This window comes from Oculina patagonica, chromosome 7 (assembly GCF_052425735.1).
Source record: "Oculina patagonica isolate OP01 chromosome 7, crgOcupat, whole genome shotgun sequence".
In the NCBI taxonomy this organism is placed as follows: Eukaryota; Metazoa; Cnidaria; class Anthozoa; order Scleractinia; family Oculinidae; genus Oculina; species Oculina patagonica.
The window spans coordinates 16664649-16736737 of record NC_135764.1 but is presented as its reverse complement, the minus strand read 5'-3'; the positions used below and the strand labels follow the sequence as shown (position 1 = coordinate 16736737).

The window sequence follows — 72089 nt, the reverse complement described above, 5'->3', positions numbered from 1 at the left end:
TTCGAGTTTTGCAAACTAATGGTTTAGTAATATGCAACAATATAATCAACAAAAATATTTCTCGAAAAAGGCCAATGTTGTTCAAGTACACTATGTTTCGGGGTTATTTAAAAACAACAACAACAACAAAATTTTACTTTCCCTTAAATTGTCGTTGAAAGAGAATTAACAGCTAGCATATTTTGCTCCTTAAAAATTCGTAGCACATCCCTAATGTTCGACCTTGTTTGTTATTATGATAGCACAAGAGACTCTGAGGAGAGCAAACTGATGTCATTATTTTCTCTTAGGAAAACAACAGCTATACTCTAGTCTAAAATCACTCTAACGTTTTTGCGTCATTTCTATGGTCTAAAACAGTGTAGACTATGAAAAAACGTGGTCGGTTTGACTCTGTTTTGTTGGTTGTTTGGTTTGGTTTGTTTTCTTTTCTTTTGTGTTTTTTTGCAATTCGCTTTTTTCACGCTCCCATAATACATCATGTTTATCCCCCAAAATTTTGCATAAGCATTGTTTTCAATTTTACCCTGGGACGATTATAAATCTCAAGAGAAATGGAAAACAATGCTTATGCAAAAATTTTGGGAGGTTTATAACAAGGTGTATTATGGGAACGGTGAAAATAGCGAATAACATTGAAATTATTTTAGTGATAAGAAATCGTACGCGCGTTACAGCGCGAAAGATCTCCTTCCTTTTCAATTAAAGCCAACGAGTTTGTTGGAAACGTCCCCTCAAATATCCTAATCGACATTTCATATCTAAAACGGTTTGAATGACTGTGCGCGTTTTCTGGCTTAGGTCGTTGAGTTGTTCGATCTGTATATGGTCGTTTACAATGGCTCACAAATGAATCGGCTCGCCATTGTAAACGCCCATACAGATCTCCCGCTCATATTTTATCTTCTACTTATAAACTGGTAAAGAGTCTCACCTATTGTCATAGTCACCGAGATTTTTAAACTTCTTAGTAACTTCTACTGTAAACATTTAAAATCAGTTTTTATGGTTGTGCCTATATAATATTTTAAAATCAGCAAACAATAGTTTCGCGTTGTGTAAATTTTCTTTTCTGTCGTTTTTCTTAACTGACGTATCTGGTCCGTAATTCACTTTCGCCAGAGCTATCAAACTACAGTCTGGCATAGTTTGAGTCCGATTAGTTCGCAAATTGTTCTGTTAATGAAATCCATGTATTCGTCAAAAAATAACAGACCATGACAAGTGACTAACCGTTGTTGTTTTACTCCAGGGCAGTTGTTATCACAGCCTGAACACACAACGCCTGTTGTTGACAAGCCAAAGATCGCACGAACGCGTTTTTCAATTTATCAGAAAGTTGCCCTTGAGAACTCGTTCCTTTCATCTTTGTATTTAACGGGCGAAGAGCGGGACGTCCTGGCCTCAAAACTTGGCCTCTCTCCTGTTATTGTGCAGGTAAATATTATGCTATCTTTATCGTCAAAGTGTCCTTTTATAAAAAAAAAAATCATTTTCAGTCGTAGAGCTATTATCGCTATCTTATGTTTTTAGCAAAGATAGTAGTGGATGTCTAGATCGAACTTGGACCGTACGAGTAACATCCGTCAGGTATAAAGATATGTGAAAACACCATTTTTTTCAAGTTCATTTTTTTCACGGTCTCCGTGTGCAAGATAGAGACCTTGTACTCCAACACTTAACGGTGCTTGCCTACTTTGGTTTCCAGTTTCTTTTTTGCCGCTGCTCAGGTACCAGTGCTCTATAATTGGGCATAAGTGTGAACACGGCGTTAGGTAGCAACGAATAAACTCTGTTCTGATTTTTAGCCTCTCTCAAGCTAAACCTGTGCACACCACCTCATGTAAGAAATTTCATTCGACTGCCTTCAACACGTCCTACCAATCATACGAAAAAAAATACCACTCTGATTAATCAGCTCACTTCATTCTTCTTTATTATTTCTCGTTTATTTGTCCCACAGACCTGGTTCAAGAACAGGCGATTTAAATTGCGTAAAGAACTCAAGATAGCAAATCATGATGGAACTCATCCGGGACCTGTGGTGCCACCATCACCCATGCTCCTCTTACCCAATCCTCCTTCCTTGACATTCCGGGAATCCTCCGTGAGGCCTGAGCTCCAGCAGCATGCCTGGGAGGGAAGCTTATGCCCGTGTTGTCCCAGCAATGTACCACGCATGCTCTATAACAACAACACACACCAGTGAAAAGAAGTCGTGCCAAATCTCCTCCCCAGAGCTTGTTTTTCGTTTAGTCAACATCAAGAACGCGCACTCTTGCCAAGACTCCCGGTCGTTAAAGCTCAAATCTGATTAGCTGACAATCTAAAATGAGCACTCTGCGCATAATTGGAGCTAAAAGCATAATTTGTGACGAGCCTCGCTGCAATGCACTTTGAGCATTTCTTGTGTTTGGTGTACTTTCTGATGGGTGGCCCGGTGCCTGTTGTGTCGTTGGGGCATTACGGTTAGAGATGCGAGCAGCTAATTTGGACAGCTGACGCCGTGTCTGCCATCAATATTCACACAGTTTATTTACATCATTTTGGTGTCGTTTTGCCACCTCTATATGATCTCATTTGTGAGCATATTCTAGAAGCATAATTTGGGACGCATATTTGCTTTGAAATTTGCACTGCTAGTGCATCCACTTTGGCCAATCTATAAGCCTATCTGCGCATGCTCAAACATCGGACTTGACGGGAGACTTCCAGCGGTTTGCGTTCTTGGTGCTGAAGAGAAAGTGAACTCTGGGGACGAGATTAAATAATGCCGTCAGAAATGCATCAGTTATTGCCATAAAAGCTGTATTGAGGACTTTTCCTTTTAAGCTCACTCCGCTTCTTTTCCCAAGATGGTAAATCAAAACAATTTATAAACAGAAAAACATTGCCATAAAACTTTTTTAATTCCAATTTCTGAAGCTTTGTGGGAGCATTTCCAATAGCTGGAGTGACTAGTTGACTTGGAATGGATCCAGCACCAGAGGGTTGAGTTTCTTGCCCACTTTTTTCTCTTGCAGAGCACACAGCCTCGATATCTGCAATGCACTCATAAACAGACGAAGCGAATTCGCAGCTGTCGACTACTTCTCAATCTGAATAGATTCCTCTTTTGTTTCATCAGCGATTTCACGATCTCTTGATTTCAGCGAGCTTGTCTCGTAGAATAGATTGAAGGGACTTCAGCTTTTTTTAATTAAATCCGCTTGATCTAGATCTCCACAATTGATGAGTGCCCTTGCATCGGTGATAGTCTTCGTTACGTATCCCTTGTGACCAGCACGCACTCTAACTTTATGCTTTAAATCCGTCATTTCTCTTCTTCTGCAAACTTGCCTCAGACCATGATTGTTTTCCTTTGAGAGTTCCCGGGTCTCGGCACCAGTAAAATGTCAGAGTGAATTAATTCCTAAAACAAATTCCACGACCACAATTCTTGAGCAGAATCCTTTAATATCCCTGGTACATTGAGTAGACACACGACGCGTTCCGAATCGAGAGAAATCTGAGCAAAGAATCCTGAACAACTTGATAAATACCGAGTTACAACATTTTTTCTTGATGACTTTTATCGCTACGAGTGTCAATCCATCTATTTTTAAATGCTATCCTACAGAGAAAACATGTCCGAGAGTCACGTCATTCGATTTAAGAGCTCACGCGATGAGATCATTTGTTACAGTAGGTGCTCAGAGGGCAGACGGGTCGCTTCGCCGCCCATTGGGGTCCCTGTCAAATGTAGTTAAGGAGTCTAGAATAATACAAGTTATCCTTATTTGGCAAGGTGACGTCACACCCTTCCAAGTGCTTACGAATTTACTTTCTACTATCTGATTGGATAAAATGGGAGTCCTCAGGTTCATCTTCGAGGATTTGGCAAATGCCCCAAAACTATATAGCTGATGCTTCACACTAATTCATTGAATAAATACAATTTAAATAAAAATAGAAAAAAGTTTTTTTGTAAGAAACGTTCATGACTTATTTTCTAAAACCTTCACAGTTCTGTTTTCTCGTTTCTGGGCTTTGCATTAACGAAAGTTTATGAGCATAGAACAGGTTATTTTAGAACGTTCAAGACTCATGTTTATCTAAACGCGTAACAGAATGTGCTATGCCCGTGTAAACATTGCCTGCCCAGTTCCGCCCAAATAGATTATGCGTCTGTACAATATAACAGATCTGATTGGTGTGATTGGATAACAGTCCATGCTATGAAATCTGTAAAACACCTGCTAGCCATGTTTATTTTGTCGTCAATGGTGTGAAATTTGGTTCTTGTTTAAGACCCTGTTCAGTATATTGTTGCCAAATTACTCGAAAAATGTTTAAGAAGTTAAACAGCTAAGAAACTCTCCTCTGTTTAAATCAGGTCGTAACAGAAAATGCTTTCCCTAGTGTTGTTTTCAGCAGAAAACCGCAGAAGAATGGTATTTCTGAAACAACATTCATTAAACAAAACTTCCGACTGGTAGCAACAAATTAATTATTGATTTGCTTTGAAAAACAAAATAAATGATTTACATCTTTTGGAAGTTCTATTTATTTTTTCGAAAGAAGTTTATGTGATACCACTGATTAGATAAACGAGATCACCACAAAACCGTTAATTTTACACCATTCGCTGTACAGCACTTTTGGATACACGGAAGTGCAACTGAGTCATGATAGTCGCTGAAGACGAGGAAAATGACGAGAAAGCACAGGCTTTACGTCGTAAACTTATCAAAAATGTTGTCGAGGCCAAACTAAAGAATGAACGAGAGAAGGAAAGGCTTGGACAAACGCTCGGAAACCTTGCGAAAGAAGAGCAACGAGAAATGCGAAATATTCAACGCAATCTTGTTTCGTTAAGACGCGAGCTTAAGGCAATGGAGCCTGGAAAAACCAGCGAAAACAAGCTGAGTGTGAGAAGTGCAGTTCAAACACATGTTGCCGATAAAGGAGACTTACTAACAAACACGGGGAAACGAGAGGAAAAAATATATCAGCGAAGGCACTCTGAGTATGCTTCAAGGTCACCCATGAGTTTCCTTGAATTGAAACGTTTACCGCCATTACAAACCACTGAACAAGGCTTAGTGGTGTGGCCTTTACCATACAGACAAGAAAAGAGCGCAGAATTCCCTGCACCGCTTAAACATCGAAAGAGTTTAGCTCTACCTAAAATTTAACGTCCTGAAAATAATGACATGGTCCGACGCCGGGCGAGACTTCACTCATCCCCAGCGGTACTGAGTCAAGTACTACAAAGCGGACTTGCTAACATTAACAGCGATGATTCTTTAAAACAAAACACTTCATCTGTTCATGAAGCCAGTGATGACAAGTAAGCCAATACAATGTAAAGATTTCTTTTCGCCGGCTGACACTACAAAATTAGAATACAGGGTTGTACTATAACGTTTCGGTCTAAACTGAAAGCTAGCTGTGTGTCTTTGTGGTAGTAAGTGGTGAAATGTGTCTTTCAAAACAATGTATTAGAAGTCATGTTAAATCAAAGTGTTATTTGTTGTTCTGTTCTTTCCTTTTCGTTGAATCCCTGAGAAGAGAGCCGATTAAATTTGTCAGATGAGAACAAAGCCTTCGATTTCAAACGAGGTCGCTTGCACGAAAAGCATCCAAAATTGCCATACTTACTACTAAACTCTTACAGTGTATTTGTGTATATTTGCCACTGTATAAGCTACATCCTGACTATTACGCCAAAAATGTAAACTATTCACTGACGCAGTAGCCCAGGGAGGTTAGCAGATGTTTGTAAAATAGATCTGCACAAAGAAACTGACTCGTTATCACTTTTGTTTTTCTCTTTACAGCAAACATTTCTAAGAATATTATTTGATCTTTTAGAGGCTTGCTTTACGATTAAACGGGTCACAACTTTTACTCTTTCTTTGGTGTAAATTCTCATCTTCCGCCATAAAAAAGGATGCTTTCATCAGTTACTTTCAAGTTGTAATTGTCAAATTTAAAAGGTGATTTTCTTTTCACCCACAACGTAAAACAATGAAGAGAAAAACGCCGCCTCTAGTAGCTTCTAGGAGCATAAGCCGAACAAATCTTGTTGCAGCTATTTTCAAAGACAATAATAAATATTTTAATTTAAACTGAACAGGCATAATATAATCACTTAGATATGAAATGATATCTCTTCTCATGTTGAAATCGATATCTCACTCGTTCGCTGCGCTCACTCGTATCGATTTGAACACTCAAAGATAAATTTTATATCTCCGCGCAACCATGTATTATCTTCTATTTTTTTTATTTTACTTTTTGTTGAGGGATGGGTGAGGGGACAGGAAAAATAAAATTCGCCTGAATTTCAACCTCGATTCTCAGAGCTTTTGCCTGAATTTCCGACGTCTGGATACGAGCGCGCGACCACTTAGGAGCCTTATCACTTTAGCTGCAATGTAAATGCCATTGTTGAAAATTATAAATATATTTTCATTTATACAATCACATATCTATATCTGTATAAGGGGGTCACACAAAGGGAGATACCCAAATATTGCAAATTTCATTTAAGGAAAAGGTTGAATACCATTTAAGATTCTATTCGTAACCATGTAAATCTTAGAACCTGTTTGGACTAACTTGGGAAAATGCAGGTTCTTACTCGCGGGTTTTTACTACATTGGAATTTCCTGAAAATTAGAAACGACCTCCACAGGTGACCAAACTTTTCCAAACGAATTTAACGAAAATTTTCATTTCAATCGATTCTATTGCGAAATTAATGTTTGGAAGATTTTGGATGGTCTGCAAGGAACCGCAGTTTGCTTGTTTGTTTGTTTGTTTTTGGTTGTTTCACAGCTGGGCCGGGTTGTTCAAAGCACGATTAAGCTAATCCAGGATTAGTGTGAAGTTTGATTTCAGTTTATTAACTTCTCATTGAGGTTTTCTGTTTATATTTTCTGTCCTCCATTTTTGACATCGACTAATCTCAAGCTCCACAAAACATAAGCAATAAAAACACTTTTATCCACTAGAAATTGAACCCTCGATAAACTTTTAATCCTGGGTTAGTGTTAATCGGCTTTCGAACAACCCGGCCCTGAACTACTGTATTAATTAAACACTCGTGTAACGCAGTTATATTGATTACTTTATTTTCGGAATGCACGTGGTCCCATCTAGTATAACTAGGCCTATTATCTTATACAAGGTGGCATTTACTCAAAGATTTCTAAATTGTTTGAATAAAGTACAACTAAGTTTTTTAAGATCTAAAACATAAAAAGGTCTCATGTTTGAAAAGTTCTTGCTATTCTGATAAATACGTTTCCTTCTAACTTTCCTTAGTAGAAACTCAGCTGTGTTCTATTGAAATCCGCGATCTGATTGGTTCTCCCACTGATTTCTATTCGCCGATGAAAGTCGCGCGCAAGAGTAGCTCTTTGCGGTAATTTTCTTGTTTTTCTTTAAGCATTGGTTTTGGACTGCATCCTTTGGTTTCTACTCAATTGTCCCCTCGTTTTCTTGGCGATGTCAACTCGGCGCCCTCGTTGACTATTTGCTCATGACTCGGGCTCGTAGTCTTATTGTTAATTAGAAAAGACAGGCTAGTGTATTACAAATATATTGCTAGTTACAATACAGATCTTGAAATTTCTTGAGATTTATGCAGCTTATAGAAAATTAGAATTATTTTGTTTTATCTCCCTTGTTATACGATTCAGCTGATTTCCTCTCGTTATAAAATAATATACACAAAGAAAAGGAACCAACTTAAAAATTATCTTAACTTGTGCTAAATAATACGAATAGACAACTAATGAAAACGTTACCAACTATAAACCTATTAAAAAGGACCGTGTTTTTAATATTTCCTCCGTTTTGTAGAGACAAGCACCCTTTGCAATGTCTATTTTTGTTCCACATCAGTAACAAAACGTGAAGTTCTCTAGGCTGGCATAAGCTCCCAGCATCGATATGTCTTTTTGTTTTTCTTTCTTAGCTTGCCTCTGCATATAAGCACGTGCACTTCAAGATGGCCGCTTATGACGGTTATTTTACCATTTTACTGTTTTTTTTTCTGTTTTACTGTTCTTAGATCTTCTTAGAGTAGTATGTTATCATCTAGAAAATTAGTGGCTGGACTTCCATATATTGTTTTATTTGAGGCTTATAAAAAGTTTTAATGCGGCATTTGATGAAATGGGCATCGTATACTCGGCCAGAGAATTAAGTTGAGTTCGTAGAATTACTAGATAAGCCTACGTGTACCCAAAGGGATTATACTTTTGCAAAAAAAAAAAAATGACAAGTTAAAATTTCGTGGGAAAACTTTTCGCCACACGGATGCAATCTGTTGTGCCAAGCGAGTAATATTGATCTTGTCTTTCAAAGAATACAGTTTACCTCGTTTATTTTTTACCTGAATTCTAACGAATCTAAAGAAAATAAAATCCTTGCGAGAAAAGGCAATGAGTTTACAGGTGAATTCCCTTTTGAGCAATGTTATCTATGAAAGGCGTTTTTATCAAAAGAGGTTAAAACTGGCAATTTACGGTATTCATATTACAAACCATGGCACGGAAAACTGTAGTATTGTTCTCAGTTCACGGTTTAAGATACTTGTAGTAGACCAGGTAAGAATACATGATGATATTTCCAGGGTCACGGGTGGGGTTAGGATCTGTGTTGTTGAACCAACCAAAATACTCTATTGTATTGTTTGGAGCCTTAACAAGTGCGCTAGTTATGTCCACCACCCACGGGATCACTTCTTGTCCATCACACCAGCCGTCACGCCCATATAACCACGTGCCATGCTCGTTAGGTTCCACTCCCTCAGGCACTCGGTCTGCACAGCCCATAGCACTGCCTGCGTTTTTGAACACGCGGCTGTAATTCTGCTTGTTGTTGACTACAAAGTGATGTGACGTGACACAGAATTCGGCGCAGTTGTTGTTGTCGCTGCCGTGCCCTGTAATTGTGGCAACAAGTTTCACTTTCTCGGTGTCTCTTGGAGGAACGAAAGTAAATGGCGAGTATTTGCTGTTGTAGTTTTTGTCGAACGTTCCTCCACGGAAGAGCGGCACGATTTCAAACGGGACTAGTGTCTTGTCCATTGCATGGAATGTCTTGTATTGTCGCAACACTGTAAATGGAATGGTAAGTAGCGATTAAAAAGGGATAATATTTTTATATAAACAAACGTATTAAGATCACTGAAAACCAGACGAGAACGCTTTGATTAGAAGAAAAAACGCCTTTTTGACAAATAGCAAGAATTGCAATCGCTTCGGAATATCCTTTTCATGTCATTTTTCCCGCGAAATTTAATCTAAAAATAGATTACTGGCGAATTTTGTGGCGCGCATCGCAATACAAGATGGAGACTTCTTATTATTGGCTTCTAGTGGTGTCCTCTTTAATATCGACTACACACATAGATCAAACATAGTAATGTATTTGAATGATAAAACGACATTTACTTATCAAGGAAGGATGGCTTTTGCATAGTTATTACCTTGTACTTTGTTAACAAGTCTGATGTTAAGTGATGGAACCCAGGCCATCGCCCAAGGAACTGTTTTTATTGTAAAATTACACTTGTTGTTGGAACTGGAGTCTGCGGATTGTAACAGTGGAATCAGCGGTTTTACCGGGGTCAACCAGCGTCCGATGCGTCTGCGAAAAAAAGAGATAATGTCAATTTGGTTGTAAAGCTCATATGCCACCTTCTTCATTACCCCTCCGAGCTGCAGTTTGAAAATTTTCTTTGCTAATATGAATGAATAAAATGCGAAGCCCTTCTGGCCCTCTAATTACTGAGTTGTTCATTTTTAATTATTCATACCACTTGACTGCCCAATGGAAACCGTCTCTTTTTGACTAGTTTTTAGGAATTTCTTTGATCATGTTTTTCAGCCATAACAGCCTTAAAATGTGTGGTTGGTAGACATCTAGATACTTACCGTCTAAAAGGCGTTATCCATCTCCCTAGTTCCAGGCCGCACAGCTCACTGGAAGCGTTGCAGCAAACGTATAACTGTACCACGTGATCCCAATGTGCGCATGTGTCATCTCTAGAGCCTGGGCAGGACAAAGAGAAGTCGAGTTCCACGTGTTCATACTCCTGGAGGTCTGTGGAGAGAAAAGAAAAGGCATCACGTGTGATACATGGTTTGCGTGTTTCTGATTATTGAAGGTCGAGCGGAATTTACAGCTGAACAGTGCCATTTTACGTTCTAGAACAAAACATTACAATTTCACAATTCGTCTCCCCACCGGGAACTCTGAGGAAAGCTATTTGGTGGAGGTAATCTACCGTGGCCTCGCATAACATTCAGGGGGAGTAGCAAAACTTCCATTCACTTTCTGCTGTAGAAACTTATTCTTAGTAGCAGTCGGTTGTGACTTGTGTCGGATTTGTTACCTGGGATACATTAGCGAACCGAATGTCAGTAACAAAGCAAGTCTTACCATCAATTGACGGTAGATCGACTGTGGCAGTGACTCCTTTCTCTCCTTGCATCACCGTGTGGTTAAACACATTGATTACTACAGCATCCCCTGTTGTCAGGTTCTTTAAAAGTTGCGTTTTGTAGTTGAACCTGCATTGTAAAAAATTTAGAGTGACTGATGTTATCTAAACTCTAGGCTGCCCAAATTTTAAAGCCTTTTCAAAGCCACTTGTCCTTGCCAAACCAATTCAATAACACGAAAGTTTCAAAAGGTATAAATAAATTGGATTTGAAAACAATGCATGATAGATCAACTGTTTGTTTTGAGAAACTCATTAAACTCCTAGAGTTTAAACGTAAAGTAACAGGCTTGCAAACAGCTACAAATAAAAACAGTGGTTTTGATGCTATTAAGATTCTTTTAATTCAAAGGCAACAGCTTACCACTGGGCCTGAAATGCCAGAAAGCGCATAGAGGGATACAAAAACCAGCCGCCTTCTTGAACCTTTTCTTCTCCATCAATTCCAAATACAAAAGTATCGGAGGGTGTGGTCTGAAAACGGACGTACAAATCAATAGATCTTCTCAACTCATCTCCCGCGTCATATGGGATCATGGAGGCTGGGATACTGAGCTGTGTGTTGCATTCTGAGCCGTTACAGTTCATGTCTACTAGAGCCTGGGACGGAGACGCATACACCAGAACACCACGGGCGCCATTTTTTTCACAGTTTTGAACCTACAGGAATAACGTGATAACATACGATATTAGAAAGACAAGGCAACCACGCTAGTCCTGTTCGTTGAAGGCCTTATTCCAAGGAATTACAATGTGTTGAAAGGTGAAAGGGAGGTGACTAACCTTTGTAAAATATGAACATTTTGCGCCTTCCATAGAAACGAGGGCGAGATAATCATCCTGTACGTTGATAAACATGTTCGAATCGCAAGCATCACCAACAAACACCACCAACAGATGACCATATTTGTCGAGTGTAGTGGGGGATGGCAGCCAATCATAGCGAGCATCTAAACGCTTTGACACGAGATGAATTCCACCTGTAATAGATACATAAAGCAATGATAAATGTCATGCCAACGTTTAAAATATGACGAGATATTTAATGTCTCGTCATATTTAAGATAGGACGAAATATTCCTGTTTTAGCCTCGGTTAGTATAAACATTTTAAATTCTCCTCAATGGAACGTGTAAAGTTCTTAGTTTTATGAGCTAGTCGTGGAGAAATAACTCAGAGAATTATTTGATAGCTTGCGTAGTGTTGAATTTTTAGCCGAGAGGTAGCAATCACGTACTAACTCTAACTTCAACTTTCAATTTTCGCACTGAAATAAGATTTTATTTACATCAGGTTTTTGTTGGCGAGATTCCATAAACTCTTTAATTGGAGAACACAAATTACTGGAATACCGGTAGTTTACAGTGTGGTCGAGAAAATAAAAATAACAATAAAAATATGCGAAAATCAGTTGAAAGAAATGAATGGATTAAAATATTAAATATCTTAGACAAATATAGGATAAGAATTGTAAATATGTTATGGTGATTCTAAAATGTTCAAGTTCGAAAAGTTTCTTTAGAGACAGGTTAGTTAGGATTTTTTTTAGTCTGATTTTAGGTAATCTGAGAAAGCTCTTGTGTTATATTTATGACTGCGGCAAAGAAACTAAGTTTCTACAAAATTCCTTCGCATTATTGTTAATCGACATTTTAATTCTTTATATCATAAACGAATACCAAAGAGCCAAAATTACCTTTAGCATTTTCAATGACAATCTGATCGAAGCCACACCCATGACCGGAGCAGTACCACTGGGATAATACCCGTGGGATCCAATTCCCTAGCGTAGATACGGGAAATGTCGCGAAGTACATCCGTGAAATCCAGCTTTCGAAGAAAGACTTTTTGAAAGGTTTTGGCCCAAAGGAGACTGAGAATCTGCGCACACGGCTTGACATACTTGAATCTTTCCAATATCTACAAAAAAACAACGAAAATGTATTCGTTCAAAGTCAGTTCAATAATCATGACAAGAACGTTTAAAAGAGGATTGTCATAAATCAGGGAATGTTCTTTTCGTTTATCTCAAAGTACTTGGAACCACCATTAAAACAAATTAAATCTAAAATGCATAACGTCTGAAGGAAACTGATATTCTGTGCTTAGGACAGGGAAGTCGAGGCTTAACAATTCCATAAACAGGTTATTTTTAGATACCGCAAAATGAGCCGACATCCAAATCACGCGTAGCTGTAATTATTTTCTAATTTAACAAGCTCCGTTGGCCATGAACAAAGAGATCGCGATTCAATTCCTGTTTAATTCTCCAAACTTTCTGAATAAAGGTACGTTTTTTCACAAATCCATCGATCTTACAACCACTCAACCAATTGTCTTTTTTTTTTATCCGATACCCCTCCTTCCCCCGGGGGTATTCCCCCAAAATTACCTCTACGTGAGTATGTGCCGCCAAACGGGGTCGTGTTTTTTGGGCTCCCGATCTAGAACGGGGTATCCATTTTAGAGACGATTCCTAGAACGGGGTATGATATTTCGAACGTATGCACGTTTCAAATTATCAGCAGTCAAAACTGGGTGTTCATTTTGGATGCAAATTCTTCTAAAACGGGGTGCTACTTTGGAGGTCCGGGCGCGGGCGGCATATACCCACCCAAAACGTGTCTGAGTACCCCCACCCCCCCCCCCCCCCCAAGAAAAAAGTACTCCAAGAATTATATATGGAAGATTTCAAAGCTGTACGCGCATGGCTCTCTGCCAGAATGAGAATTGTTTTAAAACGCCACTGATTTAGAGCATGCATCGTTCAAGCAACACACTGGATACTCTTCAAGTATCAATTTAGTTTATACATTCATGCGCCATAGGTGTACATTTCAGTGATTGCAGCATATAGGCAATTAATATATACATCAGCTGAAAAACAATTCAAAACAAGTTTGCCTCCCAGTCTTTATCAAAAGGTTAAATCAACTGTACAAACCATGATCTCAAATTGTCGACAAAACGAGTGTTATGTTGCACTGATTCCATGATGCAGTGTAATTTTCTGATTTTTATAGATGTACTTTAAAAAAAATACAGCAAAATCAAACTGAGCTTGAACACACCTTAGTCCGCGTGATTTATTAAGTGACTAGTTGTTACGTTGAGTAGCTTGTTAAAAGATATTTCCGTTAGAAATAAAACGTAGTGAAATTTTGGTTTCCGGCGCACGAATGCGGGCAGAAGCTATAAACCTTGGTGGTTTGTGGAGTTCCCGCGTTCTCCGTGTTACGCTGTATCAGTTTGTTTATTTAGTGTTAACATTTTCCTGTCTCTGGCCTGACCCATGCCATCAGTTTATCGTCTTCATTGAAGAGGCATGCATATTCAGACCTCTGTCTTTTAGTTCAAGCCCACTTTCTTGAGGGGATATTTCGAGATTGATTTTAAAAATGTCAAGGACTCAGAATACTCTTAATAATCTCCACTGACAAATTCAAGCACGGTTCTAACATCATGCATTTTTCTGTTCGCATTGCTCTCTTACACTGAAATACAACAAAAAGAAACCTCAAGGGTTAGCACTTACCTTTTCCTATAATAAGCGTCCAAGGTCGAAGAAAACCTCTTTGCATACTCTTGAGCAACAGCTCTGACTGTGGATGTAGATGTCGCATAAAAAAGAAACACGTAGTTTGTGTTGTCCGGAGAGTTCTCTAAAAGCTCCTTGAAGCAATCTGGATCGGACAAAAGGCGCTCCAAGAACCCTGAGTGATTGGTGTGCGCCAGGAACAAGATAGGCCCGTGGATGTTTGAATCGTTGGCTGTTTTGTACTTGAGAAGAACATCATTCGTTCCAATTTTGACATCTATTGCTTGAAGTACAAACGAGGGAGCATCATCGCCGGGTTGAAGATTTGGAATCTCTTCGGAGAAAACCACGCACGGAATAACAACAGCAAGCAGGGCTACAACGGCTACCGAGCTTGAACAAGGCATCGTGGCTTGTACTGCAGCTATTACAGCTGTGAAATGAACGACACGAATGAAGTAGAGAAGATCGCGACCGTATTTTGTAGATTACTCGTACATCAACAACTGTCAATAATTGTGTAACTGAGCTTTTTTAATGATTGATGTGTCACCAAACCTATTGTGAGAAGCCACAGGAACTGTTAAGCTGTAAAACTGCTAATCACCAATTTCCGGTGTGACTCATCCCAGCACCCCGTGATCACAATAATTATTTTCTTTAAATAAACAAAAAGATTTTGTACGATTTAGCTTGTAGCTTAGCACGCCCTGGGCGCGTGTCTGAAGCCAAAATTAAAACAACTCTTTGCAACATAGACGAAACAGCACATTTTATTCAGAAAAATAACCATTCTAGTCTAGTCTTTTTGGATTGCGCGTCATCAATGCTGTCTCTTTGAACTTTATAAAAACAAAGTCAAAAACTTGACATTTCAGCATCCCGACATCTCGGCTCCAATAAAGACCGATGACGCAGCTAACCAAACAATAGCCGGGCAGTTCGTATTCGCAATTGAACTCAAGGACTGTCCAGGCGTTTTGTAGATCTGCCTGATACAGGGCATGGTTGTGCACAGCTGATCTGTCATCTACGCACTCATTATGAAGTGATCGAGAACTTTCGAACAAAGAAATATCATAGTCTCCTCCACAGTAATCCATTCCTATTGTTTACTAGAGAGTGTTGTTGAGACAATTATTATACTGAGGTCGTTTGTATGACAGCCGTCACAGAATCGGTCTACTGGGAGAAAATTTCATTGTTTGACCTTGTTTTGTATCTAGTCTATCTACAATCTAGATTGTGACATTTGCAAGTGGATGGCTGTTATGTGATCGACCAAAATGAGCTGATTTTTTTACCTGTAACTTTAAAAGGAAACCGCACTGTTTTGAGTAGTCAGGAACGCAAAGCATTCAGTAGTACTAAACCTTTCAAGTATTGGATTAACAGTGTCTATTCCATGACCAGCTAAGAAACTTTTAATGCAATTTACGCATGTGAAAAGTTGCATTCAGCGTTTTAATTGGATTTAGTGTACGTGCATGCATTGAATCATGCCAGAGCCCATTTCAGTGGCCTTTGTGCTTTGTAGATTAAAGGATAACAGCAAATGCAAATGGCGGTAAATGGAAGTTTACAGTTCCTTGCAGAGGATCAGATGTGGACAAAATATTTATTTTATGGTACTAGTGTTTCGCTTTTAATTTCGATTAACAGGAATCCGGTGCTGGAAGGCACGTGCACAAAGGAAACTTAAAACCACAGCACTCAAAGAAACTACGTAAAATGGCTATTTTAAACGAAAAAGGAAGCGACATTAAAAACCAAATCAGAGTTATGGAAAGCTAAAAACGTCAGTCGTAGCATCACCTGCTGAATATATCTCATGGTGTCACTGAAATAAAAATTTGCTCTCATATGGGCGTTGGCGCGATCTGCTGGAACGTAGCTAGCCTTTAAAGGATCAACAGTTAGTTTGGAATTGATTGCTTTTCTTTGCTTTTAAATATCAGTTGTGTTCGAAACAAAGCTTAGCAAAGTATTTTTAATTGTGTTGTTGTTGTATCTTTCTAGGCATTAGGCACGATCTGTCGGCTCGTTAGAAATTAGGTGTAAAGTAATCAATGACAGTGTCCGAACTTCGCAGCTTGAAAAGTGTGGGTGACAAATTCCCCCCGAGAATGTTCTGATAATGCCGGCTGTTGAGAACAAATTCGGTGTAATATATATTGAGTTACTGCCGAACAGCTTTAACTGAAACGACTGTCTGATTAGTAGAGAGACTCAGGAGCCAAGGAATGTTTCGTTTCGCAAATTAGGAACGTTTTATGACCCTTCTGTTAATGTCAGTCCTCGCATGGGCTGTTGACCAGCTTTAGAAATGGCATATGTTGGCTTTTCAGACATTTGTTTCTGAAATCTGTCTGATTATAAGAAAGCATCTCCGCCTTTTAGGGTTAAAAGCTTTCAATGAAAATTCCGTTTCGCAAAGGAACGCCTTTTGTGGCCCTCTCTGTATTGTCAGAGCACTTTAGTTTGTGGGTTGCATGCTGTTGACAAGCTTTTTAAAGTGGCATATGTTGGCTTTTCATAAACTTGTTATGATCTAAAACTCTCTGATTATAAGAGAGAATCTTCGCTTTTTAACTCTTACAAGCTTTCAAGGAATGTTACGTTTTGTATTGTCAGAGAACTTCAATGTATTTTTAGTCCTTTTGGGCCAAATTCCAAGTTTCGTTTGGCTAAGTTAGGACAACAAATCGAAAGAAAGCTTGAAGTGGGCTTTTAAGATACTCCGTAGAGCTTCTATGGAATGTTCCGTTTTGCAAAGAAATTATCCAATTTAACAAAACAAAGTCAAATTTGCAAAAATGTTTTAGGCTAAATTCCAAGTTTCTATTTGGCGAAAACTGTCATCATGATCGGGTTTAAGAAAGGAACGGACCTGTCAATTAGAACCGTGAAGAAGTTTACTTGTTAGGTTCTCCCTCTAAAGTGTTTATCCAAAAAAGTGTCGAAACTTTTATTCAATGTGCAAATCATGATTTAGGCTAAATTTCAATTTCCTCTGTAGAATGTTTTTTCTGTGGCCGGAACAGGTCCGTCAAAACCATGAAATGTTTCGTGTTGTAGGGCCAAACTATCAGGATATTTCGACAAATCAAAGGATTAAGTCTATATTTTCTTTCCTTAAATGGTTGTAGAAATAAACAAGTTTTGCTAATTTAAGTAGAAACGCCAAGATGGTGAAACAGGTCAATGTCATTTTAGGGCTTTAGGCCAAATTCTAGTTTCGTTTCAAAAATAGTTGTACATTCCGCTTTCCAAACGGATGGTCCAAGTTGTCATGCACGTCATTGTGCGTTGAATAGTTCAAGCTAAAATCCAAGTTTTCCACACTCATAGAAACGAAAGAGATTTCACAAAATTAGTTTGCCAAAAAGAAAGGAAGCTTCCTTTCGAGATCCGTTCCATGCGGAATTTCCACAAATTGTCAACACACTTCAATTTGAGTGTCTTGAACCGACTATAGCGATTCTAGATTTTTCGAATAAAATGATAGAATAATATTTCAATATATCGTTGCTGTGTTTTGTCTTGCGGATACAAAATCCATGTGACAGGCAGAATTGAATTAGAAAAAAAGAATAACATCTTGGACACGCCGTGAAAACAGACCACATTGTACGGTATTTCCAGGCCTGTTGCCACGCTCAAACACATAAATAACATTCGATGAACCGTCCCTCAAACGATCCTCAAGTGTTTTGTTTATCTTACAATGCGTGCAGCCTGAATTACATGTAACATGGCCGATATTCTGATCCGGCTGTTTTTTAGTTGCTGGTTCGCACACAAGAACAAGAACATCAAACATCAAACAAGAACAAGAACATCAAACAAGCTAAGAACAAGAACATCAAGCCCAGGCCTGTAAGCATGATACAATGAAGAAATGCTTGCAAATTCAAGAACTGATCGACACGGTTGTACAAATTTAAAAAAATGCCTCGAAAAACAGGGTCAGCTGGATAATAAAAAACAAGGAAACTGGAGCGGGTACTTACAGTAAGACTGTTTCTACTCCTTTACATGTAGGCGTTTGGCTTATAAAAGACATAAAATGGTCATTTTAAACCCAACTTTCGTTTAGTCCACCCTTTATATATAGATATTTGTTTGGATAAATGTATTGAAAAAACCCAAATACAAAATAGCTGTGGTTCGTAATTAATAGACGTTAAATACTGAGAAATTGGCAGTGTTCCATACGACTCAGTATATATCGACGGTCACTGAGAATGTGTCGAGCAGAGACTGGGATGGAGCCGGACTACAGCAGAATGAAATAATGAACATTCTGTTATGAACTAATTACCGCAAAGTGCAAAACGTATCATACAAAACATATACTGAGTTGACTGGCATTCATATATTAGGCAGTTAAATTTGTTTAAGTTATGTACTTGAACGGGTGCATGATGAATTTTTATCTCAGTATTTGTGAGTGTTTATCATGTATATGAATATTACGTTTTCGGGAAACGTTGAACTGAAAAACACTTATCAACTTACATCATCAAAACGTATATAATAAGACAGCTGGAACTCTCTACAGGCGTACTAACCAAATAGTTAGAGAATTTATGGGTTCAAAATATTTTTATGCCTCATGTGCCACATGCAAGGTCGAAAGTGTAAACTTAAGAAATATGATGTTACACATAAATCGACGTTTTTGTGGGCGAATTCACGGAAATCGAAAGAACATTCCAAAATTTCTTTGAAGTTGGTTGAGGTAATGTACTACTTTTGGACATATCTATCAATAGCATTCCAAATTAGGTAACAGTGGCGATGAGTGTGTGTGTTGAATACTAATAAGTTGATCACATCAAACACCTTCCACTGTTAGTATCGTTATTACATGAACATATAAAGGAAAATCTATCAATGTGGTTAATTAAAAGTATGCGTGATCGAGTATTGTTGATTTAATTGGGTTTTTCAAAATTACCAAAATTAGCCCGCTGGTCTAAATATACTGAATAAACTTAAGCCGGAACTCGGCTGCACAAGGAATACTTTGATAACAATCATTCTTATTTTTAGCCTATATCATTATTAAATGATGTTTACTCAGAGATAATGATGTAAACTTATAACATATCCTTTGATGCAAGACTAATCCGTGTAACCAAAATCACATCTTTTATTTGACAAATCCTTTTTTAATCTCCCTTGTATTCAAAAAAACAAGAACAGTATACACAACTCCCTCACGTGAAGTTGCAAGGCCAGTGTACCCAAGGTTAGCCTCAAGCACGGGATTACCACGTGGAATTCGAACAAAACAGCAAAGAAAAATATCTTCATCACGATTTCACCCAATTTCTTTACGTTATTGCCTCAACTGTCGTCCATGTTCTCTTTTGGTTTCATAAAATAAATCATGCACAGAGCTAAATAGCGTTAACGATATGGACGCCAGGGTTTAGAGCTGTTCAATATGCGTGCAACAGATTTAATTCCTAAATAGGGTGCTTCGCAAGGGGGCTATTGAAAGGATCTTGAAATTTTACTGTATCCAACGGCAAGCTAATGTAGAATAAAGTCAATAGTATTCACATGGCTTCTTCTCGATTCTTCAGGCGACAAAGCTACAAACGGTGATTGGAGTAACGAAAGTAAACTCTTGGCCGAAAGGAAAATTCTCAATTATATAAAACGCCCCAACAGCATACAGGACCAATTTCATTGAGAGGTTGACTTACATACTTCAACAGTTTTCATTATACATCCAACAGTATAGACCGACAGATTCCTTGCACAGTCTATTGAACATCTTCTTGATAATATCAGTTTGATTTGCTCACAAACAAAGCACGGCACAGTGTAGCTTCAGTTTATTACGCGGCCCAATTCACTTCTTATGATCAGATTCCCGGAAATAGTTCCCAATATCATGATTCACTTTAAATTAGAAATCTATTAAACGGACGAGGTCACTGTTTAGACTTCCAAGATGAATAATTGTCTTGTATTTCACCTCTTTTAAACGATCACCTGGTTAGAGCTTCGATGAGCAAAGCATGTTCAGACAGTTTCACACTTTCACACGTATTCTCATTTCATGTTCTATGTGATAGCAAAACTCAAGTCTTGATAGTGGTTTAAAACAAAGACGCTTGCCTTATTACGAACAATCCCTGCCCCCCCCCCCCCCCCCACCCCCCTCCTCAACAACACTATAAAATCTGATAGCCAGGCATGAACTTCCATGAAGAACATGCAAATACGTACTGACGGACATCTGGTGTTGGTCCCGTCCTTGCCGTTTTTCAGTCATTCAACTGTACCTTATTATATGAAACTTTCGCGACACTTAAATTCCGTGATTTTGCGAAAATGTTGTATTTTTGAATCACTTTAATTTCGCGTTTTTGGGTACGACACAATTTACATTTCCTTGGCAGTATTGTTTAACATGCCCTTGAATTAAATAAAACACTTCATCAAAGAGACAATAACGTCAAAGTTAACAAAAACGCAAGGGCGGGACTAAATCTCGGCAATAGCAACAACAGAGCAGTTCTCACAATGTCATGCTTGAACGTGAGTTATTGTTTTTGACGACAACATCCATTTACATTGAAAATTCCTTCCATTGATTTCTTTCTTGGAACTGAACTTATCCTTTCTTGATTATTGATCTCATCACTTTAATTTTGCGATTTTTTTGGAATCGCGAAATTCGCGAAATTAACGTATCGCGAAAATAATATGTTGGTTCTAACTTCCTATAAGCCGGACACCTGGTGTTGGTTCTGTCCCTGCCGTTTTTCAGTAATTTAACTGTAACTGAACTTCCTATTAGACGGACACCTCTCCAATGCGGACAGTTGGTCCCGATGACTCCAACGTTTTAAGTTACTTTTTTCTGGTTCACAAATTAAAGGGACCATGTCACGGATTTTAGGCGCGGATCCAGGAAAATTGGCGACCGTTTTCCGATAACACGGACGCCGAAGACGGGAGCCCGGAGGAAGGTCTAGTGCGTGCTCCCTCGGGAAACGTTTTAGGTATAACTCCCTTAATAACATTCCCGAGTATATTGAGTCCATCGGACAAGATGTCGACCAATTTCCGTGAAACGGTGGAAACCGGTCTGGATCCGCGCCTGGATTTTAACAGATTTTTGAACAGTCAAAATTTATATTTGTCGATGTGTCGTAGGAAACTTAAAAATTATGGTCCGTTTTTATTAGCAATTGCTATTTTAAAGCACTAAAACTGTTTAAAAGCGCGTTTGGCTGCGAATGAAAATGGATTGCAATTTGAAAACGTAAGTCAACTTTTTTAAGTTGTTTCCGCGAGCCTGCAAAGAACTGAAATCGATATTTATAGCCGAAGTTTGATTTCTATCCCCGTAAAGTTTATATCGTCTAAATGTTCAAAGATAATGTTTTTCATGGGTTAAGTTGCCTACCACGTATTTACCAAAAATCTGCGAAATTCCCGTGACATACCTTATTATAGGAAATTAACGCTTGTGTTAATTAAGGTATTTGAAATTAACGCGACTTAAATTAACGCGAATTGAAGGAAAAATTACTTCCCTAGAAAGGAAATTAACGCGAAAAAAAGGGGGTAACATTTTAAAATGAAGGAAATTAACGCGACGAACACAAAGGAAAAAACTTGTTGAGACAACAGGAACAATTTTATCTCAACACTAGACGTAGAATCCTAAACGTAGGGGTTAAAGCGAAAGAATCTGACCACCTCCAGCGTTCTTCATAGTTTCAGTTATACCGGCAGATTTCTACCCTGATGAAATAATGCCTTTTCCTAGGAGTCAAGAACGGCTGGACTGTATCGAGAAATTGGGACCAAAATAATGGAAATTAAGGTCATGGAAATTAACGATCCACTTAATTAACGGCGCGGAAATTAACGTTAACAAAAATTAACGCGACTTAAATTAACGCGAATTTTTGAAATTCGCGTTAATTTCATGAAGCGTTAATTTCCTATAATAAGGTAGTCCCTTTAATAACCAATCATCACGCTGTCAAGATCATTTCGTTCATTTTATATTTCAATTACAGCTCACATGTTTCTTTATTTCGTATGTTCACGACTAATGATAATGTTCTCGGTATACATGTTCTATGAAGGATCATGAAGAAAGCACGTTGCTGGGGCAAGCAATCAAAATGAAAACTGATGACCTTCCAATGGGAACCTAATAGAGAGGGTGCTTAGTAGAAATTTACCGTAAGTAAAAACGGCATTCACATGTTACAAATAAATTACTGAAACCCAGTTCTTTCAAATAAAAAAGACTTTTATCTAGAACCCTTCCTATTTCCCCACCTCAGCCTTTCAGCGGAGTTTTTTTCGTCCAAATTTGTGTACTACGAAGAAAAAAATTGAAATCAGTCATTTTCAAAATACGATGACCTTGGGTTTTGTACTGTACAAATTTTCTTTAACCTAACCATGTAAAAAGGCAGCAAAATTTGTCACGATACAGAGGCGGCTGAGCGCTTTGGAACGTGTTTAATAGGGCTAAGACTGTCCCAAAAGTACTCAGCAATTTTTCATTTTTTGAACAACTTTTTCCGTTCTAACAACCATTCTCCGATTGTTGTTCGGAGGTCATACGAACGTTTCCGATCGTTTTTCTAACGTTTCCGAAGATAAGCGAAGTTTCCCGAAGACTTACAAGGAATTTTTGGCGTTGTTTGAACTCACTCACGAGATGGAATATCTTGAGAAACCAATTTTACGCTGCGCTCGCAATAATTTGGCACCAAAACGGGGGGGGGGGCTACAGCCCACTGCCCCCCCTGCTCCCCCGCGAAAAGTCTTTTTTTCATGCGCTTTTTTTAATCCTGAAATTTGATTTAATTTTTTTAAATCGCATAATAAAATGGATATTTGCATATTTCCTTTAGTTATTTCAAGATCTCATTTTCTGAAGCTCGTTGTTAAAACTACGTATTTGCAAGAAACCAAAAGAAACGTGACATGGAGAATGGGAAGGAGATTAAAAGAATAAAAAAAGCGCTTTAAAAATAAAAGAGACGGAACTGAAAAAGACATCAGTTAGAATTTCAAACTTTATGTTGCCTCTCACATGTCTCAAAACAACTTGACTTCAAAAAAGTCTCTTGATTAGTAATCAAGCTTATTTTATAAAGGACTAAGTGCTGTTTCTAACTTATTTTTTCGCAAAAGAAAAGAAAGTTATCTTGTAAAGTAGTGTTAGTTTCTCTTGACAACTAGTGTAACTTTTAAGTGATAAGAATATTATTTTCCAATTAGAGTATATTACAGTAAGTCTTTTTAGCATTAGTGTAAGCAGAGTATTGTAGTGTAATTTGTACAAGTGTAATTATTATTTTATGTAACTATTATTATATAATTGTACAGTGATTCGAGTACCATATTGCAAATACAGTGAAACCTCGATTTAACGAACCTCTATATAGCGAAGTCCTCGATATAACGAACGACATTAACCTCGATATAACGAAACCTCGTTATAGCGAACATATTTTGCCAGTCCCTTGACTCGTTATATCGAGGTTCCACTGTAGAATATCATATTGTAAGTCGTCTAAGTATTGTATTGTCATGAGCTAGTGTAGGCAGAGTCCCGTAAGTTTTGGATAGTGTTGTGATTATTCTACTGTAGAGTGTTGTAATGTTCGCATTGAAAAAAAAAACTTTATGAAGCTCTTTAAATATTTACTATTGAATTTCATAAAGCTTTTTCGTTATAGCTTACAAAGTTTTATGGATTAGAATTACACTGACTTTGTTTAGGAGCCCTGCCTTGTTGAAATGTGTAGACTTGAAATGTCTCTTGCCACACTCCGTGACAGGAAAACGATCGGACGCTAGGCTCCACGGCAAAAACTTTAGGGTGTCCCGTACTCAAGCCGCCCCTTTAAATGAAACCAAGAGGCTAAATAAGAGTGCGTTTCCTGCATAATTTAATAATCGCCTAATGCTTTGACGCGCAGGTGTATTTTTTAGGCCAAAATAAACCGTACGAGTTTTTCCGCCTCAAAGGAGTCAAAGCTCTTCCGTTTCAAAACCACATGGCAAAGTTTTTGAAAGGCGCGGGTGTGCATGCAATGCGGGCTTGGTGTTTGTGACGTCACAGACTTGCAGCCATCTTACTTTTACGTGCCTGAAGGTTATGTATCGAAAAGAAAAGTGATAAAAAGATGATATTTTCTTCGGGCAAGGGACAAGCTTTCAAGAAAAACTTTAACTAAGGGAATGGAGTACCTTTTGGAGAGGAATTCTGCTTAATTTACGCCTTTGAAGTCAAGAGAAAAGTGTTTGTTTCAACCATTCATTTGTGTTGGTGGCTGCATGTATCCGTCCAAGTTGTCAAACTGCAAACTGTTCACGTTTGGGATGAAGCTTGTAGGCTACTAAATAGTACCATTATCTCTTGGAGGAAAGTTTTATTGATTAGAAGAACTGTTACGCTTTCCTTTGAGTCACAGAAAAGCAAAATTTTCACCCAAGAAGCCCGTCCGACGATAGCTTTGGTTTGTCGACGCTATAATTATGAACACGATGGCTTCTAGGACACAAAATCCTCATGGATTACGTCAAATTACCTTAGATGAAATCTGGGATGATCTTAAAGAAGGTATACAGCACGTTTATAAACAACAGAGTATGTCCAAACCAAGATATATGGAACTTTACACGTATCCTTTTAGTGATAAATTACATTTATAAAGGTGTTTAACACTACAAGTAGACAATCACTAAAGTGATTTATAAAGACGGTTGTTTAGTTTTGAAGTATGCCCATATTCCTGAGACAGTGGCTCTTGAAGTCAGCACTGTTAGTGCTGGTCTTTACTTCTTCCGTTTCCATCACTCACTAGAAGTTTTATGATTGGTCCCAGGACTCTGGTGAATTAAAAATAGCAGACAAAAGAGCTGAGTCACTGAGATTATTTTGACAAAAAACTTCATGATTTTCACACATTCATTTAAGCTCTGCATGTTTATAACAAAGTTTTTTTAGGTGGTGGTCAATAATGGTACCCAGGGTGGAAACTAGGTACATGGAGGGAGGGTGACCCTGCAGCTAGGGTTACCCAGCTCTATTTTGTTTGGCTCATTTACATGTAAGGCAGCATAACCGTCCTAAAAGAGGATTGAAAAGGATGCCCTGTCTCCTTGCCTACAAGGTGGAATTGAATTGCATCTATGTTTTAGACCATTTCACATAATAATTAATGTCATACAGTAGAACCCTGGTAACCCAAACTCTGAAGGGAAACGAAAAACAGTTCGAGTTAGCGGGGTTTCGAGTTATTAGGGTTGCTTAAATATTTAATTTGCCAAGTTAATAATTGATAGTTTACTAAGTTTTCAGTGCAAATTGAACTTATCTCGTCAGAAACTCTTACATGATCATACATTCTTATGATAAGAGTGGAAAATGACTGTCAAAGATGTGATCTGTTCATTGCTCTAATCAATGGGCAACCATGGTGAGTTGCAAGAAGGTCTAAAAACTGGAATTCAAGTTATCGGGGTAAATTTGACCTAAATTTTGATCAAGGGAAACAAAATTTAGTTTGAGTTAGCAGGGTTTTTTATTTATCCGAGTTTGAGTTAACTGAGTAAAAATAACTGAAAAGTGGGGTGAAATCCATGGGAAATGGAAGTTAGTTTGAACTAGGGGGGTCGTTCGAGTTATCCGAGTTCGAGTTACCGGGGTTCTTCTGTATTTTAATTGACATTACCAACACATTATACTTTTTCTGAACTAAGTGACCAAAAAGAGCAGCTGAAATTAAGACTAAAATGAAACATATCTGATAAGAAATGGGCACCTACTTTCTCTGCCGTGGCTGTCGCTTCCTGCCCCTCTCTCCGCTGTTCCCCGGGCCGCTGGTCCCTCCTCCGTCGTGTTCGGCCCGCCCTCTGTCCCCCTCCCCCTCTTCTCTTCCACGGCGTCTGTCGCTGGCGTTCACGTCGCCCCCCCCTCTCCTCTCCTCCTGCTCGTCCTCTCTCCCTCCTCTCCGGCTCGTCCCCCTTAGCTCTAGTCACTAAAAATGCTGTTGCCAAATAGAGGCCCTCTGTGAACCAACACAGTGACGTTAATTATAGAAAATTACAGATAATTATAGCTGTAGAAAATTTAGCTGTGAACTATTAGTTTTCATAGGAAGTTTTCATATTGATGACAATCATAATTAGGTATACATACACTTTGAATGTCTCTTATTGTTAGACTATTATTTGAAGTAATATGTATACATGTATCAAACAAGAAAGAGAAAGTTTCATCACATTTCCAGCAACAAGAAGAGAGTTGAAAATATGATGCACGGAGGCATATTTTTGTCAAAATAATTTCAGAGGTGTTTGGAAATTTGACGAAACACTTTCTCTTCATCAAGTCTTCACATAAGCTTCTTTTCACAAATTGCAGACCTTGTGATGATAAAAAATTATTGTTTAAATGAACCCAAGGTCAGGAATGAACCCTAAAGTGATTTCAGCTTAATCTATCTATGAACCGTTATGGATGTAACAGAGTTCCTTGACTGGGTGTAGACATGTTTACAATCACTGCACTAGTGTCCATCAACAGTCCCAATCCAGAGTTCCTAAACAGAAAAAGGCACCAAACCAGGGTGGTGAGTAATTTTTCTCTTTTAAATTAACATAAAATCCTGTTCAAGCAACTATTCAATAATTGTTATTTCCCTAAACTCGCAAACAATGAAATTACACCTTGTAGATGTAGATGTGAATGTAGATGATAGAGCTCTGTACTACTACAAGTAACCCTTAAAATACCAAACACACATACATGTAAAAGTATGAATCAATGTTTCATGTATACTCACCAATGAAAGTTTCCTGGGGGTTGGCAGGTCTGGCAGAATGACCTATCTAACCTGCTTATATTTGTTTGATCCCAGGTGACAGTTCTCTTTTCTATAGACTATAATTTATAGTCTATAGAATATAGACATTGTCTATAAATTATAGTCTACAAATTTCTTGGCTCTTGAAAGATGCATAGACATTGTTTCAAAGCTGTGTGCTCTTCAAGCGCTGGTGTGCATCTACAGTGTGTGTGTACATGTAACTCAATATCAATATCTTAAAGATGCATGCTAAAGATGAAAAGGAAGTTATACTTCAAATACTTGTTGACAGCTTAAACGTGTTCAGTAAAGACTATTTATGGGTTAGAGACTGTTGTGAGTGTTTTGTTGACAAATACACGCACGCGCTGGCCGCACAATGAACGAGAAATTTTCAATACTGCACGAGGCGTAGCCGAGTGCAGTATTGAAAATTTCGAGTTCATTGTGAGGCCAGCAAGTGCGTGTATTTGTCAACAAAACACGAACGGACAGACTCTAACCCTTTTAATATACAATCTGAGTACACTGCAAGCGATTAACGAACTTCAAACAATAAAGTTTAAAAGTAAGAAGTGTAGTACATAATTACACAGGATTAGATCAATAATATAAAAATCACAAATAAGCCGTACAGAAATAAAGCTTAAAATGGTTCATAAAATTGTTCATCAGCTGCGGTCGTTCATAAATACAGTCAGCGAGAAGCTTGTTCAAAGCAAGTCGATGGCTTTCACAATCAAGCAACAAGCAAGTCAATCGCACACAAAAATGTATTTATTGAGCTGAAGTTTACCTTTGAACATGAAAGCGCTTCAAGTTGTTATCCTCTTCGATTTTGTTTGGTATTGGAACGTTGATAATTTGAGGAATATATTTTTCTTCCACTTCTACAAGCCTCGAAGCTGAAGACACTTTCAATAATGCACGATTTTTGTGCATTATTGTCAATACTGCATTGTCGGAGTTTGCTGACGACAGGTAAAGCAAAATCACGTGATCTATTTTAACCAATGGCGCGCGTGGATTTTGGACAGTGAACGAAGATTGTATATTAAGTTACTAATAAAAATGTTGATGTAGTTTACTGAATGATGCAAAAAATTTGTTATTAAGTACCCCGGTACTCTGAATTATGGTATCGTTTTACTATCTGGAACAGGATATCTATTTTTAACGTAAAATATTTAGTGTTGTATAATGTCACAAAATTAGTATTCCATGGCATGGTTTTTAACTCGGAAAATTCCGAGTTTTGGTGAGAGGGCCGATTTCACTCCTTCACTCCTTCACTCCCTCACTCCTTCACTCGTTTCCTGTTAGACATTTTAATTGAATTAATTAATTAATATCAAATTGAATTAATCAATTAATCTTGTGAAGCGGGTAGGGGGGTTGGCTAAAACGCGAGCTTTACTTTGTTACTTTATATGAAGTACACAAAGGCTATATATTTGTTTCTGAAAACCCAATGTTCTCCTTGTGGTATGCATTCTTCCAGGCGTAGACCCAAGCACACGGAATTTCGTGCTGAACGCATGCGCATATATGAAGTACACAAAGACTATATATTTTCACCAAATCTTACTGAGAACTGGTTAAAATTCAACAAAACTTGGGGTTCGATTTATCGCCGAGTATTTCCGAAAAAAATTAGATGGTACTAGAAAAAAGTTCAATTTGAATGAAATATTCATTTATAAGCCGAGCGGTCATCAACAAACGAAAATTAACAAACGTTTGTATTTATTTTTGGTCATTACCTTTTATTTTAGCGGCGGCTCCTAAAAAGCCATTTGGTTTAATGACGCAGCGTTAGGAATTAAGTTTTTATTCGTCTTCGTCGCTATTTAGGCTGGAACTCGTCCTCCATCGGCTCGCTCTGGAATATTATTGTTTTGTTGGCGTACGTGATCGTGATCGTCTTTTGAACTGACGAGGGCATTCGAAATCCCGCATGTCTTAAACAATTTCCTCGCAATCTCTTCTACAATAATTATTTCTGCCTGAGACTGTTTCTGTTCCTTTCCTTCTGTTCCTTCCTTTAAGTTTAGTTTTAAATATGCAAAATCACTGCTAACGTGACTTTTCAAGAGAAGAAGGGTCAAGAAGGAATCGATCTATTTGACTTGTTGTCGCGACACCAGAAACTGGCCAATCAGAAGCGGTCTTTCCCACGCGCTTGGTAAACATTGTAACACGATCTGACAGAAATCGGTTACATGCAATATTTTTGTTCAAAAGCTAAAACTTAAAATACCACGACTTCTCTGCTAAAAGAAAGCACTTCAGAAGAGTTTCATTGGATTGAGGATACTCGACAAGTACTGGTAACAGCACATGTTTCGTTTTGATGACATTTAAAGTTCACCCGCTTGATCTGCTTGATCTTTTCGCTAGCAACCTGGCGAATTACGACGGACTGAAGATTCACTGAATCATCAGCAATCATCCCGTATTCTCTGGCGATTTTGCAGTTGTTCTGAACTGTCTCTACCTCGGCAACAACTTTCAATTTGAAGGTTTAGTTGTTTGAAAACCAGTAGCTTTTGGCATGATGATCGATAACTGCTTAATTCTTCAGAAGAATGCGTGTTTGTTTGAGATGGGATTCTGAACTCAGGTGAATTGTTTTGTCACGCTTAATTGTGTACGGTTCTATTAATGAATTCATTCTTTATCAGTGATTTGTTGTTTTTCAATTGCATAGTTGTGATTTAACAAATATGTTGATTCGCTGTACGTGGATCGTTTTATAGTTTGAAGGAAAAATTGGGTCTCGGCTTATAGCCGAGTGATTTGGGTTTATTTTTTGTCAGAGTCTAACTGGTTCCAAAAACTAAAAGTCTAGGGTCTTGGCTTATAGCCGAATAAATACGGTACATGCATGCTTAACTACCAGCCGAAATATTGTATTAATGTCAGTTTTCTTGAAATAAACCAAAACTTATTTTTTCTGATGATATTATTATTTTGCCAACCTTCCAAACAACCTGCTCTCGATGAGCAGCTTGATGACAATGAAACTAAGTGAATTGATCTGAATTGTGGAAAGTTTAACATCATTTGTTTTAGCAAATCTCTATTTGTCAGTTTGTTGTTTTCGATTCTTGTTTCATAATAAATTTTCCGAGTTTAGTGGCTCATAGCCACTTTGAATAGTTATTATGGCCCAGGAGCACATGTGACCCAAGTTTTTGGGTGTATAACGGTAATACCACTATCACCAGAAACACACCAGTTACAGTGAAGTTCAAAATGTTAGTCACATCTCAGCCTGTATTATAAACTTTGTTTCACAGGAGCCCAGTTTGTTGGCCTTGAATTGTACAAAAGACTCAAAGACTTTCTCAGGAATTACCTCATAGGCATGCAAAAGGTCAGATCAGAACCTACTTATTTACCCAATATTTTTATCATGTTGTTTTCTCCATGTTCCATGCCATTTTTCCCCTTCCCTCTAGTAGTGCTCTGCCATTTTCTCCCACTGGTTTAACAGTGTAATCTGAGTTTATTTAAAGGATAGTTACAGAGGGTTAAATCTGTTTTCAGGACACTTTTTTATCCCTGGATTAGTTATCCCAAGAACATGACATTTAAACAACCAGGGACTGAGAAGGGGTTAGGTTAACCTGCATGTTAACAAGAAAGGTACTGAACTGGTTTCTGATGGTTCATTCCATTTGTCGGGCTAGTTTGGATCTAACCCTGAAGTTTGCTAAGTGGAATAAACCATCAAGACCAATATTCAGGTACTGAACAATCTACCTTGCTGTGTGGGTCATTTCATTTGCAATCTGAAATTGGTCTATTTATAAATGGAATGCAAGATTGAATATTAGATAGCAAAATCCAGATTCACTACCTTGGTTTCACTTTCATGTGGCTATATCTTTGTCACATCAGTAACCAGTTTCTTCCATCAGAGTGCAGGCCTGTAGGGAAGGGGGTGCAATGGGAAAGTTTCCAAAATTTCCCAAGCATAGAAACCCCCAGACCCCTACAGTTATGTTGTACAAGCTTATGCATGTGGTGCTCAGAATATCATGCCTAGCCAAAAAATCCTGGCTGCAAGCCTGTAGTGGGTCTCGACAAACCTTACACTAAATGGGAGCTTGATTAGATTATGTGACCAACTGCAACTAAACTGCTTGTGCATGTAATTGGAATCCAATTCAGATCCTTTTTTATGAAACTGGCTAAGATCTCCTGTCTTCCTCTAAATTATTATTGATGTGATTATTAACAAAACACTTTGCAAATTTTGAAGTTTTCCAGTTACCTATTGCAGTGTACTTGACTTCATGTAAGTGCTATGAATGTATCCCTCTGTGTAGTTTAGCCTACTGCAATCCCTGCTGATTATTCTGCAACACTCAAATTTTAAAAATTGTTTAACTGTGAGTTTAACAACCATTTATATTACAGGATGGTGCTGATCTTATGGATGAATCTGTCCTAAAATTCTATACCCATCGCTGGGAGGATTATAGGTTCTCAAGCAAAGTTTTGAATGGTGTATGTGCATATCTTAACCGACACTGGGTTCGAAGAGAGTGTGATGAAGGAAGAAAAGGCATCTATGAAATTTATTCTGTGAGTTGCCTTTTTCTTCTGTATGATATCTTCTTTATTAAAGTTGAAGTTTATGTATTTCCTTAATACTATATTATTATCTTAGAAATTTATTGCCAAGGTTACAACAAAAATCCCCCCTTCCAACTGCATTTGCAAATGTCACATTCCAAGTGACATTTGAAAATAGTTTCTGTTTTGTACATTTTGCCTTCAGGTTACTCCCTCAAACGTTATAAATCATAAATTTATTCATTTTGTTGGATGGAGGCCCCTATGGATCTCACTTTCTTGTTGTTGGCCACCAATGAATCTCTCTTACAGTACATGATGTTTGACTTTCATTTGTGTCTGTGTTCTAATGACCATGTGTTGTACATTTCTTTTAATGTTTGTTGTACAAATTTTTTGTGTATACAAGGACAATATTCTTTCAACAGTGGTTTTTTTTTCTCATTAACTACATCTACTTAACTTTGTGTTGATACTGCAAGGGGAAAGGCAACAGAATGTTATGTAAGGGCTCTTAGAAAATAGTCTAATAGTTCCAAAAGGTGTGCTGGCTGGAAGCCACAAAGTTATTTCTATTAGATAATTAAAGAATTGATCAAAATCAACCTTCTTGAAAGCTTTTTTGGTAAGATTCAAATTGAATGATAAGAGAATGTAAGAGAATTGTTATAATTACATGTATTGCTCTTCTGCTATAAAAACAGGTATTATTCTAACAAGACAAGCATAATTATTTAAATACTTTTTATGTGGTCTTCCTCTTTTGTAGCTTGCCCTCGTGACCTGGAGAGAAAATTTGTTTAGACCTTTAAACAGACAGGTATGACTTCTTGTCTTGGTTTTTCAATCCTGGATTAGAATTAATGAGATTTTGAACAACCGAGTCTGGTTATTTTATTCCTATATGCTTTATAAACTGGGAAGCATTCTGGTTTCCAGTTATTGAAAAATTAGTAAGCCTATTTCCCTCACTAAAAATAATGAATATTATTATTGGTGAGAGTAATCTACATGTAGATATTCCTGCTTTAACAATAAAGCAAAAAGGGTATGCTATTTCATTCAAGAAAGGGCCTGAGTCTTATAAGGTGTACATGTACTTGGAGCTTTGGTCCACACATAGTCATATAGTTAGCAGGGCTGTCTGTCCACATTAAGTGTGGTTCATAAAGTTCCCCTGGATTTTATTAATCCCCTCTCCCCCTCCTCCTGAGTATGTATATATGTAAGTGGTAGAAACAACGGAACATAGCTACAATAATGTATGTTAAGTGTAACCATTATTAGTTTTTTTGGTTGTTGTTTTCTGGTACTTCATTTCAACACCGTGAACTGAACATCAGCTGTGATACACATGCCTCTTGTGACTTACCCTAATGCCCAGTTCCCTCTATGAGACACGTATGCAGGGAAACAGGGTAGGTATGGTAGTTGTATTCAGCGTTGCCAAATCTGGGAATACAACCACTGGGTATTGCTGAGTACTTATGAAATTGACATTAACTGTTGCCCTGGTAATGAAATTCTAGCTCTTTGTACTTAGGTATTCAATTTCCACTGTTACACTTGACACATTTTTGTGCTTTTGTCAGGTGACAAATGCTGTGTTGAGGTTAATTGAAAGAGAAAGGAATGGTGAAACCATCAACACAAGGCTTGTCAGTGGAGTGATCCAGTGTTATGGTATGTTCAGTATCCCCCAGCTTGAGAACTGCAGTGTTTTTTGCATGTTTACAGTGAAAATTCAAAAAGGACAAATAAATGTAGAAGAAAGTGTGTGCAATTAAGTACAGTGACAATCTCCCACTGGCAATACAATTTTACTTTGTGCTTGTGTGTTGGCTTTTAATGTGGAGAAACCTTTAAAAGTAAATACCCCAGGAGGGTACTCAAAAAGGTTTTGTACAGGGAGGCTTTTTGTATGGGGAGGCTTGCCCGGAGGTCCAACCCCTTACCCTTTTATATACCATTTTGATAGAAAAGGGAACCCTTTCATATACCTTTTATGCAAAAAGGTACCCTTTCATCTACCTTCATGAATTGACATATACCTAAAACGGGACGTTTTCTCGTCATTTTTATGTAGCGCTTAATAAATTAATATGATACAGCCATAAGTTGCGTCTGCTCGAAAAATTTAATGTAAAGGCCTTTTTAAATATCATAAAGGCAGATTTCCCTACCCTTTCATATACCTTAACTTGTGAAATCCCTACCCATTTATATACCTGAAGCCTGAAAAAGGTACCCCACTTAAGTTACACTTAAGTATTGTTGTACTTTGCAACATAACATTCCAAATTTCTCCTATTCACACAAAATTTTCAACCCAACTGTTCTGCAGCTGGTTGATCTCTATAATTATAAACATGTACATGTACTGTATATATGCATGTAGTAATTGTCCCTCTGTACACTATAGCTCTCTTTGTACAGGCATCTCAATTTACTCTCAATTTTTTTCTCTTCTGCAGTTGAACTTGGTTTGAATGAGGATGATCCCTCAGCCAAGGGACCCACCCTCAATGTGTACAAAACTTCTTTTGAGTCAGTATTTTTAGAAGATACAGAGAGATTTTACACAACAGAGAGTACAGAATTTCTACGAGAAAACCCTGTCACAGAGTATATGAAAAAGGTACAGAAAATAAGTTATCCTTAAGGTCGCGGGGTATACCTACAGCATGAATAAATTCATGAAGGGAAATTTTGCTTGACCTGCATCTTTTAAATCGCTTATTTCTCAGCTGTTATGGGTGCGATTAAGCTCAAATTTTACAGCAACATAAAGAAATGATGAAAGATTGTGTTTGTCATCTTTTTTTGGTAGATTGCATTTAACGGCGATGTTATAGCCTCGTTAGTGCCAAATTGGGAAAAAACATGATTTTGTGGCAGAGTTTGCGGAACGAGTAGGAGACAGCACACTGTGATCTTGTCAAAAACTAATCAGTCAATACCTCTAGAGTGTCATAACAGAAGCGGATTTTTTAATTTAAAGTTTACCAGCAAGTTATGGCGGTTTAAGTGCGCAAATTTGAATTTAATGTCTTCTACCTCTTTCTAAAAGCGCTCTTTTAAAATTCGGCTTCTGTTATGACACACTACAGTATTCATAGTTTACCTATCTGCAGTGGCAAGTCATGAAGTTTTGTATCCGTGCTGTATTCTCTGCCACAAAATTGTCGGAAAAGTCCAAACTTTGAGATTTCCGAAGGTGTCCCGACCTAAATACGATCATTTTGCCAAGGAGAGATGTAATTATGGTAATTATATTCCACGCTTTTATGGTGAGAACAATGCGTTTTTAAAAAGGACACGATTGTTTACGCCGCACTTTTTTGTGATTACTCTGAGTGCAGAAATATTCAAATTTAAATAAGCTCGAAGACTTCCTACAATCTATATGAACGTATATCGCTAAGTGTTGTTTTAAATTGGTTAAAATATCAAAGAAACAGGGATTTTTTTACAAATCACGCACACGCGCCCATATTTTTGTCCAGTCATAAATCTCTCGTAAAGTTGTCGATGTCAGTCGTTGTACGTCATGCATACGCTTTAAATAAATGCATAATGATGAGCCTAAGGTGTCCCCCGCGACCTTAAGCAGGTGACATTACTTGTTACGTCCACTGCCCAAGCTAACGAATAATCTTCAATTATGAGGAGTAGGTTGTAGTGGTAAATAAAAATACTTGTGCTTAACTTCTGAATGCTTCAACATTTTAAAGACTTGTAAGATATCATAGGGATAGATACAGTTTTGTTCTCTTTTTTGTGACAAAATAAAACAAATCTTGGTCATTTCTAATAGAAGTCTGTACATCCATCTTTTCTTCACACACACACAAAATTGTTTCAACCATTTCAGTATTTTTGTTGAGACCTGTAAGATGTCATGTTGATTGTTGTTTAGGCTGAAGCCAGACTGTTAGAAGAGCAGAGAAGAGTTCAAGTTTACTTGCATGAAAGCACACAAGATGAAGTAAGTAGAGGCCTAACTACAGATGAATTTGACGTCAATAGCTATCTCACTTTCACCCCCACTGCTATAGCCCTTTCTGTTTGAAATATAAAATGACCCACTAGAGATATTGATGAGTGTAGAGTCAGTTTTGCTAGCAGGGTGCATGACAAAACTTTAAAACATGATTTGAGCATGAACATGTTGAACACTTTATATCTGTGCATTTAGACTGGAAAAGACTGTGTGGGGCTTGAAAAATACTACGAAACTCTTAAAATATCCACTTGTGTATTTTATCTGATAACCATTGAATAAGGTGTGTGTATTGCATCTTGCCTATACTAGCAATCTTCCAGTATTATAATAACAAACAATTGAAAGTGGCAGTCAGCTCAAGTCCCTGAGGATAACACTTAAATGTACAAAATACTACACTTCATACAGTGTACACACAGGCCTGACTCAGTCAGACAGTGAAGGTAGTGGTAATTGCCATGTTCATGGTCAGCAAGGGTTTAATGATGTGATGTGTTGTTTTATTGTAGCTTGCCAGAAAATGTGAGCATGTTCTGATAGAGAAGCATCTAGACATCTTCTATTCTGAATTCCAAAACCTCTTAGATGATGACAAGAATGAAGGTCTGTTTTTGTGGTTAAAATACAAACCGACTTTGTGTAGTGATGTGATAATGCAGTTAATCTTCCTGAAAGTGACTATTGATTTTGCTACTTATAAAAAGTTGCTTACAATAGGTTTCAGTTACAACTTAATTTGACTACACTAGAGAGAATCAGGAGTTTCTCATGTTTCTTGAGGTGGTCCCTCAGGAGGTTCGACTGTGTTGGCAACTGTATACACTGCTGTTGCTGACAAGCTAGTAGCTTTCTCTTTGCATTCTCAAGCTTCATGTACAGTAATAATGAATCGTCTCCAGTTAAAAGAAAAATAATTCACAGTCTGTTTGATTGAGAGTTGTAATTGTACACATGTGACTGCTTAGAAAAACAGAGAAAAGAAATCAGTTTGCCCTTGTCTATAAAGTTAAGAATAACATGGAGTAGTTAACTGTGTCCCCTACATTAATAAATTCCCAAGGTTTCACTAATGTGCTTTAACTCTATCTTAAGTACTGTTATTGTCATCTACAGATCTTGGTCGCATGTACAATTTGGTTGCCAGGATACCTGATGGACTTGGGCAGCTTCGAACCTTGTTAGAAAATCACATAACAAGTCAAGGACTCAATGCATTAGAAAAATGTGGAGATCAGGCATTCAATGTAAGTAAAACTGATAAACTGTTCTTTAAAATTGTCAATGTTGATGTTGCAGAGGTGTATTTGGTGAACTTTTTGCAAATACACAAAATTCTATGTTCTGTTTGTTCAGGATCCCAAGGTGTATGTGGAAATGATACTTGAAGTTCACCATAAGTACAATGCACTGGTTTTGACAGCTTTCAACAATGACGCAGGATTTGTTGCAGCCCTAGACAAGGTACTTGTGCAATACTAACATTATGGATTTTGATACAGTTTGTCAGATTCTTAAGTTACAGATCCCTTAATCCCTTCTGTGTCACTTGGGAGCTTGAAATATTGAAAACTGAAATTTTCAGGCCTGATTATCCATCTTTCCTTTCATCTTTGAACTGTCAAAGGGATCTGTAAGATTTTGTATACTATATTCAGGTTCATAGACCCTATTCAAAGGTAGCATGCCATATCAAAGTACTAGACATGGCATAGCAAACAAACAGCTGTTTTTTTCTGGTCTCTGGCCTTAAACAACAACACTCCCTCCCTGTATTTATTTTTGATTTGGTATTGCTTTCATCTGTTGTTTTTGAGGTTTTGTCTATTTCCCTGGTACAGGTGTACTTCATGTTTGACTGAAAAAAAAGGGTCATCTTTGGTTATGACACATGTACATGTACTCAACGGATGGTATTTCTTCTACACTAAAGTTGTGGACAATTGTATTCAGTTTTCTCTTCCCCTTTGATGACTCGTGTTTGCGTTGTTGTTGTTGTTTTTTTTTCTCATGCCTGTATTTTAACAACTTTGATTTTGGTTTTAACAGGCTTGTGGCAAGTTTATCAACAATAACTCTGTCACTAAACAAGCTCATAGCTCGTCCAAGTCTCCAGAACTTCTTGCCAGATACTGTGATTCTTTGCTTAAGAAAAGGTACCCTGTTATGTTAGTTTTATCAAGGCAACTTTAATTTTAAAATGTAGAGACAAGTCATTGGCCTTTCCTAAGAAGGAATTTCACCTAAGTTCAAAACCTTTTCTTAAAATTTAGTAACAGTCAAGTAGGAATTGTATTGAAACAGTGACTTACTCAACAAGTATTGTCTACGTGTGCTGTACAAGCTGCTGAAAATAACAAACTCTTTGGCTTTCCATTAACTTTTGCAACATGAATTCAAATGTCAGCACTGATGGAGAATTGAAGTGTTATTATTAAAGAAATAAAAAACACACCCAAGTGCATTGTTGAGTTATATAAAGCATGCAGGAATTTTCGCACTTTTTGAGTGTTCTTAAAAATTCCCAAGTGCTTATATAACTCAACAGTGCATGAGGAGAAAGTTTTTTATTTATTTTCCAAAATCTCAAAGAAATTATGTGCACTCAAACTCCTGACGTAAGCTTTGTGTTTGTGGAGCTATAATGAAGTCAAACTGACCAATCGTAGTGTGCGCAATTCCTTGGACATTTTATAATATGGTATAAAAGGTATTTTGGCTATTTGCACACATATGGCCATTGCAAATGAGTAATAACCCAGTTTGTGCTAGTCTTTAGTGACACTTGTTTTACTGTGAACAAGTACCCACCCTTCCTCTATCTGTTCAACAAAATAATGAGAGATGTTTCTTTTAATTAACACTGTTACTTAACATCATTTCTTTATTTGTTTTCATTGTTTGTTTGTTTTTTTCACAGTTCCAAGAATCCAGAAGAAGCTGAATTAGAAGATATCCTCAACTCGGTGGTTAGTGTTCTTGTTTTGCTCAATTGTACGACATAAACATACACTTGTTATATTTGTTAATGCTCCTTGTATATCTGTGTAGATGGTTGTGTTCAAGTACATTGAAGACAAAGATGTTTTCCAGAAGTTTTATTCCAAGATGTTGGCCAAGAGGCTGGTACAGCACAACTCGGCTTCTGATGATGCAGAAGCTAGTATGATCTCTAAACTTAAGGTACGTACACAAACAAGTACTGCTTTATATATATATGCATGTAATTGACCACTCCCCGAATGGGGCTTTTCAGGGCCAATGTAAACTAACTCTGAAACAAATATTGTAAATGAACGAAACATGATTAAGAATCCCAACTGGCAGGAGGCAGACCAGTTGGCTATTACAAGCGTAGCCGAGGAGTTGAATTCGGGGCTACCAGAAACAACACCAGCTAGTGGTCAGAACGGGACTTGAACCCGCGACCTCCGGATTTCAAGTCTGGCGCTCTAACCACTCGGCCACGCTGCCTCCCTGCTTTGCCATCAAATACTGGGAGCATTCCTCCTGACATACATAAAACAATGATTATTTGACCATGAAAGTGTAATTGTCTGTACCTTGTAGATTAACTAGCACTGGACTGTTTTTAGCCTTTGTTGTTGTTTTTTAGTGTGTGCAATTATCCACATTGGTTCTAAAGCTGATTGTTTACATTTCAAAGAAACAAAGGACACTGACTTTGTTGTTGTTTTTTCTTTAACAGCAAGCATGTGGTTTTGAGTACACATCCAAACTTCAAAGAATGTTTCAAGACATAGGTGTTAGCAAAGATCTTAATGACAAATTCAAATCGCATCTAGCAAACACAGAAGCCTTAGATTGTAAGTCTACTTTCTGAACTTTTGTGTATGTGTTGGAGTCATTGAACCGTGAGTGTTATTACAGTTGTTATTTATTTCTGGTACATGTACCTGATTTATTTTTTGTTATCTGTGCTCCTCAGTGGACTTTACAATTCAGGTTTTGAGTTCAGGGTCCTGGCCCTTCCAACAGTCAGCACCATTCTCTCTTCCAGCAGAGGTAAAATTGGTTTGAATTTATCAATAACTATATATGCTGAGCAATATTTATCATGGCGCGACAAAAGTGCTGTCCAATAGCCCGGGGCTAGTAAAATGATTCGCCGGACTAGCATCTTCTTTCCCGGGTTGCCCGACGGGCAAGCAACATTGTTTTTTAAACTTATGGCAACCTTCTGAAATAAGTGTGCATCAGACAATTCATGAGGAAAAACAGGAACAAATTGCAACTAAGCGCTTGTCCAACCATTAACGCACATTTGCATATAATTAATTATTCAAATTAATATCGAGCTAGCTCCTCAAAGCTTCGGGCTAGTAAGATGAAACAACAGCTTTCCAGAAGGGCAAGCTTAATTTTTTCATTTTCGTCTCACCCTGTTTATGGTCTCAGAACAATATCAACATAACCTTTAGTAAACCCCTGGTGTGTTTGTTGTCATTTTTGAGTTATTGAGTTATTTTTTCAAAAATAGCTCTTAGTCGGCATGATGTTCCCGTGTAATCATTCAGTCAGTCAGTCAGTGGGTCAGTGAAGTATGTTTGTTTGTCACACCAATCAGATTTCAGGTACTATCAGAACCAATCAAATTGTAGTTTATAAGGGGGAAGCAATCTGACACATTTGTAGTGAGCGATTTCGTTCGAAGATTTTAGATTTGTAGGAGGCGGAATTGGTGAGTTGTGAATTAACCCTGGATTAAAAACGTTTTTCGTAACGCTCTCCTACTTACAACGCACACGCCGTGAGCAAAAGGCCCAACACTAACTTGTTATTCTTCTTATTCGAGCGTACGTTTGGAGAGGCTAGCTTTCCTGACCGTAGTAAAAATTACATATAACATTTGCACAATGTAGATTTGAAGAATAATGTTGTCGTTACTTTTGCCGTCCGCTTTGCGAAGTTCGTTGGGAAATTAAGTTTGTTACGAAGTTGCCAAATAGGTTGCGAGTTCGCGAATCAAATTGTGAGCTTCGATACAAAGTTCCCAACTTCGGCCCGAATTTATTAAAACCTTCTGTAAGGGTGTCGGTAAAACGCCGACTCGGGGTCGGGGCCGGGGTCGGGGTCGGGGTCAATTTTTTAAATTTTTTTTTAAACAACTCACTGACTCAGAAAAAAAAAAATTAAAAAGTTCATATTAGCGTGTGGGGCATTTCGAGTCGAAAAAAAGTATTTCCTTGACAAATTTGCCACAAGTCTTGATCCTTATAAGTTCAAAAGTATAAGAGAAGGATTTCTAACAGGCGAGTGGTGAAATTTAACTTTTACATACAGTTTAGCCTACTTTGTCTACTTTTCTGTAATCGAATAATACCCGCTTTCAATGTTACGTGCATAGCTATCTTTCTACGTCCATCTTCCCACATCATCTTTCGACAGCATCTTTCGACGTGCTGTTTGAAATGAGCCTATCAGACAGAGGACCCGCATGAAAACCAGCTAGCGCTGATGTGGCTTCCTCTCTAAATATAGCAATTTATTTATTTATCAAAAACGATGGATACCCTTGTTGGTTTCACCCACAAGGTCAAAAGGTCATGCTGGTGGGCTGTGATTAGCGGATTTCGATCCGTGTTGTTTGTTACAACAAACCGCTATGTAACTAAAAGCGGGGGTAATACTTCCTCGTCAGCATAACCTAAATTTTAGCCGTTCTTTGCTCATTTTGCATTTTGTTGTTTAACAGAACCACCTTGTGATTCATAAGAACTTAAAAAAAAATAGATTTTGTACTGAGAGGCTCTTCGGTTTTCAGTCACACTGAAACAAATTAGGTATAAACAGAGAATTCAAGAGAAACTGGCGTAGACGTTGTCTCGCAAATATTCTAAATCTGTTTACTTTTAAACATACGCGGCAGATTTTTGTAGTATAGTAGAATTTGGTGGTTTGTTTTGACAGAGAAACTCGCATGTCGGGCAGTTTGTTGTAACATGTTTCAGTCACGAAAATTCATCAAAAATCGAAACATACAGCCAGCTTTTTAAAATTTTGTACAGACGTGAATTGCTTCATTTGTGAACTGGATCGAATTTGAAGATTGTATGGTGTGTGTAGTATGAAAATTGTATGGTGTGTGTAGTAAGCGGGAGCGATGAAAGGCGGCCAGGCTACAACTCACCATTTGCGTCGAAAACGATGTGTACATTAAGATCAATTTTATTTAAAATGTCTTTCCGCATTTCGGTCACGCAAATTGGAGAAATGGCTAAATACCTTCACTTATATTTAAAACAATAACAGAATTTAGAAACTTAAAGATTGCGAGTCATGTTAATGCGAGCTTCGCTGTCTAAACAAAACAATTCTGCTTCCTTATAAATAATTTTTGGATATGAAAGGCGGCTTTATTTTAACGATATAAACCTGAATTAATTTTCTCTTGCTACACAAACGCATGCACAATTTGATTTAAACCTGAAAAGTTCATGCTATGTTGGCGAGAAGATAGCGCTCAGAAAGAAGTCGGCAGCACATTCTATCCGTCAAGCTGTTTACATGTAATAGAGAATTTCACCTGTCGCCTGTTAGACCACAAATTTCTTCTTTTATACTTTTGAACTTATAAGGAACAAAATTCCCGGCTATTTTGTGAAGGAAATGCTTAGTCCGACTCGAAATTTCCCACACGCTAATATAAACTTTGTATTTTTTTCTGAATCGATGAATTTTTATAAAAATAAAAATTAAAAAAAATGACCCCGACCCCGACCCCGAGTCGGCGTTTTACCGACACCCGTCGGCAGCACATTCTATCCGTCAAGCTGTTTACATGTAATAGAGAATTTCACCTGTCGCCTGTTAGACCACAAATTTCTTCTTTTATACTTTTGAACTTATGAGGAACAAAATTCCCGGCTATTTTGTGAAGGAAATGCTTAGTCCGACTCGAAATTTCCCACACGCTAATATAAACTTTGTATTTTTTTCTGAATCGATGAATTTTTATAAAAATAAAAATTAAAAAAATGACCCCGACCCCGACCCCGAGTCGGCGTTTTACCGACACCCCTTCTGTAATTATGTTATCAAAAAGGGCTTTGCTACGCTAAACTGTTGGAAACAAATGTCATAAAAATGAAAAACGTTTATGTTCCGCGAGCGGTAAACATGTCTCGAACAAATTAGTCTTCCCTGTCGCGTCGCGTCGGCTTAGATTAAAATCAATTTTATATATGGGTAAACCATCCAGTTTCATCCGGTTTACAAACGCAGAAGACTTGAAATTAAAGACAGTGAAGATTATGCCTTACAGAAATCGTTAAATATGTGTTTTCATACAGAAAAGTTAAAATTTGACCAAATTTCTACATGCATAAAATTTAATTATCGGCAAATCACTTGCGTGATCGCTGATGCGAAACGTTGTCTTGCACTTCAAGCTACTTCAACCTTCCTTGACCAGTTCTAAAATCATCTAGTTCAGAAATCGCTGACTTTCGAGCAACATGTCTTGTTTCTCCTCTACCAAACTTGAAAAGTTCAGTCGGGCCGAAGTTAGGAACTTTGTATCGAAGTTCGCAATTATATTCGCAAAACTCGCAACGTAATTGACAACTTCATAACAAAGTTTCCAATTTCCCAACAAACTTCGCAAAGCGGGCGGCAAAAGTTAACTATAAAAATCAACTGTAAAACATCTCGTTCAAACATTTAATGAACCGGTACAAGTATTAACTTTGCTGTTAAAAGCAACTACGATCGATAGCAAAAACAGACTAAGAGCGTGCCATTCCGTGACAATTTGATAACTCAATTAGTTCTTGTTTGTTGAATAGAATTTACGTTGTGAATGAACGAAAATCTTTGTTGAACAGTTCTGACAGGAAACAATTACTCCAGGTGTAGTGCGCTTTAAAGAACTTTCCCGAAGAAAGTGGTTTTTGATTTGATTCGTTTATTACCTCGTTTATTATAGTACTTTTCGTTCAATGTCTATATGGAGACGTGGCTTTTTTCTAGAAAAACAAGGGTATCGTGTTACGTTCGTTGTAAAAAACAAAGGTGTCATGTTACAAAAGTGACAAAAACAACAATATCCTGTTACAGTGTTTGGCAAAAAGCCAAAAGTATTCCGTAACAAACAAAAGAAAGGAAATGGTTACTAGAAAGCTAGCAACAAAATAACCGCTTTAAACAGAATAAGAACGTGCCATTTTGTGACATTTTGATAATTGAATTAGGGCCGAATCGCACTAGCGGACAAGTTTAAATGTCATAAAATTTTTTACAAAAAAAAATTGTCGCGACAAGTCAGAGACATTTTTAAGAAAACAAAAGGTGTAATTATTAGTACAATAGCTCTGCACGTGCTTCTGCCATCCCTGTACATTTCTCAGCACGGCCGTCTTGGGCAAACATCAAATATGCAGTACAACGCGGTAAAAAAATCTAAAACAATTGGCATTTAAAGTACGCGTTCTCATGCAGTAGAATAATGAGTCGTCTCAAGATAACTTGTTCTTTTCTCATTCTAACATTTGGCCGAAACACTTCACTTATAAATATGCTTTGCCTCTCGCGAAAAGATTTTGCGGCTGGAACGATAGTGAGAGCCACATCACGGTGCATACTATCCCAACAACTTTTGAGTGCGTGTTGTTTTTCGTTGCAATTTGGGCCAAACACAATAGCCAATCAACAACGTATTGTTATCTAGCATTACGAGGGGCATGGGAATGCGACTTGTCATGAAAAGTCCTGCCTTGAGGCAGGACTTCGGCCCCTTGATGATTTGTCCGTTTTGACAAAATTTGCCCTTGTCCAACAAGTCGTTCTCACTTGTTTTTGCAATTGTTTGACAACATCTATCGCGCGTGCAACGCGGACCAATCATAAGACAACTGCTTCTTTGTTTTCCTGAAATGTTGGACAAGTTCTAGGTCTCAAAAACGCACTCGCACTTGTTTTCTGTGACAAGTGACACGTTAATGATGAAATCAATCAATTGTTACAAAATTTGTCCGCTAGTGCGATTCGGCCCTTAGTTTTTGTTTTTTCAATTAAATGATGAAAATTTACGTATTGAATAAAACAGTTCTGATGTATCAAAATGCACGTGAAAATTATTTTGTTTGCAAGCAAATTTTGTGCAAAAAGTGACTCCGTGGGCTGCCATACACAAATAGCTCAACCCTTGGCATAAATCATCCCAACAGAACAATCACCCAGTTTCACCCCAAGCCACCCCATAAATTGAAAAAATAACTCCTGCACGCTTAGCGTGCCTATGTTTCTGTAGGCTTAGACTACTGTCTTTTTGCTTGAAACTAAAACAAATTAGACCTCACAAAATAAAAAAATAATATTTGTACACATTTGCACAAGCAAAGGAATATGAAAGTTGAAGCCACACATACAGTACATGTAGTAAGTGGCTATGTGTGTGCTGCAGTGAAGTTTCCTGAACATTTTTTTTTCTTTTAGATGGAAAGAAGTCATCAACGTTTCACCACATTTTACAGCAGCCAGCACAGTGGTCGAAAGCTGCACTGGGTTTACCACATGTCCAAGGTCAGTGAAGCAACTCCCTTAATAAGTTCTTATTTTTATTTATTTCTTATTGAAATGTATTGTTTTTTCTTGGCATTAGCGACCTTAGATCAGAGTACAAGATTGAGTACGAGTACGACTTTTCAAACCTAGTGCTTATGCTTTCGATTATCACGTTTCTAGACAATCTCGCATCGTTAGTTCCTATACAACTGGTCAGCAACAGGGAAGAGTGATGGCCCTGGGAACGTAACTGCACTGACATTCGAAGGTCGCACTCCTACTGCTGTCTAAAGGCCACTAATGTTACCTTCTACAAAATATATTTTCTGGAAATTTTATCCTGGTCATCTTTTGGGAACTAGCAACGTAAACATACATTCTTCATTCACAAATCTGGACAAAGCTTTACTGACAAGCCTAACTGTAACACTAATGAGGTCTTGTTTCCTGTTACTGCAGGGGGAACTAGTCACAAATTGCTTCAAAAATCGCTACATTCTCCAGGTGAGTTATCAAACTTCCCTGACTATTATGTGGACATTTTTATATTCCTCTTCATCCGAAAAGGGAATACAAGTCGATAATCAGTGCTTGGAGTGAAGTCGTGCATTTTACTCAAATGCCCAAATTAAATGTTACTGTCTGTTTTTATTATCTTTTCTGTCTCGCGGCTCTTTTGTGATTAACGTGTGACTGCTTGTTGTGTTTTAGGCATCCACTTATCAGATGGGTGTGCTGCTGATGTTTAATAACTCAGACAGCCTGACACTGGAGCAAATTCAAGAGCAAACTCAACTTAAAATGGTACATGTTCTGTTCTATTCTTAACTCCATTTTTGTTAGTCCTATGTGGTGTAATAAAAACCAAGCTTCCAAACCCAAGTGACAGACAACAGTCTGCGACAGTTTCGTCATCTTGCCAACTGTGATTTTACGTAAATCTGAAATCAATAGTGCCGCCATCTCTTTTCAGAAAAGGTTATTTACCATGACTTTGAGATGAAATGGTGCTTAGCACATCAGGTGTATAACCTAACACAGCATTTCTACCGTTTGCCACTTCTACATTGTTTTAGTTGGAGATCTCATTCTCTAATTTAACCTTTTACATCCTCAGGGATAAGCTCTATCTGTACAGTAGTTTGGTTTAAGTTCTGCGACAGTGGTTGGAAAACCGCTATTTTACCCTTAGTTTAGATGTAATAGCCTGCAGGCCAGGCGCTTTAGTGGAGGGTGGGGGGGGGGGGGGGGTTACGATAGATTGTGAAACCTGGCTAGATTGCTTTAGCATGATTACTCATTTGTGATGTATTTTTCCTATCTTGTTCTCAGGATATTCTTGGTCAAGTGCTTGGAATATTGTTGAAGTCCAAACTTCTTGTGAGTGTAACTTTGTTGAATTCACTTCATTTTTTTAATTGCTTGAGCTGGGAAACATCGCAAGTTTTAGAGACTGCAACAGACTGGTTGACAGGCAACCTGCATCACTTAGGCTGAACAAACGACAATAACACTGCTTAACCTAGCTGCAATGGAAGGTCAGCTTAGGTGTGCCGTTCTAGTGTGATTCGGCGCATGTTGCACATGTTAACATTAAGTATTTTCTTCCTTATGTGGTATAAAGTAATACTGGAATATCAAAATATAACGCTTAAATACAATATAAAATAATAAATAATACATAATATTTTAAGAGGAAGCTTCCAATCACCTAGGGGTGGCTTTCGGGAGGGTCCTCTGAGAAAATAAATGTTAAACCTTAAAATACATTAAAATCTAAAATACAATAAAAAGACAAAACCTAGAACAAGAATTAAAATACTACTAACTAAGGTTAAAAATGATTTAATAAAAACTGTTTCAGTTTGTATTTAAAAATAGTTTTCGGCATCAGTTTCTTTAAAGCACTTGGTAGTGTGGTCCAGTCATTAATGGCTTTATAATAGTGTTAAAAGTAATAATATAAAAAGGTTCTGCGTATAGCTTGTGGGAAGGTGACATCTTTATAAATAACGTCAGTAGAGCAAAATTCATAATGGGTCTTAGAGTATATTGCTACTAAAAGCTTGAAAGGAAAAGTTAATGAGCGACCGCAGTGACGAAATTCAAACTTACTCAATGACGTTTTTCTCGCAGGTGTGTGAGACATCTGACGATGGCTCCAACTTAGATCGCCACTCGACAGTTAGTCTGCACTTTGGATACAAAAGGTAAGCGGAAAACAAATCCAATCTGTGTTGTGTTAGCTGACAAAACGGTAACAACCTGGCGGAAAACAAATCCAATCTGTGTTGTGTTAGCTGACAAAACGGTAACAACCTGGCAACTTCTTGCGTGCCAAGTATGAGCTTGGTTACAATGATAGCTTATGATTCCTTCTGAAATTATAGCAAAACGTCTTGATCTGTCATCGATTTCTCCCAACTAGTGCTGTAAAAAGTGTAGAAAGCAGTGAGGAGAATTTATACATTGACATCAGAGCTACAAGGGCTCTACTATTCTGATACATTGAACTTTACAGTATTCAACGTGTTCTTTACTATTCTGTCCCTCTTTTGTTTAATCTTTTCAATTTGACCACTATCTTCGGCAAGTTGTGTTATTTTAATAGGAGAGTGTTCAGTAAATTAACTATATTAATTAATTTAGTTAACATTTTGCTGTGTCGTAACCTTTCCATATACATATACCGTTCAGTTGACAGTTTTCAGTATTCAGTTGACGGTTATAAATATATTCACTTCACAGTAAAAAGCTGCGAGTTAACATCAACGTACCCATGAAAACAGAACAGAGACAAGAGCAAGAACAAACACACAAATACATCGAAGAGGACAGGAAACTTCTTATACAGGTAAGCTGTAGTTGACAGCTAAGTGATGGAGCGTGTTAAAGTATTTTAGTGACACTCTGTAATATTTTGTGTGTAGGCAGCAATTGTGCGGATCATGAAAATGAGAAAGATGCTAAAACACCAACCTCTGCTGGCGGAGGTGTTATCACAGCTGTCGAGCAGATTCAAGCCGAGAGTTCCTGTCATTAAGGTATTTTTGTTCTTTTCTTAGATTATATTTTCCCCCTTGTATGTCCTGCTTTCATGTATGCCAGAATGACTAAATGTATTAAGATTGTTTTGCGTGTAAACGTTTTCAGCTCTTTCCAGCTCTCATACTTCGATGGGTCAGTACTACAAATATTTATCACTTGCCACTACAAAAATGGTATCAAACTATTGCCCATTCATTGATAAACCAATTGTGGTTATTTTCTTGACGTCACTGGTAACCATAGGAACGATATTACCTGTAAAAAAAAACAGCAGTTTCAGAACCACCTTAAATTTTCGAAAATTTAAGGTGGTTCTGAAACCACTCCAGAGAATTTTTTTTAACTTTGCAAAGAGTTGTAACTAAAGGACGTTTGCGCCAAAAATTTCTACTCGATAGATTTCTTTATTTTTTTTTTTTGCTGCGGTCAGATAATGAGTTACTTGTGTCAGAAATGCAAAAAAAAAGTCGGGGTGAAAAGCGTGTGAAAAACCACCCTGATTTTATACAATTGCCGCACGGTAATTCAGCATGGTTTACAGGGTTTATTGTTAAAAATATCGAAATGAGTAAACGGAGGCTAACGATCTTAATCACATTTTGTAGAAGTGCGTCTGGTGAGTAAAAAATTCCTAGTTATGCCACCTTTGTTGTAAAACGTAACCCTGGAAAAACGAATTTGAAACTGTCGTACGGCAAAAAGGAAAGGTCAAAAAGTGGAATTCACACCGTCAGTGTGTCAAAAAATCAAACTTCCACTCGACAGATTTTTTTTATTTTCTCGCAAAACGTAGATATCAATTAACAAAAGTGGTCCGTTGAGAAAAATGTAGGGGTCACCGACCATTTAAGGACGGTGCCTCCTATTGCTACTGCACACTTGTTCTGCGCATCACGCAATGCATCGATCACACTGGGCGCGCGCGTTTTTGATTAATTTGCTCGCTCAAAATGACGAATTCAACTACGCGACCAAGCGCGCGACTAAAAATCAAGAAAGTTTTCTCTGCGACGAAATCCAGTTTATGGACATATCCTAAGCCAGGAACCGCGGAAAAGCAACATATCAGTAACCATTGACCGCTAACCACTGAATATGGCTCACATTAACAGTTAAAAACAAAGCGCTAAGCGCTAAAACGTTACCCGCAAACTGCTAACCGTGACAAATGGTGTAGTGCACGCGCGAGATGCAAATATTCAACTCGCTAGGGAGGGGATAGGAAAAATGTAACAGACCCCAAAAGCGATTTCATAGACCATGAAAACAACTGGTATAACTTTTAAAAACGCGTGGTGACCCCTAGTTTTTATTTTATAAAATGTAAGTGGTAAGTCTATAGAGCACATGTTTAATTTTTCATTAAGTGAAAAAAAAAAATTTAGGCCGATTTTCTGGCCGTGCAACTGAGAGCTGCTAGAGCCAAAAATGGCTCAAACGCAATTATTTTGTTAATAAAAACGTGGATCACGCAGTTCCGAAGAAATTATTTGTTAGTTATTGTAAATATTGTTATATTAAATGTTGATTTTGTTCATGAAAAACCAATTTCAAATGGAATTTGCAAGGAAATTCTATTTAGCTTTACTTTATTTTAAAATGCCACGTCAGCACTTTTTTCCAGATTTCAAACCTAATTATCTCGAAAATTTGCGTGGCTACCCCCAATTTTCTTTTTGAATTTTAGTAGCCATTGGTAACATCTACATTTCTTGTATAGTCATCGACCGGGCAAAAATACTTTGTTATTAGTAGGCACCGTCCTTAAGAAAACAAATTGCAAGCGAAGCGAGCGGAACGGCAACTCACCCTATATGTTCTTAGAAATTTTACTCAGCGCACGCTCTCAAAGTATGACGTGGCATGGCGTTGCGACATGAATTACGTGCGCAGTAGGGACGCGTATAAACAATTAGCGCGAATGTCCTTAACATGCATGTTTTTCTTTTTTTGGAAGCGGAGGCTGGATGAAGGGCCGCTACTATATCCAACATTTTGTATTTATTTCGTCAGGGAAATTTTATTTTTATCAGGGAAAAGTCAGGGAATTTTGAAAACTGATGTCTATGGCAACCATGATCAGTGTCAAATCTTCTATTTCTTCTTCAAGTTATTCACCTTTTTTCCTCTTGAGTGGCTTTTTTCGTAAGAGTAAACTCACTGTTCACTGACTCAATTCTTCGTTTTATCGATACTGTGTGTGATAGATTGATAATGAGAAGCAAGTATTTACGGTATCAGTATTATAAGGTAATTAATTCGTTGCGTTATTTATCTTTTCAGAAATGTATTGATATCTTAATCGAAAAGGAATATCTTGAGCGAGTGGAAGGAGAGAAAGACACTTACGCATATTTAGCGTAAGGACAACACTGCTGCGGGACGGAACGGGACGGGATTTCAAGTCAGTTGCTGCCTCATCTAGCAGTGTGCAGAACAAACCACGCCAAATTATTATTTTCTTCTTTTATAATGCAAACTTCACACTTGCGAGCGCTGGCAGAACAGACTTCATGCTAACGACATGATTATTGCAAAGTGAAGTTTAAACTTGTTGATAAAAAACAAAACAAAAAACTGGTTAATTCTGTTGATTCATGTGACGTGCGAACTCGTGCAGTGCTGGGACGTGGATTCTTTATCGCTTTACAAGTTGAGATTACACCTGAAGTACACCTTAATTCTTTATTGCGGTGTCTACTTGTAATATTTATGTATTTTGCTAGTTTTTACAGACGAGAAACACATTCTCGAAAAATTGTTAATTTCTAGGATTCTTGAAGAAGTAAATGTTGACCAAATGTAACAGATTGGTTTTTTGTTTTGAATCAGAGCTGTTGATTTGTACTTCAAAAAATGCGGCGACCACTCAACGTGAAACAAAAGAAGAGTTTTTCCATCTAAAGGGAGAAAGTTGGTTGAAATTGCGTTAGGGGCAATCTTCAAAATTGAAAGGGAAAATGTCATCAAACTTATTCCTATCGTATTTTAATATAACTCACGTCCGCTTAGTAGATGCATTTTGCCCTGTGACGGAAAATAACTGTCAATAGTCGTACCACTCGTACAAACGTTGAGGGACCCGATCTTATCTTGAATTTATAACAAAACGTTATCACTTTGTCTTCACATTAAGCATTTCATTTAGATATAGAGTGGTCGAGAATCTCCTCTTATAAGCCCCCTTCGCTTCATTCAACTGTTCTCTTCTGTTTGGATCAGTGGAAGAGACCATGGGTGTGGTGAATAGAGGCGTGTTTTTCTTTCTTCCCTTGCCTCCCCACCCCCACCCCCCCCAAATGTTTTTCCTGTCAAATGATGCATCCACATCAGTGTACAAAGGTTTCCTTTATGATAATCGAAAATAAAAGTGAATAAGGATTAGTGTTTGAACTATTAATTGGCCAGTATCCGCACGCTTGATGGGTAATCTTGATATGTCTCAGTGTTGCATATCAGCCATCCTGGCAGTATTCACCCGGGGTGAGGTCTGCTGGGCAAACGAGTGTGCGCAGTAGTACTCAAATGGTCACTAGGGGCGAAATCTTAATAGCGGGTTTTGAATTTTATGTCAATTCCCCGGGGCCAATTCTACAAATTACGAGGCTTAATGGCATGGGCCGTGTGTTTTTTAAGACAAACAGACAAGCTACTGTTTTGTGTGGAAGAAATAAAACTACTGTATTTGTTATCTGCAACAATTTTACTTCAGACGGCTTCGGAAGCAGAAACCCTTTGGTGGTCCTCAAGTTTGTTTTCTGTGTAACTAAGAATAGAATCGGCAAGGAACAGTGTAACATTGCAACAACCATGGTATTTGCATTGTTTAGGAGTCATTGTTTCGTTATCTATTCATTGTAATGTATTGTTTAGTCTTTGATGTTGGCTCTGTCACATTCTTGATAGAACTCCCGCGTGGTGTACGCAAGCGTGACAGTTTTTAACCAGGTGATGACAAATTTCTTAGCAACAGGTTGCCGTTGCCTGGCATCGCTTTATCTTCAGAGAAAGCGCCACCCTCCCACTCCCCTCCCCGGTCGGTATCTTATTTAATTTGGGTGAGGGCGGAAGAGTTGGAGGGTGGGGAGGGGGAGAAGGTCGAACATTTAATTTGGAAGCCATATGTAGTCATGGGTAGTTTTGGGATTGTTAAATTAAGTTCACTGCCAACTTGCTGCCTTTTTTCCCTTCAGTGTACACCCCTAGTGATAATGAAAACCTCGCGTAATAAAGGTATTCGAGCACATTTCGCTAGGGCATTGTAGGAACGAAACGTGAAACCAAACGTTACATCAGTGCTTGTTTTGAGGTTTAAAATTGTTTTTTGTTTGAAACTATAACATAGTAGTCTTACTTTTGTGTTTTTTTTTTCTTTTAGTTTATGATAGGGATTATGAGAAACCTGGAGGAAACAAAATTTTTAACTAAAACTTACGAAATTGCCGGTTCCTGTCCTAAATGACTTGGTTTTATCGGGCATACTCTGTATGAGCTGTTCAGTGTCTTATATCATTTGGAGGTCAGTATTGGTTTTCAAGCTTTCCCATTTTTAATCAACCGTCTTTATCAATCGTATTTTACACGGGGACACAACCAGGGTATCATTATTATTATTTTGTGCTTTTAAGGTTAATTTACAAAATGGCTTTAAACGGCGTGACAACGTTTCTAATTTGTCGAATACAGTCTAGTTGCCCGGATTTATGTTGGACCGCAAAACGAAAATATTTATATTCCTCGATGAATGGTGGTATTAATGCGTGTTACGCAAATAATGAAATTACACGAAGGTCCGATTAACTGAGGCAACTGACAAGAATTCATATATTAAGAGCTCTGACAGCCATATGGGATAAACAAGTTATGTTCTTTTGGGTAGTTGTTCTATGCCATAGCGTGACAAGCAGTTTGACTTGTAAGGCACCACTTCCGGCTTACAAGGACTGGTAAGTCCTTAAAATGCGCGATGATGGACGCTAAATATTATGACATGTAATTAGCATTTCCGATCAAAACATTACGGTAATATAGTGCAAGTGTGATGGCAAGGTGAACCAAAAAATACTGGAAAATAGGAAAAGGTACCGGTTTTGCAAAAAAAATGTTAACGCACTTTAGTCTTCGAACAACCTTACAAACAAAGAAAGGAAAGAAAAGTAGATAGGCTTAGCTTCCTTTTATTGTAAAAAACGATATTCAAAGAAACAAAAATGCGATTCCTGTAGCAAACTTACACAATCTACAAATAAATTGATCGCTGGTGCAGTGGTGTGAAATCAACAGCCTCGATCGACCTCGAGTAGGTCTGTCAAACTTTATGCACCTTATCTTGGGCTATGGACCCCTTATATGATTAAGATACAAGCTTTTTTATCTTGAATTGTTTGCTACGAAAATAATAAAATGACAAAAATTGTGACGCACTGAACAAGTGACCGAACAAGGCGCTACAAAGGAAGGGTTCCTTTTTAGCGCCCTGTGACCGAACCATTGCTTTAGCGCCCTGGACCGAACTTCATGCTGTGTTACACGGCTCGCGGGGGTTTGGTACACAACACGTTTATTACACGCAGAGTTCATTTGTAAAGTAACTTCTCTAACAAAGAAAACTGAGGCATTTTACGACAGCGCTTTTATGAAATCCCAATTTCTAGAAGCTTCGGTTTTGTTCGTTTAACTTCCTTTCTGTACTATCCTTTTGATCTTCCAAATCCTGAACTAATCCATCAAATAACGAGAAAATCAGAACACGTTTCTAGACATTTATTTAGATGATGTTTATTCGCTATTGTTTGCTAATAGCATGCGCGCAATAAAAATTGTAAAGGAGCTCCGGAAACGAGTACTGGAAAATGCTTACCCTGAGTCGCACTTAATTTACATACGGCCAATAGGAACGTGTCTGAACGTTAAACAAACCTTCACTACTGTTTTCACGTTGATTTAAATCACTGTCTAAAAGAGAACATTCAGGGTGTGTTTTGGCTTGTTTTTATGTTCTTATTAATATACAATTCATTGTGTTTGGTGTTTCGCTCAGTTCATTTTGAGCGTCATTTGTGTTCATTCGCGGGAGCGCGCTATTATGGATTTAAGCTTTACGATTGGTCAGCCATGCACAACTCATGTCAAGTGGCGCCAGATCTCGTGTTATTGACATTCGCCTCCCAGTAGTTCAACAGCCAACCATTGCACACGGAAAGTTTTGTTTCGTAACCTTCAACTTCCTCGCGAAGACGCTCTCCACCGGAAAAAATTTCCACACTCATTATGATGCTATTAAGAACGTGTTGGCATCGGAAGTTTATCTTTCTGGCTGTTGTTTGTATGTGTTGGAATGGAAGTGTTGCCCGCCAAAAGAACCGTGAAAACGAGCACAACGAACTCTCCACAGAATCGAACCCTCGTGTATCCGCTAATGCTACAAATGCGACTCCAACACCGCCCGAAGATAAAGGCTTGGAATTAGAACAGCCACATAAAACGTCAGGTAATTTCAGCACATAATAACACTTCATTAGTGTATGTGTGAGTCGCATGTGTTCTACACGATGTTTACCCATTGATCTTTGCAAAAACTTCCATTCACTCGTGTTATGACGCGTGTCTTGTGCCATGGGCTAACTGCAAAGCAAGTCACATGTTTGATCATTTTGTGTATTGTTTCTTCGTAGGCATTCTCAATCTCGGATGTCAAGGAATCCGGATTCGGCGATATGTGTCGAATGGCTTTTGCACAAGTAGAAGACCAATCCGCGACATGATCTGTGATGGACAGTGCTTGCCAATGGATGAACTACCATGGTTTCCGGAATTTTCCAAAATTATCAGTCGTCATAAGAGAGAGTGGCGCTGTGTAGCAGACGATACGAGAAATAAAAAGGTGACCGTTTTGTGCAACGACGGAACCAAGCACAAATACCGTGTTCGAGTTGTTCGCTCTTGCAAGTGCAAGAGATACACACACAAACAGAACCAAACGAACCCTTGATAGACGCGCTCTGTTCATAACAATAAAGAACAAAATCTACAATGGTGAACAAATGTCAAAAGACATTCCCGCACAGATGGAGTTCCTTCACTGTACTGCTTACGATTGTAACATACCGTTGTACAAAGTTTCAGTGAGTTTGTAAATTAAATTAACCCTGGTGCGTCAGTACATCAGTGGCCTGTTCAGGAACGAGCAGGCCTTTCTGTTGCCCAGCGTCTGTATTTTGTATAAATTTCTTGCCTGTCGTGAATTCAAAAGATTTATCTTCAGTTGACAATATGACAATTTTATAGTAATGCTGAGTAGGGTGGTAGATTTTGAGTCATCCGTATGTTGGAAGTGCAACACGTGTTTACCGCATGGCGTTCCATACTGAACCATACTGCACGGGAAACTTTGGCATTGAACACATCAACATCGACATCACTGATCAGTTATATCCGACCAGGAATTGTTCATGTTATTGAAGTTTTATGTTTGTCGTTTCTTCGCTAAAGGCGGCCCGTTGTTATCATCCGCCTACCCTAAGTTTCATTCTGCGCGATTATGTAATCAGATTTATAAAAGAAAATTTATATATAAATATATATTACAAGAAGTAAGATAGATCGTCGGTGTTCCGTTAAGCATGGCTCTTGAGTACAGAATGATGTAAATAAGCTCCACGTTCCAATAGATTCAAAATGGAAATAGAAACCGTAGCTTGTAAGTTGCGTATTTTTTCTGGTCATATATTACTTATGGACCGTGTACAAGGACCAATTGTAGATATACGCTCTAAAATTCAGTTGGATAGTTCCTAGATCGCAATATATAAATAAAGTTTATTAGAGAATTACAATGGCTCTTTCATGAATCTCCATGGCTTTTTTTATTCACAGCAATAATATCAGCTTATTGTTCTAGGACAATACACACGTTGGACAAATAAATCAGCGCACGTACTCGTTTGATTGGCTGAACCTAATAATGAGCGACAACCCCTCCAAGACAAAAACAATGGGTTCTTTTCGCTTGAGCGAACGTTAAGCCTTATGAACAACAGCGTCCAAGTGAGTTTCATTCTGTTTAGCCAAGTTAGCCCGGAGGCAAGATTCGTTAGCTTTGATTAGAACTTATTTTCTCAGAACACCTCATTCTTGATATTGTTTCCTAAGCTTGTTACGTGTTTCCGAGCCAACTAACAAATGATTAGAGTGTTTGACGTCAAAACACGCAAAGATTTACTATGGAAAAGTTGTTTTTGATTGGCAAGATAAATGTTTTGAGCCGAGTGAACGCGTGGTAGCGACCGCAAAGTACGGTCGAAGTGCGCTGTCTGTCATGATGTGTTTTATTATGTATAGAGTTGAACGACACGTGGCGGGGGCGTAATAACACAACAATGATGAGTACACCTGCACAGATGAAAACTTTAACAAACCATCAAAAGAATGTTACACGCTCAATACTGTTCATTAATACTGCCGAAAAACTTGGCACGAGTACAGATACGCCCTGCACAACCAAGCTTATACGTGATGTGCGCCATTTGAAAGTAAACAGTGTAATTATCGTACATTATGCAAACCGTTCTTTTCCCATTTATCATTCGCTGTCCTCCCAACGTAATTGTTTGCCTCTGCTTACGTTTTCGTAGCTATTAGTAATATGTTGCTAAGTGTGTCGTTAAGAGCAATCAGAGTTAAAACTTCAAGTATTTGATTTCCGGGGCGGTACAATTAAACACTAGAAATGTGATTTTTTTTCCCTCTATTTTTTTAATTGGTCGTGAGTACTTTTTCCGTGAAAGTTTGCAAATTGTACTTAAACAACGTACCTTAGCATCAAGTAATAACGAGCAGCTTTTGAAATGTTATCTGTGCTGTCTTAGTCTCTAAAGATTGCACTGTGATGTTGAAAAAATATTATCTTTGAAGAGATCTTTTTGAAGGCTTGTGAAGGAAGTACCTAATTGCACCGATTTGCTTCGGCTGTATATAGTGATTAAGTTTGGGCTGCGCACGCGAATAACTAATGTTAACATTTTAGATGGATTGGGTCGATTACCTTCATAGAAATGAGGGGTTTTTGCTTTCCTTGCATCCTACTTTGGTATATTAAGTTTGGCGTATTTTACTTGTATTCTCCGCCTGTCACAATGAACTGATTTCTTGGCTTTGTGTGTTCTGTAGAATATTTATACTGTTTTCACGGTATCTTATGTTTGGAGAGGTGTTGAGATTGTTAGACTGTTTTGCTTCGTCACTGTGTGTCTTTTATTTATTCATTAATAGTGGCTGTCTCTTGCTGTTTTTCATTACTTCTGGCTTTACTTTCATGAGCGTATACACAAAGTGGTATTATATTAAGTCCTTTGTCCTTTCGAGTCAGTAGCTAGTGGTTTTTCTTCAGAGCCTAGGACCAACAATCTTACAAAAGTATATCACGTTTTTTGAGGTCTTTTTGAAATATGTGCCATATTTCTCATAACGATATCGGTGCAAATTGTCGACGAGACGGGTAATTGTCTGGATCTTTTGGCTTACGAATCAAGATTGGGACTCACAAAGAATTGTACTATGTAACTAGTTGGCTTTGATAAATTCTTCTAGTAAGATAGCGCAGCGTGAATTATGTCACCAGAAAAAGGAATTCTCCAATAGAATTTAAACAGAATAAGCAAAAAATAGCGATTATTAATTAACTATTTCTTTAAACTGGATAATCAGAATAGCTACACCCAAACAGAATTCTACAAGCACTGCCAAATAAAAAGTAAATCAATATAAGTAATTATACTGATACGAGCAGGGTTTGTAACTTAAAATAGCTTCGTCATGCCTTTTTCTGACTTTTGATAGATGGAAAGATAGATAGATAGTTTATAAATACAACATCGCAACCCAAAGGTTGAATTTTGCTATATTTACAAATTTATAAAAGCAATAAAAACTTATACGATAAAATGTAAAAAAATTAAAAACTATACAAGAGTTATTAAAATCCAAACTTAGGTACATTAGACATTAGTTTTTCCCAGTGTCCTGGTTTTCTTTCATGACTTTCAGGCTTTTTTTCAAAAAGCAAGCCGCAATAGATGAAACAGACCTTTTTTTAATCCTTATTATTATAACAATTCAATGTAATATATTTTATATCCCCCACATTGTCGTGGCAGCTGGTCGAGTCATCTCCTTAATGACCCTAAATGAAGCATGTAATTAGAAAGAAAAATAATTAGAGAGAAGGTCAGTACATATTCTATTTTTGTGCAGGGCAAGCTTCGCTCACTCGCTATTCAAATAACCACACAAGCTCAAGCTCCCTTGTCAGAGGATTTCAATGTAACGGCTGCTGTACCTGTGAACGAAAAATGATATAAAGGTTGCAACAACTTATTTCAAGGAATAAAGCTGTTCGATTACCATACCGAGCATTCTAGAACTTAACTAACAAAGGCTACACCTGCACTAACCGCACTTGTAACTCTTCTTGTTCTAAATATAGTTTTTTTTGTTCGTAATTTTAAGGTCGGTAACATTCATGTTGCATAATCATCCTTAGGCCCGCGAAAGAGAAACAGAATGCAAGCTAGTGCAAGATTGTATAAATTGTAACTTATCAAACAACGACCCGCAATAGACAGCTTATATATAGCCACGGTCATTGTATTGTAGGTAGACGTTGTAGGAAATTATGTCAAGCAAGTATTTAGGGACCGGTCATTATTTATGTAGAGGGGGGGAGGGAAAAATATGTTGGAAAGATCAAAATTTCTGTAAGGCCCCCCCTCCAGGCCATGTAAGTAGCAAGTGACCCCCCCTTCTTTATTCAATATTTACGTGATGACCCCCCCCCCCACCTCATATCTCCCTTTATATGCCTCAAGTAATTTATTATTAAATGCATGTTACATACAATCTTAATTGCACACTTGTTCTAATTCAAAAAGGCTGGATCAACACTTAGTCAACCAAGGCTTCTTTGCTATGGATACTTGTCCAGCAATACGGCAAATTTTTGGATGAGTTATGTGTATAGTAAACATACCTCTATTATTAACTCCTTAACTTTGGAAAAGTGGTAGTTTTTACAAATTATGCTCTCATGGTGAACACAAATGTAATATCCATGCAAAATATAATTCCTTTCCAATGATTTTCCTAAAGTTGTAAAGGGATTACTTTGAATTCTTGTTGTCATAAATATCATGTTTTATTACTTCTTGGGCTATTGCAGTGATAATCATTTTGTAAAAAGAAAATAATTTCAGTCAAACCAGATATTAAAGCAGATTATAAAGGTCTGGTTTCTTTATTAACTAAAATTAATTTTAAGATAACAATGGAGTTTAGAGTGAAAACAGTATTTCTGTAAAATACAAATCACTAAAGTTGTACATAATAGTGGAGTTTAAACAAAAGAAAACAATAGAAATAGCATAAAATTGTACAATTTAGCATCTCACTGTTTCACATATGGTGTTTGCACTGTTCTATTTAACTGTTTTACCCACCTCAAACTGCTTATCCCCCCCTAAACTTCTTTATAAAAAATTTTAGCCCCCCCCTCTTGCCACTCTGAAATAGCCTTGACCCCCCCTTCTTTTTTTCCCTCCCCCCCTCTACATAAATAATGACCGGTCCCTTAGTAAGTTGTATGTCATTGCTGTCAGTCTGTCACACTTTGATTGATAACGTGCATGAATGAATCTTGACGTTCCAAGTTTCAGTGATCTCAATCTGTTATTTTTTTACTGCAAATAAAGATTTCTTCACGACTTACAACGGTTTGTAATTAAATTACTGTTTTAAAAAAGTAAAGCAAACAGTTCACAACAAATGCAGATAGCAATGAACCAATCACAACTCGAAGAAAAAAAAGACGCGTGACCGACATGACCAACATGACCAACGTGACCAACATGTATCCGCTGCCAAGCGCGGGAAAACATGTTTCCGGCACCAAGCACGGGAAAACATGTAACCGGTTCCAAATGCGGGAAAACATGTAACCGGTGCCAAGTGCGGGAAAACATGTAACCCGTGCCAAGCGCAGGAAAACATGTAACCGGTGCCAAGTGCGGGAAAGCATGTAACCCGTGCCAAGCGCAGAAAAACATATAACCGGTGCCAAGTGCGGGAAAATATGTAACCGGCACCAAGCGCGGGAAAATATGTAGCCGCTGCCAAGCGCGGGAAAACGCGTGCAACCCAAGTTTTGCAAAAATAGCAGACTTGCTGTGATTGGTTAAAGCACAACCAGCAGCAAAACGCAAACACACAATTACTTGCAACAGTCAATCGAAAAGCTTTCCGATGATTTTTACCCAAATTTGATACCAGACAGCCAGACAGTTATCAAACTTCGTCAAGTTTAATACCTTGTCAAAATGTTGATAATAACAACTTGACCAGTCAATGACGTGTTCGAAACACTCATGGTAACCAACAAGCGCGCAGTTAGTTCTTTCTTAATCCCAATATAAGCATCTATGTCCCCTTTTCTGTCTTGTATAGATTTTTTTGTGCTAACTCTTGGGAGATGTTTTTTTATGCTAGTTCTTGGAAGATGTTCGGACCTTTACCTTTCTGTCCTGCCTACTAATGAGACGTTATGTTCAATTCACCCTACTGGCTACTACTCGAGGGGGTAACCCTCCCACCAGAGACAACTCTCCCTGTATATAAACAGGCCTTTAGAAACTGCTCACAATCAGCGAACAAAGAGACTTTTAACTAATTTATTAGGGAAGGAGGACAGGCGAAGGGTTACTCTATGAATAACAGCTACTGTCGTTCAAGGAGAGGAAATCTAATTCTGCATAATGTTTGGGGCAGAATGTGTGTATTACACCTTCACAACCACTGCTCACTGTAATATCATGTTCAAACGTGTTATTATCCAATCGGAAGGTGCATAAATGCAATAAAATATAGACGGTTCCATAGGTATGATGTTATACACAATGTAAACAGAACAATGCTGGGTGAGGAGATTATAGACACAAAGAAAGTTTGTTATATTCTTACTAGTCTGTTACCTCACAGAGATACTTCCTATAGTGGACCATACAGGGAGGCTCCGCTCTCTAAAGTGGCCTGGGGACGAGGCTGGGACATTTTCAGGCCTTGGATATATAAAAGGGTAAACATTTCACTAGTTGGAGTATACAAAAGGGACATGAAAACTGTCATTTAGGTATTTTAATATAAGGACCTTTCAAAATATGTTGAACAGACCAAACGAATGGTCGATTCCTTTAAGTATTTTAAGAGTTTTTCAAATGAATTTGGTCCTCGGGGTGGAGCCTCTCCTATCTAAAAAAAAAAAATGGGTATCTGCCGCCCTCCCCCGGGATTATCTCGCGTCTTAAAATGTTAATTAGTCCGGCGGCTTAGCTCGTGAATTGTGCGATTTTTGATACAAGCACCAAACTTTGCAGGATTACAAGCATTCGCATACTAATCAATTCTTGATATAGTGCCAACGCCAATTTCCTATTTTCAGCAAGTAAACAGCAATGGAATTTTCAGCCGAGAGACCCCCCTGCCCCTTCCCCACAAAGTATTTCTTCTTGTACTTTTATAAACCTTTTATTGTTGATTTTTATTCATAAATACAGATATGAATGCTTTTAATTAGGCTTACAATTGTTATTTTTTACCATCTGTTTGATACCAATAATTTAATAGGAAATTATTGCATGGGAAACGTTTCGTTCCCAGCCCTCTGCTCCCTCGCGTCTTTCGTTTTGCGCTAGCGTCCAGGTCTCTCGCAATCGGTGAACCGTTCGCTAACAGAAGAAAAATAGGAAAATATAGGGCTGTGAACAGTCTAAATTACAGCATTTCATTCTAAATTTTGTACGTGCGACTTGGTATCACTACCTGGCATAATAGTATTTGTCTATAAACCAGGACAAACAAATAGTTCACGAAATTTCATTGATTTTAACCCTATCCAGACCCGGCGGGGCGGAAAGTGCCCGCGGTGACTTTGAACGCTTATAACTTTTTCAAGATTCAACCAAACGCTACCAAACTTTGCGAGTTTATCTAAAATTTATCTGGAAATAATTTGGTAGGGTAAGTTGTTGTGCCAGGAACTTAACGTTACCATGGCAACGGCATTTTGACAGGCATGTTTTCCCAATTTTTTAATTTTTGTGTTTCTATTAATAAAAAATAATTTTAATGCAATTATTTTCATCCTTTTACTGTTTTTAAGCACAGTTTTATTGATTTTGAGTACTTTGCAGTAATTTTGGGCGGTTTTATGACGTTTTGGAAAAAATTCGAAATCCAAGATGGCGGCTGTTTTGACATTATGATATAATTGTCACGTCATGTGACGTCATCTTCCCACGTGACGTATACCAAAATATAGGTGTTTGGACATTCTATATATTCCCTAAGTTTTATTGTGATTGCTTAAATATTCTGGAAGTTACGGAGGTCTGAAAAGATCCATAAAAGCCCGGTCTGAATAGGGTAAATAAATTAAGGTTTCCATGGAAACCGGTGTTTTTCGGGCTTGGCACTATATCTGAAAAAAAATTCTGTTGGTGACCACTTTCATTGTGCCAAGTTTCATGCTTGTATCAAAAAGTGCACAATTCAACTAAAATTTCGAGCTAAGCCGCCGGACTAAATTTGATGAGCTGATTATTGTTTTTCATGTTTTTAGCAATAATGCACCTTTTACAGGGACGCTATAGTAACTAGGCTGTGTAGGCTTGTAGTTGGTGTCCTACTGGACTTATTTTCATCACGGTTGTTCCCTTAGATGAGAAACTTTACTGACCCGGTACCAGCCAAATGTTGGCGCAATCTGACTATTAATACTAGCCATGTATATAGTCTTTTTTATCACATAAATAGATTTACTTTTTTACCCGTTTTTATTATGTAAATAGCTAGCCATGTATATAGTCTTTTTTATCACATAAATAGATTTACTTTTTTTTACCCGTTTTTATTATGTAAATAGCTTCTTTTTTAACTTATTTTAACTTTAAATTATTAATTGTAATAGTTGTACAATGATAGGTTTAAGTTTTTTAAAGTTTTTTCTTAGTCAGGTGTCCACAATTAGTAGAGGGGACTTTTCCCCTGAGCTAAACATTTTTTAGACACGATAATAAAGTTATTCATTCATTCATTCAATCATGGTGTAGCCTGCAATGGACTGATACCCCATTTAGTGGGAGTAGTATATTAAGCACTGGTATTATGAGTGGTACAGACTTTACTTACCTTGCTGATAAGAACGCCAAGGCCTGCTTGATACTAAACACAACTTAGCTAGCTATTCGCATTTCAGTACTTGCGTAGAAGAGATTTAAACATACATTAAAAACGACATCTTCAGCGGTGCAGGCACACAGCTCAGATGATTCCTGTGAGTATTTAACCTAATTATTCAACGATAAGCTGCAACTGAATTTTCCACTCATTAAGGGATGTACATGAGAAGTAACACCAAATCATTTTCCTACAAATCGTTCTCTGGATTGACAGAGAACGAGGTCAATAATTGTTTTATCATTCGATCACAGAGATTGTTGTTGGCCCTCTGAGTACAAATTTCAAATAGTCCCCCGACAACTCTGGAAAATGAGCTGCCATTTTTCTCGGAAGTGCCTACAACTAAGCTTGACCAAATCTAATTAACTGTTGAATACTTGTTTATTTCGTCGCACAATCAAACCAGAACCAGGAATTCCTGGTTCCTGTTTTTGAATCGCCCAGAGCCGTTGCGTTTCCCGACCGCTGGTTAAGGAGGACGTAGGCTCTGGAAACGGGAAAGAATTGCAGCAAATCACTGTCAGACGCCAATGGCGCATGAGTAGGCATTATTTGCAGGCAGTTATTTGCAGATCACGTGGTGAGCTCTCGGCCAATGAAAAAGAAAAGAAAATTTCATCGAAAGATAAAACAAGGTATCTTGGAGGAAATCGATTTTTTTCCCGTCAAATTAGGCTTCTCCAGTGAGATCAAGTAATTCCGGTGAAATATGTAATTTCTGACGTTTGAATGAATAAATTTGTCAAAAATTACTATTCTGACGGCACGATTGAGAGGTTCGCGGGTTGTTATGGGATTTCTAGGTTAATCAAATGGTATACTCGTGAAACTAGGAAATAATTTCACGCGCGTGTTGTCAAAATGCTAATAATTTCCCTCGCCTCCTAATTTTACTCGTCACTTTTTGATTACCAATACATATATAGGTTTTGGCGGGAGATTTAGGTCATTCTTGATCGTCAGTCCTCGTCTTCGCTTGCTTTTCTTTTTTTTTTACCTTAAAGTGTTGTTTGTTCAGCAAATGTAACTATTCTATTAAAAAATGTTCTAGATTTTTTAGTTGTGCCCTTTCCTCGGGGTCTCGTGCTGCTGCATTAGATGAGGAATACGGTTCCACACAGGGGAGGGGGAAAGGGGAAGGGGGAATGGAAGGGGGTCCCTACCTTTATCTCCACCCCACTTTGTTTTCACTCCTCGAATTCCCTCAATCCTCCTACTACCCCCTTCCCCTTTTTACGCCTGCTACGAAGGCTAAATCTACAGGAAATAGAAAAAATCACTTGAACAAGAATCCACAGCATGAGTCAAAAACGTAGGCGAAAAAAGAAGAAAAAGGAAAAGAAAAAACCACGATAAGGGCGAATGATTTCTAAGGTACGTGTAATGCCTATGAGGAAATAAGATGATACAAAGACTGTTTGAGATGTTCTGTAAGGACAGTTAACTTGAACTACATCACGCTCTCCTAGCCATGTGAAGCCGAATAGGAGAGTAACTGAACGACACGGAATCAACAATAACTAAAGTACAGAGGAAAACAAGAAACAAAAAGTTGATCCGTGCCTTTAGTGAAATCCGCGCGTGTGCATCTGTTTCTATCAAAACAAAATATCGGCAATACAGACTCAAAAGCATAGCTGTCATGAAGAGAATTACTTAAAAAACAGCCTTGCATCTGGAAAATACAAGATCACCTACATACATTTCAGGCCTGCAGTCAGACAGTTTTTTACCCAAACCGGAAAAACCTGCTCCAGAGCTGCCTTTCTCGCGCCATCGCTTTGAAATTTCTACCGTAGCGTGATGAATATGGCGCTGTTAAAAAAACATAATCCTTCAAAACCGGCATAGTTATTTTGTTGTTTTGTTAAATCATACTTGCACGGTATATCCTGTCAAGCTTACAACAATACTGACTCGGGCCAAAGGGTTTCTTGATCTATTTTGGAACAAATAATTATTCTGAATACTGTGTTTTGATATCCTCCCAACATAGCTGTTATTAGAAGAATACCCCTTGAATTTTCACTTACAAGGTGTTGAGTTTTCAAAAGAAGCTTCAAATCGTCTGAAAAAAGTTTGTTTCATTTAGCGCCCTTCAACATCCGGAATTCTTAGTAAATACCTACTCCCACCCTCTTCTGTTGTAAATTCTCAATTGCAAACACAAATATGGTAACAAATGTACCACGTTTTTAATTGTAAAAGAACTGCAATCAACAGGAAAAGGAAACGGGGGAGTGAAATTACAGCTTGAACAGTGCTGCTCCGGGGGCTTTACTAACATGCTTACAATAATTACATGCACAAGTACTGTCATAATTCTAACCGCATTTATCTACCCTGATATGAAATATACCGCATAAATATATGTAACTTATTTGAACAGAAATCTAACCCTAATTCAGACTTTTTATGAACAGCCGGCACCTTCGAAGAATCTCATACATAATCCGATTGAGCTCCCTCGTGGAACTGATTAAAACCTAAAGTCGGTGACGAGACTTTAAACTCACAGTTCTTGTTAAATTCTTTTCTCATGTACCATGAAGGAGGCGTTAATCTGTTTTGCGGAAATAGGCACATTTCGATAAATTAAACTTGTACGCGATAGCCAAGGTTAAAAGACTTAAACAAAGGATGTCTAAGCGTGACTTGGCGAATAATTATTAATTTTCAATGTATAAGTTCTCTAAGCACCTCAAAGAGTCTGTATTCGTATGGAATCTTTTAAGAAGTAAATTTGTGTGTTCGCTTTGTCAAGCTGTCGTTCTGAGCCCATAGGGAAGTGAAGTTAAAACGTTTTTAGTCCCAAATTGGAAAGATCAATTCTTCTTACTCATTTACAACAATTTATTTTTATTTTAGTTGGGAGAATTTAGTGGTTATCAAGACAATTTTATTTGTTTGAATGGAAAGAGACATAATGTGTTGATCACTCTTATGAATTTAAGTGCACACTGACAATTTGAAATAAAATAGAAGCTTAACTGATAAATAATACACATGTAAACTGTTCGCAAAAAAATCACCCCGCTTCTTGGAGGCAAAAATTGTCTTCGTTTGCGGTTTGCGCGCGCCATGCAAGAAATAAATCCTTATATTCGTTACTAGTGAAGTATGGTTTTGTATAAATGCTTGTGTTAACGTTGTTTCTGATAACGGATGGTTTTATTATCTTAATTGTTTAATCACTTCCTTAATATAGATATCCCTGGGTTAAAGCCATGCTGAAAGTTCCAAACTGTTTTCTTTTTTGTTAATCCAAACTTTCATTCACATTGGTTAGTTTGGAATAAGAACGCTCTTTTAAACATTTTGTCAAGAGATAGTAAGTAAGAAAAACTCTCTCTTGATCAATTCTTTCAGGAGAAAATAAATAAGGAATCGATGTGGGCTGAGACAGCAGTAAGCAAGGTTAACAGACTAGCTGACGGCAAGCAAATTTACAAATACCACAGAATAATCTTTGAAAGGAATATTGCTTTATGCGGGTCTAAATAATACATAACCCCGATTCAATGATATTGCATTTTATCTCGTACTTGGTGAAAACAAGCAAATATTTTGCCCTACCAGTTTTTACTGAACTAATATAAGGCAAGTGTGATGTTGATGGGCACGGGCGGACACTGGGGATTTCAATCTACATAATGTGAGTAATTACATCTATTCAAAACTTGAGAACAACAAAAGATCACTTCTTTTTTTCTGTTTACATGTCCTTAGGAATAACGCGCGTTTACTTGGCTTCCTTGTAATTACTTTAACTTGTCTACTGTTGAAACGAAGGCGAGAAACACGCGCTAACAAAGCACCGCATATAGAGCGTATATTTATCACCATTGTTACAGTGAAAAGATCTCCGGAAAAACTTAATTCGCTAATTCAGGAGGGATTTGTTAGCAAGAGGACGCAAAGAGCGTGCGATAATATCAATTAAAGGTGATGGGTTTCCGGCGAAGGTAGGTGGCTGAATCGAGCCACGATTAACAACAACTTCCTTCAACACGTGCGCACTGAAAAGATGAATACCAGTATAGAAATATTTCCGATTTCTAAAAAGTAATTATCTTTTAAAACTAGCAATGGAGTAGTGATATAATAGAAATCTTGGCGGGACAATAATGATTCTTGACATTAACTGTTCAATTTTACCATATATTGAAGCCAGTGAGATTTTTCCAATTTTGAAGCTGTCTGTAAGACTTAGCATCGCTTGCAAAAATTAACCAGTAATTCATATAAGCTACAGTTTCAGTTCACCTGCCTTCATGATCACTTTCATTTTCATGCTTAATAGGCTTATTTCAAATTAGTGAGTTCTAAGTTCTACTCAACATAAGATGCTTGAAATAATCATGCACAGCTCCAGACTTGGTATTTAACTTTGCTGAACTTAAGTTCTGTGACATGTTTCTTATGAAGTTTTATTCGCCAATACGATGATCAGTGGGGCGCTGTATTATGTCAGCGATCAAAAATTCGATTTATGCCCTGATGAGGCAAAGGCGTTAAAAGGGGTGGAATTAAAACCCGCGAAACAAAGGCTTGTTATGTTTGGACGTGTAATATAACGAAATACCCGATTTTTCATTTTGTCAATTCAGCCTCATAAACAAAGGTTTAATTGCTTCTGCGTTATTAATCCAGTTTCCACTGATTGAAGAATAATTCTCCTCGCACTCCCGAGAAAAACAAAACAAACCTTGCTTTAAGCCGAAAACATACGAAGAACAGAATTTGGGAAACGCGAAGAAAATACGATTGAAAAATCAATCTTTCAATTTCCTTTTATAAAACTAAAAAATCAAGTAAAAATTGTGACGGAAATTCATAACAAAAAAGGATCAGTAATGTCAAAAAAGGTAGAAAATTCAAACTTAGTGAAATTTTTTCGTTTTTTATTTTTTTCATTTTTTTCCAGAATTGAATTTATCATTCCCGATCGCATGCTCAAAGAAAAGGAGTTTTATTGTTAAAGTGCATCTAAGCTTTGGAAACTCTATATCCTTTCAATTATACGGATTTTTAACTAATAACTTCATCTCTAAATGCATATTACTAATTTTACTATGCAGCTGAACACCGACCGAATGAATTAGAATATTATCTATGTTTAAATGTACGAGTTTCAAAGGAACAGTTTAGCTTGAAGATTGGGTTAGCGTGGTCGGAAAAAAAAACTATTGAATTCGCTTCGGTGACGAGTTAACGAGTCACTTAGTATCTTGAAAGAAAACGGCTCTTTTTGAAATCTCTCACGAACATTGTATAAAGCAAACTCTGAAAGGCCCTCTTTCTTTTACCGGAAGAAGGTAAGTCCGTTAAATGTTACTTGAAATGAACATGTCAAGAGTCTGGATCAATCCCTGTGATATACCTGAGTCGAGTTAAATGTACGCTGGTACAGTTTAAGTAATTTAGCTTGGTTTTCCGTCTGCTCTCATTTCTTCCCGAGAGCAAATAGCAATTGAGATCCCATCAAAATTCCGGAAAATTCTGTCATATACAGAGGTTAGCTATCAAAGCGCGCGGCAAACCGACAGAAGGATTTACTTTACGAACGTACGTTTTTCGAGTGTGTGTCCAGGCGTCGTCTTAAAAGTTTTCGTTGCATGTAAATTATATAGAAAACAAGGCTGAGATGATTTTCCATTAGAAAGGAACCTAAAACTAACAAATCAATTGGTCGCGTTTCATTATAGCGCAAGGAGGAAGAGTTATAGATTACTTAGAAGACAAAGCAATTGTGTCAAAATAAATTAAATAAATTAAATATAATTTAATTAAATATTCTAATGTTCTTAATCTCGATAATTTTCAAAACAGGGCTACCCAAGGTCTGTATATGATCAATTTCTGTGGTCAAAACAAGGCAGAAATTCATAGAAATGTCTTTGCATTTGTTCTTTTCAAAGAAAATCTTTGATGAAGAACAAACCTCTAAGAAAAAGACAAAGGCGAGCCCTAGGAGGGAGCAAATTGTTTTGAATGTTACTGACGCGTGCGCATTGCACATTGTAACAGGTGTAACTATGTCGTATGTTCGTGCTATTGTCGCTCTGTGTTTTCACTGACTTGTGAACGTACCATTATCTTTTCTACTTCTCTAAGCCCCCCCAAAAAGAATAGTTTTGTTTCTTTCGTTTTTCGTTTCACGATGAATCCATCTTGTTTTCGCGGCTTCAGTCGTAAATGATGTTTTATTGTTCTCAAAGTGCGAAAAATTAGATGCAACGATCCAAGTTTGGTAGGGAGTTTCATTTTAGTGAATGTGTTGAATATGTCCGTCCACTGGTTTGTAATATAAGCAAACATTTTACACTTAACTAGAGAACATTCGTTAGATGTCAGATTTTGTGGCAACACAGAAATAGAAATGATTTTCTGTTGAATACAGCAACGAACGCAAAGTGTTTCTCTTATTGTTTTGCACGGCAGCAATTCGAATGATGAGAAGTAAACATTTAGGCTTTCTGCCGTAAAAAACAACAATTGCTATAGAAAAACTCTTCAATAAATTAAATTTGTGAATAAAATTAACTCCCACTGGATAAGTTGTTACCAAATATGCCAGCAGAAAGGAAGTTCTTACCAGCAAATATAAGCTGTAATTATGAAATTCAGGTTTGCGAATTGAGAAAAGCAAAAAGAATTAGAACGAGAGGATAAACTGAGCGAGTTTGTTCATAATTTTCGTTTATTTTGTCGAAACAAAGCCCTGGCCTTATTAGAGATATTGTAAAAAGAAAGAAAAGGTAAACGAGAATTGCAGCTGCTGCGTTTCAAGATTTTCACAGCTCATGGCGACTGAATATCTAATGTGTTATTATCAGTCAGGTGGCGCTGGCTTCGAACTTCTAAATGATAGCGACTAAAATCGCTAGTGGATCACATGTAGCCACTAAGAGCGAAATCGAAAAACTCGACTTCATTACATTCACTTTGCGAAATGCTTGTTTACCAAAGGTGGATAGTAGATTTAGGTTGGCATGTTATTCACGGCGGTCACACTAAAGACTAGCCGTTTAACACTCATTTTTCTGTTTATCACAAAAAGAGTATTTCGTTCATCTAAGAAGAACATAAGAAAAAGGGGATTAGGTTTTATTCGGCGAACATTTTTTAAAGCTTAAGGAGAATTTAGCTATAGTAGTAAATAAGTAGTACGCGGTTTCCTTTCAAATGCCTCGTGTCAAACACAATCCAGTTAAAAGTCAACTCGTATCAGTTCCAAACCTTTTAAGTTAGAGGACGGCAAATTTTGCAGGAAATATCAAATGATGTGATTGTTTGTGTTTTTCAAATTCCCATTTTGTGCGTATTAATTCCTGTTCTATAGTTCTCCGATTGTGTTTTCTTTATTGAAAAATTGATCATTTGTGCCTTGTTTCTATTTTAAAAAACCTCGCTCTTTCGAATATTGATAAGCTAGCAAAACGCTTTCAAAGCCGATAAAGATCACTGCTCTTTTATTTCTTTAGCAAAATCACGCAGTTTCGATTTCCTGCGTCTGTCTCGTACGTGACCGTGCGATTTCGGTAAAAAAGTTGCGTTGTTACGCGTGACGTGAGCGTACTGCGAGGGTTGACGCGCCTACGCTGGATTTGTCAGTTTTATTATCACTGTGTTCTATTTTCATTTTGAAAAGCTAAACATGCGTACATATGATACGTAGGCTCCTACAGTCAACAAAAACAACACACACAGACTCAAATAAAGCTTGATGAAAACCTCAATCAAGCTGGGAAAAGGTATTATAAAGAACGTGCTTGCCGCCAAATGTAGCGTGTAGAAGGGAATGAGTAAAGTTCAATACATTTATGACTAGTCTGATAGCTTGCGCAAACAACATCCAACCATGAGCGGGACCCGGAAATAAATGCCACTTTGCCGATAGAAAGCTGGACAATAAGTTTGCTAAGCAGTTGAAAATGTCCAATTTCTAGAGAATTTGTGCAAAAAAATTGTGTAGCTGTCCTCATCAATTCATATTAAAGCGTGGGAAAAATTTTCCATTAAACAGCTAGCTCTCACGAACCTTAAGAAATTCATTTAATGCCGAGATAAATTGCGAATATTACAAGGCCAGGGTTATTCAGATAGTATTTTTCAGTAAAATTTCGTTCGTTTAATTGCCGCGAGAAATTATCAAAACAGACAAAGATTGTTTGCTAATATAATCGTCGAGTTTGGGAAAGATTTTTTAGAATTGATGAAAAACTGAATTTCATCGTCACCTGTATATAGGTGGAACAATAAAATGCTAACTCATTTTCTCGTCACACAATACCAATTAGCGTGCTTGATGTTCGGTTTCCACGGGGTTTTTTGTTTGAAAGCTTAGCCTCTTTTTTGCAAGAGCATTAAAATCAGCTCTCATCAGGAGTTCGCATTCACTGTGCTAAATGATTGTAAATCCCACTTACTTTCTTTCAAGTTTTTCGTGTACATTCCCCTTGGGGACCACCCCCCGGTATAAACCTGTAAATTAAATCGCACGCATCTCGTATTCTCACCAAAAAGAACAAAATAAACAACTATTTGAAATTTGTCTTTTTGTAATCTTGCATGTAAAATGAACGGACGGTTGTAACTTCATCGGAGATGATTATGCGAGCAAAGCGAATGGTGTTTCGGGCGGGAAAGTTATTCCGCCTTGTGCAGCCCCCTTGGAGGTTTTATGGTGCTCGTGAATGATTGCTGAATATGATCATC

At 37.7% G+C, this 72089-nt stretch overlaps 4 protein-coding genes across 5 annotated transcripts in view; 3 read left to right on the top strand and 1 right to left on the bottom strand.

Annotated features, from left to right (window-relative positions):
* Positions 1-8458: 8458 nt before the first annotated feature.
* On the bottom strand, positions 8459-14772 carry LOC144659900 (uncharacterized). Its single transcript, XM_078520419.1, has 8 exons — positions 14040-14772; positions 12201-12424; positions 11288-11484; positions 10869-11164; positions 10444-10574; positions 9936-10104; positions 9488-9648; positions 8459-9115 (listed from the first exon to the last, which is right to left on the bottom strand). The coding sequence occupies exons 1-8, from the start codon at positions 14447-14449 to the stop codon at positions 8574-8576; spliced, it is 2130 nt and encodes a 709-aa protein (XP_078376545.1). The 5' UTR covers positions 14450-14772; the 3' UTR covers positions 8459-8573.
* A 9398-nt stretch (positions 14773-24170) lies between these two features.
* Positions 24171-50889, top strand: LOC144659482 (cullin-1-like). The gene is made up of 24 exons (XM_078519929.1): positions 24171-24730; positions 26601-26683; positions 30223-30299; positions 31349-31516; positions 32277-32327; positions 33100-33190; positions 33982-34145; positions 35427-35495; positions 36023-36116; positions 36627-36757; positions 36867-36974; positions 37560-37666; positions 38431-38479; positions 38562-38693; positions 39220-39337; positions 39460-39536; positions 44967-45053; positions 45495-45539; positions 45747-45839; positions 46368-46415; positions 47172-47245; positions 47784-47889; positions 47966-48079; positions 50367-50889. Exons 1-24 carry the CDS (start codon positions 24585-24587, stop codon positions 50445-50447), a joined length of 2313 nt encoding a protein of 770 aa, XP_078376055.1. The 5' UTR covers positions 24171-24584; the 3' UTR covers positions 50448-50889.
* A 3145-nt stretch (positions 50890-54034) lies between these two features.
* Positions 54035-55354, top strand: LOC144660086 (sclerostin-like). The gene is given in 3 exon segments (XM_078520643.1): positions 54035-54330; positions 54332-54573; positions 54758-55354. Coding segments are annotated over 3 exon segments (681 nt in total). The 5' UTR covers positions 54035-54208; the 3' UTR covers positions 55075-55354.
* A 13153-nt stretch (positions 55355-68507) lies between these two features.
* LOC144661731 (ETS translocation variant 1-like) overlaps positions 68508-72089 on the top strand; it is a 13867-nt gene continuing 10285 nt past the window's right edge. Inside the window, exon 1 of one of the 2 annotated variants that reach the window (XM_078522551.1) lies at positions 68508-68686. The gene's annotated coding sequence lies outside the window, so the exon portion shown is untranslated. Of the gene's footprint in view, positions 68687-71864 lie in introns of those variants that run through there. The other variant, XM_078522550.1, reaches the window with a different exon arrangement.

Bases quoted from the DNA above. Each gene is read 5' to 3' on its own strand.
- LOC144659900 (XM_078520419.1), bottom strand. From the start codon at position 14,449: ATGCCTTGTTCAAGCTCGGTAGCCGTTGTAGCCCTGCTTGCTGTTGTT. The intron at 12,425-14,039 runs GTAAGTGCTAAC...GTTTTTTTGTAG, and splicing joins GACGCTTATTATAGGAAAAG to ATATTGGAAAGATTCAAGTA. The intron at 11,165-11,287 runs GTTAGTCACCTC...TTATTCCTGTAG, and splicing joins AATGTTCATATTTTACAAAG to GTTCAAAACTGTGAAAAAAA.
- LOC144659482 (XM_078519929.1), top strand. From the start codon at position 24,585: ATGAACACGATGGCTTCTAGGACACAAAATCCTCATGGATTACGTCAA. The intron at 31,517-32,276 runs GTGAGTTGCCTT...CCTCTTTTGTAG, and splicing joins GCATCTATGAAATTTATTCT to CTTGCCCTCGTGACCTGGAG. The intron at 38,694-39,219 runs GTACGTACACAA...TTTCTTTAACAG, and splicing joins GTATGATCTCTAAACTTAAG to CAAGCATGTGGTTTTGAGTA.